At 42.7% G+C, this 72,089-nt stretch overlaps 3 protein-coding genes and 1 long non-coding RNA gene across 6 annotated transcripts in view; 2 read left to right on the forward strand and 2 right to left on the reverse strand.

The window, feature by feature from the left end:
- The window catches only part of etnk2 (ethanolamine kinase 2), a 12,054-nt gene extending 6,307 nt beyond the window's left edge, over window positions 1–5,747 (reverse strand). The window contains exons 1-3 of the mRNA XM_076268834.1: window positions 5,390–5,747; window positions 1,781–2,040; window positions 953–1,093 (exon numbers count right to left, since the gene is read on the reverse strand). Of these exons, the coding sequence (XP_076124949.1) occupies window positions 953–1,093; window positions 1,781–2,040; window positions 5,390–5,536 (548 nt within the window). The 5' untranslated portion in view covers window positions 5,537–5,747. The remainder of the gene's footprint in view (window positions 1–952; window positions 1,094–1,780; window positions 2,041–5,389) is intronic.
- Window positions 5,748–17,932: 12,185 nt separating this feature from the next.
- On the forward strand, window positions 17,933–30,589 carry LOC143104286 (EF-hand and coiled-coil domain-containing protein 1). The gene is made up of 8 exons (XM_076268281.1): window positions 17,933–18,771; window positions 20,047–20,602; window positions 22,516–22,646; window positions 23,758–23,902; window positions 24,903–25,041; window positions 27,299–27,436; window positions 28,032–28,101; window positions 28,728–30,589. The coding sequence occupies exons 1-8, from the start codon at window positions 18,198–18,200 to the stop codon at window positions 28,898–28,900; spliced, it is 1,926 nt and encodes a 641-aa protein (XP_076124396.1). The 5' UTR covers window positions 17,933–18,197; the 3' UTR covers window positions 28,901–30,589.
- Window positions 30,590–34,445: 3,856 nt separating this feature from the next.
- On the reverse strand, window positions 34,446–52,711 carry slc41a1 (solute carrier family 41 member 1). Of its 2 annotated transcripts, XM_076267663.1 has the most exons (12): window positions 52,517–52,711; window positions 51,383–51,575; window positions 50,487–51,160; window positions 46,094–46,201; window positions 42,337–42,408; window positions 41,587–41,731; window positions 41,078–41,224; window positions 39,592–39,739; window positions 39,195–39,274; window positions 38,753–38,887; window positions 38,319–38,467; window positions 34,446–38,050 (listed from the first exon to the last, which is right to left on the reverse strand). In XM_076267663.1, the coding sequence occupies exons 3-12, from the start codon at window positions 50,943–50,945 to the stop codon at window positions 37,865–37,867; spliced, it is 1,629 nt and encodes a 542-aa protein (XP_076123778.1). In that variant the 5' UTR covers window positions 50,946–51,160; window positions 51,383–51,575; window positions 52,517–52,711; the 3' UTR covers window positions 34,446–37,864. The 2 variants fall into 2 exon arrangements, with proteins under 2 accessions (XP_076123778.1, XP_076123777.1); XM_076267662.1 differs by having other exon boundaries at window positions 50,487–51,575.
- Window positions 52,712–62,489: 9,778 nt separating this feature from the next.
- Window positions 62,490–64,403, forward strand: LOC143104045 (uncharacterized). 2 transcript variants are annotated; one of them, XR_012982986.1, is made up of 9 exons: window positions 62,490–62,537; window positions 62,668–62,748; window positions 62,999–63,139; window positions 63,304–63,339; window positions 63,426–63,467; window positions 63,566–63,730; window positions 63,824–63,916; window positions 64,028–64,094; window positions 64,196–64,403. It is a non-coding gene; the product is annotated as an uncharacterized LOC143104045 (long non-coding RNA). The 2 variants fall into 2 exon arrangements; XR_012982985.1 differs by having other exon boundaries at window positions 63,032–63,139; window positions 64,196–64,401.
- The last annotated feature ends 7,686 nt before the right edge of the window (window positions 64,404–72,089 follow it).

Raw genomic sequence — 72,089 nt, forward strand, 5'->3', positions numbered from 1 at the left:
AAACCATCTGTATCTTACGATCTTCATCATTCTTGACAGATCACCAGCCTCATCTGGATGGTCATATGCATAATAAGCCTATAGCCTACCTTTAGTTTTCATTTAATTTTAAACACGAATCTACTGTCTTTACTGCCGGGAGAGAAAAAATATATTGTATTCTTTTCTGTAGCCTAATTCTGCCTAAGGCTATCAATGAACAGAAAACCGTGTTGGCTAACAATTTATTAAATACTCCTGTTATTGTCGTCAACGACGTCGCTGTAGGCTACTGCCTTTTCAGCGCCTTCTGCTTATGATGATTCAGTCTTTTGAATTCGTTTGGCCTTGCCATGCAGTTGTAGGCTACAACGTGCCATTCCCTTCATGTGTTTTATCAAAATGTTGTATGCCCTCATGGACAGTAGCTCCGTGATGTCTGCATCTTTCCATGTCGGAGATTTTCTGGACAGCACTATGCCACTCCATCATAACACTGGCATTTAAGTCAGATTTAACCACATGGACGCACGAAAGAAACGTCACCAACACGCCCTCTCACTAGGTGTGAATTTTAACCGCATGTTCTACGCCTCGTTCAGACACAGCACATTTACATAATGTCCGGAGGAAATACTAGGTCGGGGGTAGTATAAACACCGGGTGAATTCGGACTTCCATATGACCGGTTATGTCGTTCAGATATACGGCCCCACCGTTTAACATCGGCAGAACCTCCGGTCTTACACGTATGTCTGAAAGCGCTTACAATTACTTTTCAAACTGTCTGAGCCTATGAAGATGTTTTGGCTATTTATTTAAACTATTTTAAACTGCTGACTGTCTCAACTACCTTTATTTTTCTTGACTTAGACTGCATCATGCCCTGGGGAGATTTTGTGGCTAATCTTAACTACATAGTTTGGTTTGATCTTGACATTATGTACAACAGAAGGAATATCCCTGAGTTTACCTGCTGTTGGAGGCCTCTGCGGTGAATTCTGTGGCCACTAGGGAGAAGTACTTGCGCATCTTGATCCACAGGTTGGGTTTAGGGATGCAGCCGTTGTGTGCATGGATAGCGTGGATGCGTGCCATCTCTCTGGCTATGAGTCTAGTCAGTGTACAGAAAATAACCACATTAACCAAAAGGGAAGATTGGAAATACCAGTCTCTCCACAATGTCAAAATGCAACATACAAGTCACATGTTTGACTCTTAATGAGTTAACTTGGTCATTATGCTTTCAATGACCAATGACTTTCCCTGTCTATCATGTATTGAAATGATGGTAACACTTTATATCACTGTTACAGCTACCACCTGTAGCATTTGCTTAGTGGGTTTTATGGTATGTGCTGTGTGCACTTATCCACTAATGAAAGCAGATGAAGCGTGCTTTATCACTGAAACCTCTTCTCCCTGCTTGGCCCTGCTGAGTAAATCTGAAATTTTATGGGCAGCCGTGGCCCACTGGTTAGCACTCTGGACTTGTAACCGGAGAGTTGCCGGTTCGAGCCCCGACCAGTGGCCCGCGGCTGAAGTGCCCTTGAGCAAGGCACCTAACCCCTCACTGCTCCTCGAGCGCCGCCGTTGAAGCAGGCAGCTCACTGCGCCGGGATTAGTGTGTGCTTCACCTCACTGTGTGTTCACTGTGTGCTGTTTGTGTTTCACTAATTCACCGATTGGGTTAAATGCAGAGACCAAATTTCCCTCACGGGATCAAAAAAGTATATATACACTATACTTATATACGGAATCTGGAGAGGGCGATTAGCTCTATGTGAAGCCCCGGCTTTACCTCCGCAGTACGGGGTCCCGGACGTCCTGCGTGCCCAGTGCGTCGCCCTGCATGAACTCGTAGCAGATGCCGTTCTGGAAGGAGCAGTAGAGGCGCGGGGCGCAGCCGTTGGCGTGGAGGACCTGGAAGCTGCGCAGCTCGTTGTCCCGGTCCACGATCAGTTCTGTGCGGTTGCCATAGACGCGCACCAGCACTACGTCCTCTGGGTCGGCCTCGGTGTAGCAGCCCACAAGCTTGTTGGTCGTGCCATCGGTGAAGAGCTAGAGCATACACAGTGAGATGGGAGTTAAGGCTACGGGAGATTATCATGGCCATGACCAGCGCAATGATACAAGACTACAATCTGAGGTGAATGCACTGGAATTATTGCTGTTTGATAAACAAAGCATTAGACGGATGGCGTTGTCTGAGAAGCATAAAGATAAAAGGTTTCTGCCTCAAGATCACCAGACAATAGACAATATGATGGACTGCTCACCGGAGCGCTGATACTGCTGAATCATTAAGTCTCATCATTAAGAGGATTGATTATTCATCAGTATATTGCTGCTGGACTTTGGACAGTGTGGAAAACTGTGACAACATTCACGCGAGATCTTATCACTCAAAACCAACCGCCAACTGACCGCCAATGATTAAGCAGGCCCAACATTCAACCCCAACTGTGTGGTCAATAGTAGCCTATGAGGCGGTTCACATGAGTCACATGAATTTCATGAATTAGAGAGACCTAGGCGCTACTCCATTCAGCTGTGGCTGGGCCAGCGCTCAGGAGCTGGACACAATGTGCATGACCCACCGCCCACCTAGCATGCATGCATTACTCGCATTCCTGGAATGGTTTCATGGCGAGATGGCACCAAAGGGCATATTCAGGGCCAAAACACTGCTGGATCACAACTCAGAGGCCTAGCCTATAGGCCTATATGGTAGGCGGGGGTAGCGTAGTGGCTAAGGAGCTGGGCTAGCATGCCTAGTAGGCAGAAGAGTTGTGGGTTCCATTGCCGGCTGCCATCGTTGAGCCCTTGAGCAAGGGACTTAATCTTGAGTTGCTCTGAGACTGGGCCTTGTAATAATTGACATTGTCTTTAACAATTGACATTGGCTTTGGATAAGTGTCCGCCAAATGAATAAGTATAATATATGGCTACATTATGTCGCCTAGGTCTAATTCTTCTCTGAAAGGACACCGATTCTAACATCACCTGATGACAGCGCTAAACATTAATTTGACCACCAGATTGATTTAAGATGTGTATCTTAAGCCTGCTTTAGGTGAAACTCTCACTAAGAGTTAGCTTAAACAAGCCTTTACTCAAAGGCCACTGTAGCTTGGCAGAGTTAACCAAATCAACCCATACAAAGGCCTCTTCATTTACTTCTTTAAAGTACAATAATTTCCTCACACCACACAGACAGAAAATCACATGTCTTATCAGAGACTTTCTAATGAGGAGACACTGCACTCAAAAAATCCTGTGGTGTGATGTGAATACATTGAGTCAATCATATGGTGTGTTGTGAAGACATCGTGGCAATCATGTGTTGTGAACTCGCTGCTGGAGCAAGGTTGGTGACGTGAAGCCTTGCGCACGCGCATTTCTGCCGAATAGGATGCCCGATGAGTGCCCAAAAAAGCGTTGCAATATGGCCGCCAAGTGGAGGGACTTGACGAAAAGGACTTTGGTCTTATCTTAATCTCTATACAGGACCAACAGATCCCAGTGTTTTGGAACATCACCACTGGCCTGGGGGGTATTCCAAGTACGTGGTTTAGTGACAAACCTGGGTAAGTTAACTCAGAGTAAGGGGTAAACCTTCTAATAGAAGAGCTGCATGGCTTAATTCTCCTTACAAAACAATGCCATAGGGCTGTTGTTGTAGGAGGTTTACTCTGAGTTAACCTACCCAGGTTTTCCACTAAACCACGTACTTGGAATATCCCCCTGGAAAGAAACAATTCCTAAACACATAGGCCTTGGCTATGGCATAGGTTACTACTGTAAATAGCCTTTCTGCTCCTAAGTGCTGTTTACAGGTGGCTCAGGTGGTTTGAGTAAATAACTCCCCTGCCCTCCCGCCACCCCACTTAATTTAGCAGTCTGGAATGTGGTGGTCCTCAGTCGGACAGTAATCTGACCCAGTAATTTAGTGACTGATCACTGATCCCTGTCTATGTGGGCAAACACGTGAGGCTTGGGAGCCTATTCGCGCGATGACACTGCTGTGCTCCGTGCCTAAACCCACAGCACAATACCAGCAATGCATACAGACTGGTGGTAAACATGTCCAACGCTGCCAAACACGAGGGGGGATCAGGGGTCCCCAGACACCAGCCGAGCCACGTGTCACCGCTGGTGGTAAACATCACTGCTGAGCACCAAAGCACCCAAACAATACACTCCACTATGGTAACCCTGCCCACACCCCCACCCACCTACTTACACACACACACACACACCCATGGGCCCATCCCAAGTCTAAACCTATCCCCAGTTTTCTAAGCCCAGATATGCACCTTCAGATGTGCCCGTTATAGAGCCCATTTGGTTAAGCTGTTATTTATTTTTTTTACATTTTCACACTCCATCCATCTTTAGGCCTATTCCAACTTTGCATGTACTTTAGCCAAAATGACAAACAATACGGGTATATCTTTCAAGCAGTATAGGAAATAACATAACACCTTTCGTGCATAATTTTAGAAGGATGCACAAGCCTGTCCTTCAGTTCAGGGATTGTTCGTCCAAGAGGCACATGGGAGGGCACCCTTGTCACAAGAGAAAGCAACACACCTGCTTGGTTCTAAAGTTTCCAATTGATGTTCAACCTTAGTCTACCTTTGAAGGGCTACTTTAGCATACAGTAAAATTGGCAAACCTTGCTCTTGTGAGTCATTATTAGCCTGTTTGACTCCGAACTTGAGGAACTAAGGTTATTTACCAATAAATCAATATGCATCAATAAATAAAAAAAAAAAAAAAGTAATATTAATAACCAACTTTAACATGGCATCGTCTGACCATGCATCCCATCTTTCTCCCGACCTGTTTATTATGGATCATATATCTAACATTGCAAATACAACTTAAGACTGCCAAGAAATTTGTCATTAAAAACATTCTGGGTAACTATGGCAAGGAACTGACTTTCGCACGGACCTTTTCAATGGTAACGTTAACGTTAAATGACAATCGTTGTCTTGTGTAGTAACATTGTTGCACACTGCTAGCGTCTCATGATCTGTTCCAGACGGTGATGAAGGGTGTAACGTTATCTCGGACTAGCTGAACTGTCTTCCAGCTAACAAATAGGCTGCTAGCTTCCTTAAATGATGACGAAGACAAGTCTTACACACCCAGCGATACCGGCGGCTAACACAAGAAAACCTCTCACTGAACACTACGCTCGTGCAATCACCGGGTCGAGCAGTTTCCAAACGTAGTGGACTGGCAGGCGCTGTGCGCTAGACTGCATGTCAATGTGAACTGGTTACTAAAAAAATAACATCCATCGACACAGGCAGACTTAATTTGGAACACAACTTAGCTATCAAGCTAACATCTGCTAGCCGCTAACCAATAACGTTATAGAAAACGTCAAACTTACCTTGGTCTTTACGAGCTTTATGTCCCATGCTGGTCGCAGCTCTTTTATTAACTTCATGGCCCCACCGACAACATTATGTTCGTCGACTAATATTGGAAATTTTCTTATTGCCGGTGAGCCAACAGGCACGTGTATTTCCGTCTCCATGATATGCTCAGCTCGTGAACTAATTTCTACGTTACCTCTCTGAATGACAGATCAGTCAGTTTGGCGATATGTAAACTTCAACTGCCCACAATCAAAATACAAACGATGTATTATCAATTTTACTGATAGCTGAGGAGCCACGCGTAACGCTGTATTCTGAAGGGTCTGGTACAAATCAGGGGATTAACCTATGTGCAGTGAGCTAACACTACTCAACTCACTCACGGATGCTGCTGTGGGCACTATGTAGCTGCTGCTTCCATCCTAGGCACCGCCCTCGCAGAATCATCCGATTGCTCGCGGTGTGGTGGGTAGGCTGGAAGTTATGGCAACGGGAACACGCCTACTTTCTACAAGACTGGAGCTGAAGGATGTTGCATTTTAAGGATAAAAATGAGTAGCATCTCTAACAGCCCTAACCAGAGATCGCCTGCCTTTGGCTACATGAATCATTTCAAAAAAACTACTTTGATCAAAGCTGAGGTGTTTAACATAGGATGAGGGTGAGGATTCATAAACTCATCTATAGGCCTATTCATGGGTTTCATCAGGTCCCTTTTCCACAGGTGTATTAATTAAGTACCATGCAGTCTGCATTGATAATTAAGGTGCTTGATTTTATACACCTGTGGAAAGGGACCTGATGAAACCCATAGACCTAATGGCATACATGGGACCATGAGGCACAGTGTCTGTCATTAATTGCCTAGACTGTGGCGTCCTGCGTAAATAAATTAACAAAACAATAAGTTAATTTGTTCTCAGATTGCATTAGATTGATGCATTTAACTATAGGCTACACAATTTCCTAAAAAGTAGGCTATAGGCCTATTACGACTTCAGGGGATCCCACAAATTAGCCTACTACTACATCAATTCAGCATGGCATGGAGGCAATCAGCCTGTGGCACTACTGAGGTATTATGGAAGAGGTTGCTTTAATCGTGTAAAGTCTGTTCATTTTCCTCTTGACAATACCCAATAGAATCTATAGATTATGGGGTTCAGGTCAGTTGGCTGGCCAATCCAGCACAGTACCATAGTCAGCAAACCAGTTTTGGCACTGTGCACAGGAGCCAAGTCTTGCTGGAAAAAGAAATCAGCATCTCCATAAAGCTTGTCAGCAAATGGAAACATGAAGTACTCTAGAATCTCCTGGTAGATGGCTTTTTTGAATCTGGACTTGATAAAACACAGTATCAACACCAGCATGGCATGGCACCCCAAATCATCACTGACTGGAAACTCCACAGTGGACTTCAAGCAACTTGGATTTTGTGCCTCTCCAATCTTCTTCCAGACTCTGGGGCCTTGATTTCTTAATGAAATGCAAAAATGTGTTTTCATCTGAAAAGAAGACTTTGGATCACTGAGCAAAAGTCCAGTTCTTTCTCTCCTTAGCCCAGGTAAGATGCATCTGATAGTGTCTCTGGTTCAGGAGGGGCATGACCAGGTAAGAGACACGTGTAGCCCATTTAGACATATCTGTGCGTGTTGGCTCTCGATGCACTGGAGTAAGGGAAAATGGTGTGAAGTGGGTGTTCTCAGAAATTTCAAAATCAAAATGATGCTTACTGTTCCGGTCAAAAATGACCTATTTACACATTCCCTGTACCATAAATATGGCATTTTTCATCAGATTGTCTCAAGACCTTGATATCCTTCACAAAAGGCATTTGAACACATGAAATTCGTTGTGACTAATTTCTTTGAATTTTGAGTGATTTATTCAACTCGGTCACACTTTTTTTGTCATAGGAAATGAATGGGAAAGAGTATAATTTTCATCAAGGAGATGAAAGACATCTCCATACACGCACTTGTAAGTAAACTGGCAAATGTATTGTCTGCATTTGTTAGAAACAGAGTTATAAATATGTAATAGGCTACTTTACTTTTTAATTATGGCATATGTCTGTTTCTTTCCACACTTGCAACTGCCTGTACACTTTGTGTGCCTCCTAATTTATTATTTCATTCATCTTTCTTTTTACTTTTAATCCTGCCTGCCTCCCTTTTTTACCCTACAATGTTCAGTGCTTTGAGTACTTGATAAAGCGCTCTACAAAGAAAATGCAGAGTGCAGGTTTTGTACTGGGGTTTGAGGGCAGGTGGGGTGACTGCTTTCTCCTGTTGCTACATAATGCCAGAAGTGAAAGGGCTTGCTGTGATGGGGAAGGAAGTGTGCTCAAAGTAAGAGCTGTATGAGGGACCCTTAGGTCAGGTTGACCCCTATATGAGCGCCCCCATGGAAAGGCGATGCATTAGTGAGGCACCCTGTGTCTGTGATGAACAGTGGATGGAAGGATATACAAGGGGCACCTGTATGTGTGAAGTGCATGAGTGTGCTTCATGAAGTTTTAAAGAATGCCAGCACTATGGTTAAGTATGTGCCCTGACTACCATACCAACATCCATTGAGGCAACAAATCTTAAAAATATATAAACATTTAAAAAATTATAAAAAATATTATTATTACTATTGTTAAAGTGTACATTTTTAATTTATGTTAAAATAAGAGCAGTTAAAACTGTCCGGTCAAATTTGACCGCAAAGAGTAAATTAAGGGGGGTAGCAACGGACAGTTTTTAAAGGTTAAGAACGTTGAAAAAATTGAAAAAGTATTACATTATTACAACATCATATCAGTGGTGTATGTTTATGAATGAGAACTCTGGAAAATTGGAAAGACCTTTGTCTACGTGGTTAGCTGGGCCAGTTCGGCAACCTCATGGGGTCATTGGTGAGTCAGAGGAGTACAGAAGGTCAGAGGAGTCCAAAGACACATCATATCTTAGATCATTAAACGCATGGCCAATAGTATCCAGAGAAGGTAGAGAAACGCAGCACACTCTGGCTCCATATCAATGTTTATTATTATTATTATTTAATAAAAATAAATGATGAGGTTTCGGCTTGGGGCCTTCATTAGATTGTAAAAAACAGAAAAAACTAACAACATCATTATATATTCACAATAATTAGGAATAATTTATATTCATCTGAAAAGAGGACTTTTGACCACTGAGCAATGGTCGAGTTCTTTTTCTCCTTAGCCCAGGTAAGATGCTTCTAATGGCGTCTCTGGTTTAGGAAAGGCTTGACACTAATGCAACACTTGTAATCCATTTCCTGGACACGTCTGTGTGGTGGCTCTTACATTCCACTCCTTGTGAAGTTCCCTGAAGTTCTTGAATCGACTTTGCTTGACAATCATCTAAAGGCTGTGGTCATCCCTGTTCCTTCTGCACCTTTTCCTGCCACACTTTTCCCCTTTTCTCTTTTCTTGTGAGCGAAGGGTGGCCGGTTCAATCCCTGACTGGTAGGATAAATGTGTGTGTGTGTGTGTGTGGGGGGGGGGGGGGGGGGGGGGGGATGATTGAACAGGGCTCTCCCACACATCCTCCTTTTCACATAATTCCACATTCCACATAACCCCCAGCTGCTCCCTGGAATGCATATGTCTTTACTGTTTGGAGATTCAACACTTTCATAATGGAAATCATGTGAAGTGTGTGTGTGTGTGTGTGTGTATGTTTTTAAGAACATTGCAAAAATTATTCTATACATTTATCTATTATTATGAATGAGAACTTTGGTAAGACCTTTGTCTACATAGTCAAGTCAAGTCAACTTCATTTAGCGCATTTCATACACAGAGGTCATTCAATGTGCTTTACATAAACAAAGGCAAACAGGAATAGCTGATAAAACCATAGAAGGGCAATAGTCAAATAATAGTTTAAAAAGTAAAGAATAAAAAAAATAATAAGAAAAAAAAACACAACACACAAGGTACATGAACGGGCAATAATTTAAAAGTGTTTAAAAAGTAATAATTAAAACATAAAAAACAACATAGAATGATTAGTCAAGAACCCAGTGTACAGCAGCACTCTATGGAGATTCATGAAGTAGTTTTTGAGTTAGCTGGGGCAGTTCGGCAACAAGGTCATTGGTGGTCAGAGGAGTACAAAGACGTCATATAATTATTAAATGATAAAACTTACATCAGATTGTAAAAAGAAGAAAGACTAACCACATCATTATATATTAGCACACCTGTCCATAAGGCTCCTCCCATTGGGATGTCACCCAAATAGGTGTGGCCCAAGCAGGAAAAATTTTTTATCATTAAAAAGCATCCATTCAAGAAAAAAAAATACAAGAAAAGAAAAAGAACAAAGTGTAGTTTCCAACAGGCAGGTTAGCAAGTCTGTCTGTATAGTCACCCAATGGTCTGGTTTGTGGACAAAGTAAGTCTGCAATGTATTATCCACCATGCAGTTAAAGAGCATCATCTAGTGGTGAAGTGGCCAAACCACAGCTTAGTTTAACCCTCCTGTTGTGTTTGTTTCATGTTTACTAGTTTTGTGTAACCAATCAAAAATGGCCGCTGCATTATAACTTCTAATAAATTCATAGTAACACATATTATCATTTCATGTTGTGATATAACTTAATTTGATACAAAGGTCTGGATAGGATATTACCAGTTTTGAATTTCCATTTGCTATGGCCTGTAGGCCTCATTGACCTGAGCTCATGCAAGTCAGAAAGGGGAAGATACTATCGGGGTAAGGTCAGTGGGGGCTGGGGAGTAAGGGTGTGTTGTTTGTGTGCGTTTGTGAATGTGCAGCACACATACAGTCCATCTGATCAATAGGTATGTGCCTGGACTCAATTTTATACACTGACTATTTTCTCACCCAGTCCTTTCTAATGGCTGGTCATTTTTTACTTTTGAATTTACAGAAAACTCCCAAATTGTAATGAAAATGGTAAATTTGTAACTCCACTTACAAAAAAAAAGACAACATTGGATGACTTGTTTTTTTTTTCTTTTTTATTGTATTCAAGATGAAGATCCATGTACAGAAAAGGACATGAGTAGTTCCTTGAGGCATAAAGGAACTGTGACAAATACTATTGCTCCAATATGGAGCTGGATAACCATCAGAGCTTTGTGAGCACTGATTGTATAAGAGACCTGCTGGGCTAACATATGAACCATACAACCAAGCCAACCCACAGGGTTCAGTTTCTGCACCACTTCCGCAAAATCTGTCAAACAAACACCTTCCTTGTGTGGTACAGAGCACTAGTTTGGCTAATGAACTGAATTCTCACATCTACAATCCACAAGTGACTCAATTTGTCTCAGAAGACCAGTGCTAAAGCTCTGCACCTTTCGTGCAGCCACTAGATCGTTATGATGGAAAAGTAGACATTCCACAAATCTAAATCCGATACTAATGTAGACGTTTTACAACAGGAAACAACCAGGAAAAAGCCATAAGCAAATACCAGTTACAGTGGTTCCATCTTGGGCAGAGGTGGTCCCATTTTTGCAGTTTCAGTACAGTGGTCAGCACAAAAGCATCCTCACTTGCACCATCTTGGGATGCCATATGAGAAAACAAAGAGAAATTAAAATTATGGAGGATCCAGTTTCAGAACCAAACTGAAAGTCATAAATGATAGATTAATCCCAACTGCAGCTGTAAGAAGGACATAAACTGCCCTTCAACAGACAGCAAGCTTACCAGTTCCCTCACTGCTCCCCGAGCGCCGCTGTAGCAAGGCAGCTCACTGCTCCGGGTTAGTGTGTGCTTCTCCTCACTGTGTGCTCTCTGTGTTCACTAATTCACGGGATAAATCCAGAGACCAAATTCCTTGTATACGCAAGTATACTTGGCCTAGAAACCTGATTTACCTTTACATCCTCGGCATCTTCACTTGGTCAATCTTAAGACTCTACACAAACACAGCCACAACATTGAAAGGTCCATTTTAGACCCTTGTAGTTATAATTAGGGAATGATGTAGGTGGTATAACTTAGTGATCCAATCCGTTTTACATAATAGAAATTTTCAGTGTATGTTCCCAACTCCCCCGTAGAAATTGATTGCCTTACCAGTTACTCTACTTGACGTATAGACCAAAATGAAAAATAGCACTGTAGCCTATAGATGGCCATTGCAATGACCAAGATAGCTTTTCTTAGATTAACTATCTGAACACAGGTGACATCATTTCATGGAGTGCTGAAATGTACACTATTTTGACCATTTCTGAACTGTGAAACTCAGCAAATATGCTTTGTAATTATGAACTTATTGTTGTAGGCTATCATCATCATAACTATTCCACCTGTGTGTGCAAAACAGTTTTGGCTACAGCACAAATATTTCCATCCATAGATAAAAATAAGCAAATCTAACCTCTGAATTTTATTTTCAAAGTGCACCAGATTGATGCATTTAAATGTTAAAATGTACAAACATCAGGGCAATGTGTCCCAATGCAGTTTAGGTCTAGTGACACCCCTGGTACAAATCAATATGGGGGCTATGTTGACTGACAGGGGTGACCAGGAAACTAGCAGTTCTTGTAAGTATTGATACTCAATATGTTGTCCAACGGTGAGTTATTTTTCCCCATTGCACCGACACTGGATTTCAGGGTTCCCGGCCTGCCAAATCCCACTTTAACCACTGGTCATGTCCATAACCACTATATAGCATATTAAGATTATAAAGCCACAAATGACCCAATGTCCTTACCAGCATTTCCATTTTAGGCAGCTGTTGTCTGGTTTTGGGGACATGGAGTTGTGGTAAGAACATCTTCACTTACACCATTTTTGGTTTTGGTTTTCATAACATAGGGAAGTCAGGACTTGTATCAAGGTTTTTTTAAATAATCAAAATAAATCAGACTTGCAGAAACCTATACAAAAGAAGAAGAAATTAGGATTTTAATCAGGATTTAACACACATTAAAACTGCGAAAAGATACCTAACACCACTCACCATTACTGACACAAGCAATTAGAAACCACACACCAACAACTTTTGCCAGTACTGCCATGTTGGATCACTACACAACAATGGTAAGGGTGATTTCAAGCAGGCATTATGGAGGCTTATAAAGGCACGATGCCTTCACCTTGAGACCTGCCCCAATAGGCAGCATTGGACCATTAAAGCATACAATGTTCCTAAACATACAGCCAAACAAGGCAAGAAATGGTTAACAGAGAACAATATCAACAGTTTAGAGTGCCAGCCAGAGTCCAGACCTCAATCCAAGTGAGCACAAGGCCAGGCAAAGAATCGTTCCTGCCTCAAAACCTGATAAAGGGTGCTAAAAGAGGTGTGGTCTATCATTGTGGAGATATGGAAAGGCTTTGTAGGTATTATAAGAACCATTTTAAGAGTTGTGATGGCAAATAAAGATGTTTCCATTGCATTAAAAAGGGTATGAATAATTTTGGACACATTATTTTTCATATTTAAAAAAAAGATGACAACGCTTCTGTTACTATTTCCATGTTTCTACCACATTGCCTTACAACCTTTTGGCATGTGGCAGCATCATTTTCAGTCAGAACAAACATATTGGTCAACAGAAAATCAACATTAAATCAATATTTGCCAGGGGCATAAATAATTTTGTTCCTGACTGTATACATGAAGTGCTCAAAAACGCTATATCCACCATTTTAATTTATTTTCAAAAATGTATTTTTTAAATGTTGTTTTCCAGTTAATTTAAATGGAACTGTAATTGGGTAATATTTGATTTATCTTTACTCAATCCAAACAACACATCTGCATTTTGGAAATTAGCTCATATCCTGGAAATTAGCTCATTCCTCACTCCGTGCCTTACAAGGGTCTGTCCAGCAGAGGCTACCCTATCATCTGCAATCCTCTCACATGGGGAATGCAGCATGCACCCCTTCAGACAAGTTAGCATTTGAGAGAGGGATAAGACAAGGTCATTCCAACAAAAGTCATCTTCCAAAACAAGATTTAGAGGACTGTAGTCAGTTCTTCTCTTTTTTTGACAGGAAACACACAATGCTGATTGAATATGAGGTGCAGTTTAGATGGTTGGGTTATGCATGCCTTAACTGAAATCTTCTGAAATATATAAACTGACAAAGCTTCCTCCCACGTCTATTTGACAATTGCTTAGAGTCCACCTGTAATTATCTTGAGGAAGCCTTTGGTATAGCTTAAGTCTTCATCCACACACAATAATACATAGAGCATGATGTCATTATCTCCACACCTGTGGGTGCTTGTCCATATCGGCTGTGTGGTTGGCTACCTCACGTTCGCTCCTGCGGAATGGAATGTTAGTTTAAGGTGCGAGGGCCGGTGGGTTGGGTGGATCAGTGAATGCATTTACAGAGGCCTCTAAGTGTTTGTCAAGTACTGATGAGGAAATGTTTACTTTCTGGTTTCGTGTTACTTGAGACAGTCACACTCTATGGCTTTTGCACCCTTATTCTCAAAACAAGCTCCTTCGGTGAAGTCATTTGTCACCTTTACAGCTTCGACCTCCTATGCACCCACATCCATCTCTTCCCTTTTTTAAAGCCGCATGCAACATGATCATACTGTGGGTGCAGACATAACCTGCATTGTGTTGAACCTGCGCGGTTCAGCCCTGCACACTCCCGGACTCAAACCTGCAAACAGCAGCACTTCAGACCGGAAGTCGAGCGTGCTGACAATCGAGCTGAAAGCCCAGGCTACTAGCTTTCATGCCAGCACTGCTCTTGAGGCATCGGGGAGTGAGGTTCACTAACCTTCCACACCCACAGCTATGCTTGCTGGCATCCGTCACACACACACACACACACACACATGCACACACTCACACACACCCCACAAACACACACCCACACCCTCTCCCTTTTCTTTGTATGGGTGTCACAGTCTCTCTCTCAGACAACAACACAGTGGGTGATCTTGTAGACTGCAGTAACTGAGGCATCAAGGAGTGAGCAGATGGTTTTTGGGTGCCAATAAACTAGCCTCTCTGTCTGCCAAACCAAGAGCCATCATAGAGACCACCCAAGCCTGAGGCAAACCCCCAAGCAACATAGAGACATGTTGCTTATGCAGTAAAAATTATGATTGACTACTACCATTTCAGGTGCATGTTTGATTTCCGTTGACTGTTGAATTTCATCAAGATTTTGTTTTTTGATAGTAACTTTGTCCATATGAATAACACTGCTAAATGTCAAGCTGATGGATCATAAAATGCAATCTAATCTATGAAGACCAGGACTCGCAGGATACCCAAAACATCTTGTCTCAGTATCTTCTGATAAAATATGCAGATTCCAAAGAGAGGAGGCGATCACTTTAACAATTCATTGGGTTTTGGCGGTGAGTGTTGCCACAAGTATGCTTGTAATTGCATGCTTCTGCAGAGAATGAAATGATATAAGAAACCAATAGCCTGAGGGATGGATATTGCATTAATCAAAGTTTCACAACCTGCATACAGTTTTTCACGATTGCCAGAACACTAAACTCCATTTTCTGAACCAAATGCTCAGTTGCCTGAGCACATTTTTTGAATCGGTCACTCTTTTGTCAAAATCATAAACAGTTTTCAGATGTCATTGACTCTTCGCTAAACACATTCTCATGCAATAAAACACATTTTGCACTGTGATTCACTTGCACTGTGATGCATAATAGAAAAAGTGGGAAAAAGTCAATACAAAGAGAGGCAGAAACTATCATTGAGGCATTTAGAATACATTATGGGCTGTAGACTGTAAATTTGTTTTATTTTCCCAGTACCTTTTACGACACATTATTTTTTTCTGAATTTATAGTAAATTCTGAAACCAATGAGTTATAAAAAAAATTTCTTCGCTTTGTTTTGTTTGTTATGCAAAATGCATGTACTGTATTATAAACAATAACCTTTTCTCCAGTAGTTATATCCCTTCCCTGAACACAGAAAATGTTTTGATATAGTGTGATGTAGTTGTGAATGATCTAAAGATGTTTGGTTTTGAGTACAGGTAAAACTGTTTTGATTGTTTTATTTTTCAAGTGTTAGAGGTTTTGTGAATGTAGCTAAAGAATGGGGTTTTGTGTTTACAATTTTCAGAAAAGAGTGGAAACTTCTTTTTCCTTATCAACCAGACAGTGCTCCTTTATAGCCCTGACCCAAAATGGGTCATGGCTCACTTTATATATATCAGATGAAATATATTTCTCCACCATCTTGTGACATTGCATGGATACTGGAAAATGGCTCGGAGGGTTTGGCTGGAAAAGAAGCGGTGGGCAAATATGGCCCTGTGCATGTCAAGGAGGGGTAAGATAAGAGATAAGGTTAAAAGGTAAAAGGTCAGTAGTTTATGTAAGGTAGGCGTGTGTGTGTGTGAGTGGGAGAGAGAAACAGTGAAAACACCCACAGTCTCATGGTGATGTTTCCCTTCTGGCACCTTGCCCTCCCCTTGCACTGCTCTGACCTTCTGTTTGTGCAGAGGCCTTTCAGTTTCAAATCAGCTGCTCCCATTCAGGCCAGACAGGCTTTCGGGGCAGCTGTGGAACAGTGACACAAAGACCTGAGGTCCAGTGTATCAGGTTCTACTCAAAGATAGAAGTTAATAATTTGCAGAAACAAAGGGGGACCAATAAGTGAAACAGATGTGTGTGTGTGTGTGTGTGTGTGTGTGTGAGCGAGCGCGCGTCTGTGTGTGTGTGTCTTTGAATATTTCTGTATTCTCTGACAGAATATATCGTATGCATTCACATTTCAGCACCTCCATTTGATCCACAGAAACAGTCCTTTTCAAGTTGAAGGGATAAAATACACATCTTATATTGCCTAGCCACACCTGACTCCTGCCCGCACTAACACAAAAGGTGAACACCTCACGTGAAACAGCCCCTCCTGTGGCCACTCCAGGGATATAACGTTAAACATTACTGTAGAAGAGGGAGACAAATTCCTGGCTTATCACATTCAGAAAGCAGGTCAGAGTAGAGCTAGATTGGCCTGATGAGACCCACCGATGCCAGATAAACACAACGCTAAGATAACCACCCAGTACTAGAACAGGGGTCAGCTATCCAAGATCACTAAAACCGTCCATAAGACAAAATACAAAAAAAAAAAAAAAAATTCGCTTACTGTCATGTCTGGATCATGGATGTGGCATCACATGCCAGAGCGATGTGTAAAGATGCTTCCTCAGAAATGAGTTGACCGCCCCCACACTCCATATCTTTACGGCAGGAAGACAAAACAAGACAAAGTGAGCCAGTCCACTTTACCTGTCAGGCACTTCCCGTCACACGTGCCTGAGGGGTGTGTGTGTGTGTGTGTGTGTGTGTGTGTGTGTGTGTGTGTGTGTGGGGGGGGGGGGGGTGATGAGGGTACTTCGGAGAGGATCTATTTCTCTGACAGCCTTTTCACAACATTGTGGTTTCCTGATTCACAACAGAGAATGAAATGAAGGCATTTGTAGACTCAGTTCACACATGAGGCTACCTTAAGGCATCAATTTATCTATTTAGTATAAAGCTCACATTTCAGATGAGTATTGCTCTTTATATAACAGTGAGGGTAATATTACAAGTGGTTAATGCTGTGATACTACAGGGGGCTTGAGTCACAGAGGGAGTGGACAGCGGAAGAAAGAATAAGGAGAAACTCCCAGGAGACCACAGAATGACTAAGATTTTTTTCCGCACCTGAGAGACAGCACATAACAGAGAGAGAGAGAGAGAGAAAGAGAGAGATACAGAAGCAGCCTACACATGTACTACTGGTTTCTATGGGGATATCCATCATCATTAATCACTCCTGAGGTTTGATTCAACCAAATTATACTGTGAAAAAACAGAGGGTTTTTTTTTTGTTTAGCACAAGCACTGAACAGAGAAGCAGACCATGAATTTACAACAGTAAATTGTCAGAAGTGGAAAATAGAGAAATTGAAAATAGAGTGGTTGAGGGTGTGATCTGCAAATTTCACACTCATAACTTGTAAATGTCATCATCAATCAGATCAGATTTCACATAAGGACCATTTGTCATCTCAAACACAGTTATTACATAGGCTACATGTAAATCACCCTAACCTTAACCATTGTAAAGAAAATGGAGGGCTCTCAGCTGAGGTCAAAGGGCATTGTTAGCCTGGGGGCTGCAGCTGGACTTGGATCAGCAGGTGGATGGCTGGTCTGCTGTATAATGACCGCCAGACTAAGTACAAAATGACTACTGCCATTTATTAATTATGTTGACCTCATGCAAATTAATAGCAGCAGGCTACAGATAAGTAAATTAGCCTAAGCCAGATATTATTGCGTAATTCATTATTACCATCTTGCCTATACATTATGCCATCTTAGCTACAGTAGCCTATGTGCTCAATGGACAGCACACAAACAGTCAACCATACATAAGATGAGATGAATGTCGACCAATAACTAAACTATACTAAATGCTCATGTAAAGCCAAGGCGTGATTAGATTGCTCTGGGTTGCATACACAGCAGTGGGCGTTCACTCTCACACACGCCTTCCACCAACTCTGTAGGGCGGGTGGAACCGAAATGACACCTTCGGAGTTGATGAAAAAGCTTCCAGTATCCTTCCCTGGCAGTGGGACTTGAGTCTACGGAGGGGGCCGTACTGCTGCCCATCACAGCGATTAACATGCATTTTGCGCAGCCTACTCGCATAAGGACTGTGATTCATTGGTTTAAGCATGCATGGTGTTCTAACAACGCTGTGAAAACTCAAATCTAGACTTTTTCCGAGAGACTTGGGCTACACAAAAACTTGTTGAGGAAAAGCAGGAGTTTCGAAGATCAACAATGCTGGACACTACATGTACGTCTATGGCATTTTACACTGAGCGCAAGGGCCAGTGGTTGCGCAGCGCACTGTGCCACCACTACAGCCCAGACCCTTGCGTAAAGAACGAGATCCTGGTCCTGTCTACTGGCATCGACCAGTACTTGCAGGAGATCTTCCATCATCTAGTGTTCCACAACTCCGAAGACGTTATCTCCAAAGAGGACTTCAGTATGCTTTGCATGATATTGGGAATTCCAAAAGGAAATAGTCACCAGGACAAAAAAGAAGGTGAGGAGGGAAGAGATCTTTTGGCAGACCTACCTTGCGAGCTAAACTTTAGAGAATTTCACGCTCGCCTGTGCGGTCATTTTTCCTTAAATACCAAAGGCGGGAAGTCTGCTATGCGTCTCCCAGTCACTGAAGAAACCGAGCACATAGAACGTGAGATCCGTGTTCGATGGCCACGAGTTCGCAGACGGAAATGTGTGAGTTTTGACCTGTCTAGAGAACAAAGAGATACAGTGAAAAGAAAGCAAGAGCACTCGTCTTCGGCGGAAAACAGAACTTCTGCTGACTGGAGCAGTGAGACAGGTAGGCTTCTCCAAGTGCCACGACATTTATGTTTATCAGTATGACAGCTGCTTTTCGTATTAATTGTGGTTGATGTTCAAAGCAGTCACCTAAATGTAAAATCAGTCGTTAAAACTGGATGAAACTATTTTGTAGGCCTAAATATGATTTCAGATTCACTGCCTACACATCCCTGGTACAGTAGTAGGCTAGTAGCTTATGAACTGTCACATGTCTGTGTATATAGGGGGCGATGTGCTTTTTTTGCAGGTGCATGTTTTATGCCTATGACTGAATGATGTGTCATATATTTGACATATATTGTCAGCAGCCATTTATCTGATATTTTCTGGTTAAAATTAAATAAGAATCTGTCAAAGAAAATATTTTGTCCTGGTGTCCTTATCTGGTCACCATATCTCCATGATCTTATTGAACACCTCATAACCTCACATGACTTACAAAGTACTAAGACATCAGACTGGTAATTCTTGGAGACATCAATCACCCCAAAGTCATCTACCTTGATGCCTCTGTCAGGTCCAGAACAATATCATATCATAATATAATAGGACATTTCTCTGCCTGGGAATACCCCTCATGCTGAGTTGCCCAGGGAAATAAGAACTGAACTCAGGGCACAGTGTTCTCTGCAATGTGTGTGAGCCTTAGATAATTACACATAATGATATTGTACATTTCTAATAACTTCAGGCACATAAATTGTACCTGCTTCAAGCCCTGTGTACTGGGGTCCATTGTCTTCCTAGAACTCATATACAGTGCCCTCCTGGACTTAAGGCATTGAAAATATGTGAATGACATGACCCTGGCCCAGACACTCCAACTACCCTGCACTCTCCAACAGATGCTAAATGGTCTTGATGCCTGGGTTGAGAGACATAAAATGTAGCTCAGTCCAAAGTTGTACAAATGTGAAACACCCACCAGCCCTGACGACTCATAGATTCCAGATGAGACATTAGACTTTAGCCGAGACAGTTCTAATATTTTATTTTCCAAGATTATTCAGTAATGATGTTTCATTGTAATAGCAACAATAATTCAGTGTTTGTAATGACAGTTGTCTTTATGAACCTGTAATGCTGAAAGATAGATAAACTTAAACTGATGCCTGAGGGAGGTTATGGGGTTTTGTGTGGGACTGTGTCCTTGTGTAGGCTATGTGCATGTGTATGTCATGTGCACACATACACAGAATATATAAACTACATATAGATATTAATGAATCTCAAGACATTAATTCTGATTGGTTGGTCCTTCACTACTACACAGTGAGCGCTTCTAGTCCGCAGAGGGTCCTGCAAGAGCAGCTCACCATGGAGAACGCCAGCCTGAGGGAGCTGGTGGAGGACCTCCGCTCTGCCCTGCAGGCCAGCGATGCCCGCTGCATCGCGCTGGAGGTGGCACTGCGCCGGGCCTCCGAGGGGGAGGACAGATTTGAGACTGCCGCAGCCAAAGCCAAAGCCATATCCCAGAACAGCAGCCGGAGCGGTGGCGGCCGTCGCTGGGGTCAGCGGAATCGCGTGGACCTGCAGCGGGAGCTGGATCTGATTCGCTCGTCGCGAGATGGACAGCTGCAAGAAGCCATGCGCTACAGCCAGCAGCTGGAGGCGGAGCTGAGCACGGCCCACCGACAGGCGGAGTTGCTGGAGGAGGCAGCAGGCCGGCTGAGGAAGGAGCGCGCTCAGATGAGGAGCAGGATGGAGGAGGCGCGGGCGGCACTGGCCTCTGGCCTGAAGAGGGTGGAGGAGCTGCAGGGGCAGGCCAGCCAGGTAGCGCCACTGCAGGACCGCGTCCAGCAGCTTCAGACAGAGCTGAACCACTTCAGGTGTGTGTGTGTGTTATGTGTGTGTGTGTGTGTGTGTGTGCATGTGTGTATCTATTTGTGTGTTGTGTGTGTGTGTGTGCATGCATGTGTGTGTATGCTGTGAGTGTGAAGTGAATGTGTTGATGTGATTTGGTGGTAGAGGTGTATTCTCATTCACCAGATTCAAGCCTAATTGCCTTCTCAACTACTTACATCACTCCAAAACATACTTAAAATTGCGTTTTTCAAAAGCCCAACTTATTATCTTATATTCTAAAGCATGTAATACGTTTACGGGAATTACTTCCCATTTTCAGGAACCATTAGTAACCGCATCATTACCGTATTTAGGGGCTCATGCAAGTTGTGCAGATAATGGGAGTGAAGCATGAACACACACCCATGAGTGAATATGATGAATAAACCAACGAGCACTCTAGCATGCCCTCAGGACTGCTCCGCTCAACTCTGGAAAATTGGATACACCTGAACTCCTTACCTGCCCCCACATTGCTCCTGAATCACTACTCCGATGTAGGTAGGGTGGGCACAGGCCAGGTCCAGGTCCAGGACCTTAGGGACTTAGTGACAGAGAGGACTTGAGGGAAAGCAACAGAAAGTGGCCCGAGTGTTGTTTGTATTTGGGTGGGATCAGTCAGTGCTGCTGTAATTGAAAGCCAGCGGAGTGATTCTGTCTGCGTAGAGCTTTATGGTTCGTTTCCAGTCCCTTCAGGCCAACACACAGAACTGGTGAAAATGGAGGGGAATTTTTCTCTAAGACAGACCAGAACTTGCACAATCAAGTTTCCTGGGTGTGTTTGTTTGTGGTGGTGGTGGAGGTGGTGGTGGTGGTGGGGTGGGGTGGGGGGGTCTTGCTTCTCTCTTTCTCCCTTTTCACAATCCCCCTGAATTCCCATTACAATTCTAGTAGGAATTCTGACATTGTCATGGACAAAACAGTGGGCCAAACCTTACACCACTACAACAATTTGCCAGCATGCAATTGCACCTCTGTCCCCTTTTGCGCGGTGACCTAAAGGTGGCTTTAATATTCAACTCTGACTCATCTCACCTAAACAACATTTTTGACGACAAAAGAAAGATTAGACTCCTGCCCTGCTGAACCACTGCATTTGCATCCACTCACTTTGACAAGCCATACTTATCCGGATGAAAGCAGAGAATGGTGCTGTGATCATGGTGGGCTTCATCAGGACTGCATGCAAACATCAGAGGGTGACACACAAAGACAACATGTCCGTGAATGACACTGAACGTTGAAATGCGATAGCTTGACTGTCTTATAGTATTACCACTTAGGACAGATTGGTTGGTACGGAGGAGCATTCCATGCAAAGCAGGCTGGACTAGCCTGGACCTGCAGTCTGTCTGAAGGAGTGCAAAGAGACTGGGATTGAGGACAGTCCTTGTTTCTGCTTTGGCAGTAGTCATTGGAAATTATCTTATTTTTCCAGAGTAACAGGCGGTAATGTCTGTTTAATGACTAAGCATGATGACTAAGTATAATGATTTTGTATCCAGGGATAATTTCCTGGGAAATCACACAAACACCTTCAGATCTGTTCCGAATGTTAAAATGCAACTGCAGAATCAAGCAATTCTTTTTATTTGTTTATGTTTTGTGAAAATGGCAGACTGCACTCACATAAACCCTGTTCTTTTCGGCAACCTATTTGAGGTGTGTGGTGTAATCTGTTCAATCTAACTCTCTGTGTGGTATAGCAAAGGAATGTGCCACATTTTTCATTCTGAATCACCTGAGGGCCCTAAAATCTAAATCCTGCACTTGGGCTCAATCCCAGATCCTTTGTCTATTTTGTCAACTGTAAATATTTTCCGTGCCTAAAGTCCTATCAGAGAATATGACTACATAAAGTATTCCATTGTCAGTACAGACGGTCTGTTTCCTCTAGGTACATTTGTTCCTGCAAAGCTGCAAATGAAGCAGGAGTGGACTCTAAGGGTGAGAGTCCAGCTGCGCTAATCTCTGGCCAGTCCACTCCACATGTCCATCCTGGGAGTGAGGACAGCAGCATCCAAGGAGGTTAGGAAATGCCCCGCTTGATTTATCCATGACATAAATGTATACACATGTATAAACAAAGACAAACGCACACCAAAACACTATTAACGAGGTGCTGACCTCTGGTGATGAACTTAAAGTTAAGAAGAGAATGTTGCACACTCTGACTCCAGACTTCTTCAGATCCAGTTTTTACATGCACATTAAAGCTGCAGTTGGCAAGATTTTTTTGATCATATTCATTGAAACTGACACTATGCTCCAACCGAACAACATAAATCAGCAGGTTTTAGGAAAAACAACACACTTCTACCTCCACCTAGAGCCTGTTATTTGTTTTGCAAAAATCCACAGCTCCCGGTTCTTCTGGTCCAATCAGAGCAGGGCTGTGTGAGATCTGACTGTCAATCACAGTCTGGTGCAGTCTGGCAAACGAGCACAAACTTGATGAGAGGGTGCTCGGTGGTAGTGGGGGAGGGCCATGAGAGTTGTAAACATTCAAAATGTTGGTTAAGTCCCTTCAATCTGTCAGACTTGCACTGCAACTGCAGTATACACAATACAGAAGAACACTGCACACAGAGCATGTCTGTCTGTTCTAGCTCCATCTCTTGGAGAGCATTAGGAAACATCTTAACAGATTTACTGCCTGAGAGCAGCCTGAGGGCTGAATTTAGTGCATTCACAACCCCCCCCCCCCTATCATTCTGTGTCATTTAGGCGCCCATCTGCAACATAAAAGTCTCTTTCTCTCACAGATAAATGTCAACTTCAAGGAGACTGTTCAGGGATGTTAAGAGCTCTAGTGCCACTACTAGATGTGTTTGAATCACTGACTATGTTTCCATGCACACTATATTCTGATTAAGGATATTCTGTTTATTGCAATATTCAGAATAAGATGTGTCCATGTGTAGCAGAAACATAATATTCCAGTTTACATGTTAATCGGCATATGCTGAATAAAGCAGTGACGTGCATTAGAAGTAGTACAGTAACTGTGTCATGACATCTCAACGGTGTCTTTCATTTATGACTGCAAAATAGGTGAATTGGTTGGGGTAGTACTCTGCTTTGACATGTGACCTTTGGACCCCCTGACTTCTTGACTTCCTGTCACTCCCTCCTCCAGGAGAAGAGTGTCTACAGAGGGCTGTGGAGGGCCGGGCGGCCTCGGACGAGGAGGCAGAGGAGGAGGAGAGGGGGGAGGATGAAAGCCAGTGTTGCCTTCTGGAGTCAAAGAGGCTTATTCAGCGTCTGCAGCACTGCACAAAAGGGTTCGTACACACTCTCTCACACACACCACACACACACACACACACACACACACACACACACATACACACACACCACACACACACACACCACACACACACACACCACACACACACACACACACCACACACACACACACACACACACCACACACACGCACACACACACACACACACACACCACAAACACACATACACACACACACCACACACACCACACACACCATACACACACACCACACACACACACACACACACACACACACACACACACACACACACACTGGCACATACACATTTCACTGACATTCTTTCTTTTCCATTTGGGATAAAAACATCAGTAAAATAAGTAAAAAGCATCAGAAGCGTAAGTAAACAGCAGCACCTGAAGAACAATAATCTCACTCGCAGAACACCTTTACCTATCCATATCAGGTTTCTCCATTACCACAAATGTTTAGTATTTAGAAACCAGTGACTGATCTACTCAGAGAATTTTTGGTAGCTTTTTCATTACATTGCAGTCAGAGAAGTGCTGCCATGCAAAGTCATACAAAATTACAAAACCTTATTAAGCAATATCAGAATTAATGATGTTCTTCGCATCAGTTTACATCTAATGACTTAAAAGTGTGACACCCACTTATCAGAGTGATGAAAGCTATTTGGGTGGATTCCACGCTCTGTAATTATAGCCAGTTGCCAGGTTGTTTCAATGTTGCTGTGAGGTAAAATGTAAACCCAGTTAAAATGTTGCAATTCATGAGACTGATGGAAAGAAAATGTTGTCATGGTAAATTGACAAGAAAGCTTTTGATTCTAGTTAATTACTTTGTTAATTACTTTGAAAGTGTCAGGAAAGTGGGCTGTGTTTTTGATTCCACTAATCTTCACTCATGTGTTGCTTTTTAAATGATTCCTCTCTTAATAATTATCCCCGGGCAGGGACTCTCCCACCGGAGCCTGTGCTAACAGAGCTGCCATCTTGTCTGCTCTTTCCTAGGTGCCAGAACGCTGCCGTGCGCCAGATTTTCTTGTTGCACAATCTTCACCACGGTGATGGGGAGTGTGGAAGTGCAGCGAAGGGATGGGGCGGCACGCTTCAGAGCCACGAGTGGAAGAGATCACGAGAGCTGGAGAAGGTAAGAGGAAAGAGGAGCAATGAGGGGACAGAGGAGCAGTGAGGGGAGAGAGGAGCAATGAGGGGAGAGAGGAGCAATGAGGGGAGAAAGGAGCAGTGAGGGGAGAGAGGAGCAATGAGGGGAGAGAGGAGCAGTGAGGGGAGAGAGGAGCAATGAGGGGAGAGAGGAGCAGTGAGGGGAGAGAGGAGCAGTGTCCCAAGTGAGGGGAGAGAGGAGCAGTGAGGGGAGAGAGGAGCAGTGAGAGGAGAGAGGAGAAATAAGGGGAGAGAGGAGCAGTGAGGGGAGAGGAGCAGTGAGGGGAGAGAGGAGAAATAAGGGGAGAGAGGAGCAGTGAGGGGAGAGGAGCAGTATTCCAGGTGAGGGGAGAGAGGAGCAGTGAGGGGAGAGAGGAGCAGTGTCCCAAGTGAGGGGAGAGAGGAGCAGTGAGGGGAGAGAGGAGCAGTGAGGGGAGAGAGGAGCAATGAGGGGAGAGAGGAGCAGTGTCCCAAGTGAGGGGAGAGAGGAGCAGTGTCCCAAGTGAGGGGAGAGAGGAGCAGTGTCCCAAGTAAGGGGAGAGAGGAGCAGTGAGGGGAGAGAGGAGAAATGAGGGGAGAGAGGAGCAATGAGGGGAGAGAGGAGCAGTGAGGGGAGAGAGGAGCAGTGTCCCAAGTGAGGGGAGAGAGGAGCAGTGTCCCAAGTAAGGGGAGAGAGGAGCAGTGAGGGGAGAGAGGAGAAATGAGGGGAGAGAGGAGCAATGAGGGGAGAGAGGAGCAATGAGGGGAGAGAGGAGCAGTGAGGGGAGAGAGGAGAAATAAGGGGAGAGAGGAGCAGTGAGGGGAGAGGAGCAGTATTCCAGGTGAGGGGAGAGAGGAGCAGTGAGGGGAGAGAGGAGCAGTGAGGGGAGAGAGGAGCAGTGTCCCAAGTGAGGGGAGAGAGGAGCAGTGAGGGGAGAGAGGAGCAATGAGGGGAGAGAGGAGCAGTGTCCCAAGTGAGGGGAGAGAGGAGCAGTGAGGGGAGAGAGGAGCAATGAGGGGAGAGAGGAGCAGTGTCCCAAGTGAGGGGAGAGAGGAGCAGTGAGGGGAGAGAGGAGCAGTGTCCCAAGTGAGGGGAGAGAGGAGCAGTGTCCCAAGTAAGGGGAGAGAGGAGCAGTGAGGGGAGAGAGGAGAAATGAGGGGAGAGAGAAGCAATGCCCCAGGTGAGGGGAGAGAGGAGCAGTGAGGGGAGAGAGGAGCAGTGAGGGGAGAGAGGAGCAGTGTCCCAAGTGAGGGAAGAGAGGAGCAGTGTCCTAAGTGAGGGGAGAGAGGAGAAATAAGGGGAGAGAGGAGCAGTGTCCCAAGTAAGGGGAGAGAGGAGCAGTGAGGGGAGAGAGGAGCAGTATCCCAAGTGAGGGGAGAGAGGAGCAGTGAGGGGAGAGAGGAGCAGTGTCCCAAGTGAGGGGAGAGAGGAGCAGTGAGGGGAGAGAGGAGCAGTATCCCAAGTGAGGGGAGAGAGGAGCAGTGAGGGGAGAGAGGAGCAGTGTCCCAAGTGAGGGGAGAGAGGAGCAGTGAGGGGAGAGAGGAGCAGTGAGGGGAGAGAGGAGCAATCAGGGGAGAGAGGAGCAATGAGGGGAGAGAGGAGCAGTGAGGGGAGAGAGGAGCAATCAGGGGAGAGAGGTGCAATGAGGGGAGAGAGGAGCAGTGAGGGGAGAGAGGAGCAATCAGGGGAGAGAGGAGCAATGAGGGGAGAGAGGAGCAGTGAGGGGAGAGAGGAGCAATCAGGGGAGAGAGGTGCAATGAGGGGAGAGAGGAGCAATCAGGGGAGAGAGGAGCAGTGAGGGGAGAGAGGAGCAGTGAGGGGAGAGAGGAGCAGTATCCCAGGTGAGGGGAGAGAGGAGCAGTGAGGGGAGAGAGGAGCAATCAGGGGAGAGAGGAGCAATGAGGGGAGGCCTTTGCTGAGTCTAGCACAGTCACCGATTTGACAAAAGCTCCTTCACACTACTTCCTGTTGGATCTATGGAATATAGAAACCTAATCTAGGAATCTAAGGAACATTGAAAGTGACCATAGACTGTTCTATATATAGAGTCTATGAAAGTGACAGCAACTTGCCGGTCAATTTTCCGAGTGTATGGCAGTGCACATATGGTCTTATGGTCTTTTCTTGGCTCGGATTCTAAATATCTTTCTCTCCCTTTTTCTTTTTTTCTCTCTGACCCTTGGTCTCTCTTTGCTTATCCCTCCTACTCTCTCTCTTTATCTCTCTCTCTTCCCCTCTTTCCCCCTTTCTCCGTCCCTCCTAGGAGTTAGAGCGGTGTCAGGAGGAGGTGTTGGTGCTGCAGGGGGAGGTGCAGCAGGTGGAGACGGAGCGCGTGCGTCTCTCAGTGCTGGAAGAGCGTCTCACCGACGCCCTTGAGCTGCTGCTGCATCTGCGCTCAAAGGTGTGTGCAGACACACACACACACACACACATACACACACACACACACAGCAAATGTGCTTACCCACCTGTTTTCAAAAATGTTTGTGTGATCAGATATTCATCTACAGAGCACTGTGTCTATGTTCTTGTTTTGACTTAAGAATATTTGTCTCTCAAATTGTCCCTTCCGCCGCCCCAGGTTTTTTTGTTTCATTGCCTTCCTCCTTCATGTAGGAGTATTATCTAGCACACAAAGCTCTGGACACCACCTACTTATCAGTACATAAAAAGCACGCATACTGAACAGAACATCCGTAACTTCTGTACTTACTTGAGGATGACTCATGCATTGGATTAGTATAGTGTAACAAATGTACTCATATGGTGGCATTCCAATGTTTCCATTATGAAAACATTTCAGAAAAGGGCCTTGACAGTAGAGATTTAATATAATCCCTTACTGAAACAGAGGCAAGCAAAGGGAAGCAATGGCTGTGCCACAACTGAGAGAATATGTTCAAACTTAGGCTGCCACCTAGTGGTGAAAACATCACAGTTGGTGTTGGACACAATAAAGTGAGGTCAAGTTCTTGCTCTGTCTCTCATTTCACTAGAGAGTGTCCCGAAGGATGCTGGGTAAGATCCTGATGAGCTCTTTGGATGTCTTCAGCCAAAAAGATCAAGGTGAGCAAGCCAAGCATTTACCACCCCTCACACATTTCCTCACCATGCAGAAGGTGTTCTATTCGCCTTATTCATCTGGTGGCCATTGTAAGTGATGGCAACTGTACCCAGTAGCCTTGTTCTGGCTTACAATGGCCGTCGGGTGAATAAGGGTCTCAGATGCTTGCACACATAATTGGTATGTTTACATTTGCATTTATTCATTTAGCAGACGTTTTTTTATCCAAAGTGACTTATAAAATGAGGAATAATATTTAAGTTACATTGCAAAGGAGACCTTAGGTAACAGTAAATACTACTACAATAATGACTACTACCAGAGGATGAGAGTGCAGATGCTTAAGTGCTAGTAAGTGTGGTTGAAGGAGATCATGGTAGAAGAGGGAGGTGGAAGGAAGTAGAAGGAGGGAAGAAAAAGAAGTGCATGGTAGGTACATGTTAGGTGTGTTGGGTTGTTAGATGTGGTAGGAGAGGAGGTACTCTTGGAAGAGTTGGGTCTTCAAGAGCTTCTTGAATATAGAGAGGGATGCCCCTGCTCTGATAACAATTGGTAGGCCATTCCACGAACGGGGATGTGGTTCACCCAGATCATCATGTCTCCACCTCCCTTTGCTTGCTGTCCTTAGGTCCCTCAGCCGTCCTGCAGGTGGTGGACACCCTCTGCCAGCAACTCCTATCCAGTGACCTCCTGATCACAGGGGCGGATGGAGGAGGGGGGGGGAGTGGGGCACCAGCATCCTGGCCCAAAGTCACATCCTCCAGCCAGAGTGCCACCAACCCCCTGCTCATCTCCTGCTGAGGGGCAGGCCGTCCTACAGCTTCCTCTAACCCACTTGGGATGATAGGCCTTTCATCAGACTGACATTTGGGAGACTTTTTCTGTGCCGGTTCAGTTTGTGAAATCACCAGTTGGGGCGAACATCCTGTACCTAAACGGTTCGGTATGAATACGTGTGCCTTTACACCCCTATGATGTACAGTGCCTGCTTTCACAAAATACGCTGGCACAGACTTTTGAAGAGTTTTGGATATAGCTTCACATAATGTTGGGATAATCTGAATGACTGGCTCAGACACAAACTATTCATGAACATATCATCAATATAAGCTAGCATTTTCTTAACTTTACCACTAGTTTACCTCCTTTCTAAACTGGTGGCATAACACAAAGCAATTGAGACTGATCTCAAAAACTAGCTGGGTTTCCAGTACAGCTTTGTGTAAAACTTGATTAAAATATGTGATTAAATATGAGCTTATCTTCTCATGATAGTCATTCCAGATACATGTGACAATGGATCTCACAAAAGTTTTGGCAGTTTAACTAAATTGCAGACAGAATGAGAAGGGAGGAAAGAATTATCGAAAGCTAATCCCTAAACCCTAATCAGGACAAACTCATTCTTTTTTCCAGAATACCAAAGGGTGTTACTCTTACTCAAATTCAACACCGATATCAGGGAGTGGTTCAGATAATATTTTAACTCTAATATTAATAACACTTCCTCAAATATGTAAACAAATTGTGGTTGGTGGAATTTGATTGTAACTAACAATCAAATGCCACGTCCACACCATTAAGTTTAGAGAAAGTCCTTTTAGGCAAGTCCCTCCACTCGGCGGCCATATAGCAATGCTTTTTGGGCACTCATCGGGCATCCTTTTCAGCAGAAATACGTGTGCGCAAGGCTTCACGACACCAATCTTGCTCCAGCGGCGAGTTCACAACACATGATTGGCAAGATGTCTTCACAACACACCATATGATTGGCTCAATGTATTCACATCACACCACATGATTGGCTCAATGTATTTACATGTCAACGTTTTGTCGAGGAAGGGGTGGGATATGTGTTGACAATGGCCATATTGGCATTACAAACTAACCCCATGCATTTCTATGGAGGATTTTTTGAGTGCTGTGTTTCCTCATTAGAAAGTCTCTGGTTTAGACTCATCTTTTTGATATGAGATTTATACATATCTGAGGAGATTGTTTTGGAGTAGGATGGATGCAGTTGTGTACTTAATGGCAAAGAATATATATAATCCTCCTCTGTCTGTCATTGTTTACAGCCTGCGCCATTTCCAGGCTTTACTTGACAGGATAGTGAAGAGACGACGGAAGGGGGGGTTGGAGCCAGGAAATGACCTTAGACCAGACTTGAACTGTTGTTTGTGGTAGAGACACAGGATCCCCCATTTTCACCTTTTTTATCATCTTACCTGTTTGCATCCCTGAACTATGTGTGCCATGCTGTATGCTATTTGATAGCATAAAACTTCATGTGCCTGAGTTTTTCCTAGAGCATTGGTTAGAAGGCACTTACAGGAGTGTGGGGACATTGAATCTTTCAAATCTCTAAAAGCACTAAACTTTATTGTGTTCAGAAGACACAATTGTCATGATCTTTTGTGTGACCGACTGTAATTTTGCAATGCTGTCAAATCTATGTTAATTATCATGAATAAAATATTGCATATTTAATTTATTGTGTACTGTACAAATCATAAGGTACTAATTTCTATGATATCTTTCAGTGGTGAATAAATACCTTGCACTTTGTCAACTGTCCCTCACAAACATTTTCTATTATATGTGTTGTAAAAGAGTGCAACCGAGTCTTGTAAGCAATCTGCTTTGTGTGGTTCATGGATGAATGGATCTATCTCTGACTTCCAGTTACTCAAGTCAGGTGGACCTGTAGTTGGAGCCCATTAAGGTTAATAGACGTTCAACTGAGACCTGCCAAAGCTGAGTGCAGCCTTGTGAGCCTCATCAGTTGGGTCATGTGTGCTAATGGTCTCATGGTCAGATGCACATCAGGCTCATGTCCTTGAAGCACAACCATTGCAGCAGATACATTTGACTTATTTTCCCCCCCAATCGCTGTCCAGCTCTCGTCAGCAAGGCCAAGAGATTTCCTGTGACTGTGGACGGTGTGGGCCAAGGCCAACATGCTCTGACTTCATGTCTACACACACAGCCACTGGCCAGGCTGTGGGATCTCATCAACGCTCTTTGCTGGAGAAAACGGACAAATAGAGGAATGATACTGCATGTGATACTGGCAATGTGCGATGGAGCTCTCTCTGCTGTATCCACCAAAGTGACATCAGCCTTTTGTTATCTGTCAGCTGGGCCAGGGCACGGTACACACATCTGGCTGCACACAATAGCTGCCCTGTCGGCACTACGCCCCCCACGCATAACACAATCTCTGTTCTCCGCTTGGACTCGCCATGCCAACCAGGACGTCACCTCTGGGCGACCGGGTCCCCTTCATGCTTTTCCTCCTTCTCTTCATTTCTCTCTTCTCTTTCACTGGTGATGACCTCAAAGGTTCCTTCCTTCCTACTACGTTGTCTCACTCCCCCTCCCCCAGGTACCAAAGGTTACTCCGTTAATGGAACCACAATGGAAGTAACACTTTACTTGACAGTATCGACATAAGAGTTGATGGTAATTTTGATACCATAGATTTAATAGAGACCGAGTCAGACCAATAGTATGAAAAATCCGAAACAGAGTTTATTTACAATGATGCGCATCAAGGGAAAGACAGCATGACTTCACCTAAAGATCCATCAGCTGCTCTAACTAGACAAGGAAATAGTTAGGGTTTAAGTATCCTTCCAGGCTGACGGGAGATGGCGTTGGTCATCCCATCTCACGTGGACTACACTGATTAGTGGCAACCTGGCAATCCGGAGCAGATAGCTACTGACGCAGCCATGCAGAACAGTGAAACACTGCAAAGTCATAATATTCCCGCAATCTTTAAATACAGTCACACACAGATATACACAGGGACAGTACAGATATCATACATAGAATATGATTACATAGAATCATACTTTTAGTATCAAAGTGACCTACTAAGGAAAAATGCAGAACATTAAACCACATATTGGAATATTGGTCATAATGCAGAACATTAAAAAAAGTATATATACTTATATAAAAAAAGTATATATACTTATATACATTAAACCATATATTGGAATATTGGACATAATGTTCTATTCCACTTTCTCTCAGAGTGACATGACACTGTCATGAACACATGAACCACAACCCTAATCCTAACCTCTAACCCTAATCCTAACTTCTGACCGAATGACACTTAACTAGATGTACCGCAGAGCGGTACAAAATATGACCGCCGCCCAGTCCAGCACATGTTTTCCACAAAAATAAGTCACGCTGAAAGGCATATATGATTCTAACTGTCTCACTGAATTGCATTATGCACACTCAATTCTCACTGGTATCTGCTAGACAACAAGTACCAAAACATGATTAGTTCATAGATTTCACATGTAATACACATTTTATACAACCCACCCCCATCTTGCCTGTTCATAATTCTGAGAAATTCTTGAATTGTGTGCATGTGTGCATGTACATGTTTATGTTTATGTGTGTGTGGGTGTGTGGGTGGGTGTGTGTACGTGCATGTGCATGTGCTTGTGTGTTTGCCTGTTTATGTGCCTGTGTGTGTGCATGTGCATGCATGCGTATATATGTCTACTGTGTGAGTATGTGTCATACGTAGGATTACTGTGAATGTATGTGTGTGCGTGTGTATCTGTTTATGCACATGTGTGCATATGGAATGGGTTTACATGACCCCTGGAGGCAAACATATGCAAAAAATTTGTCATCCTAGGCCCAACGGTTCTCAAGATATTCACAGAAAACTGTGTCTGCCCTACCCTCCTTTCGGGGGGTCCAGTCCAGCGGGGGGGCTACAGATCAAAATGAAAAAAGGAGGTTTCATGCTATCCATGTGGGGTTACATGCCCACCAAGTTTCGTGTACCCCGGTCTTTCAGTGTCCCGGGAATCCTTGTTGGTGTACGGTCACTAAATGTACACATAAATTATTTTATTGTAAGGCCCCCCATGAACAAAAGTCCACGAAACTTGGCATGCATTCGGAGGGTGTCATAATGATCCTACACTTTCAATTTCGTGCAGTTTTGACCATGTCAGCCAGAGATATTGTGATGAAAACACCTAATGTTTTGCTTTTTAATTTTTAACTAGGTGGCGCTATACATGAAATAAGTGGTAATGGGATAGGTTGAAATGCCCCCTTAAGACCAACATACAAAAAAAAGGTGGACCTCCTAGGCCCTACGGTTCTCGAGATATTCACAGAAAACTGTCTCCGGCCACCTACAGGCCAGTTGGTGTATAGTAACATAAATTAATTTATTGTGTGGCCCCCCATTAACGGAATTCCACAAAACTTGGCGTGCATTCAGAGGGTGTCATAATGATTCTACACTTCCAATTTCGTGCAGTTTTGACTATGTTAGGTCACAGATACCTGCGATTACAACACCTCATTTTTACTTTTTTGTGTTTAACTAGGTGGCGCTATACTGTACATGAAATGAATGGTTATGGAATGGGCCTTTTGACATGGCCCTTTGAGATCAACATACAAAATAAATGGTCCTCCAAAACCCTACGGTTCTCAAGATTCACAGAAAACTGTGTCTGCCCTACCCTCCTTTCGGGGGGTCCAGTCCAGCGGAGGGGCTACAGATCAAAACGAAAAAAGGAGGTTCCATGCTATCCATGTGGGGTTACATGCCCACCAAGTTTCGTGTACCCTGGTCTTACAGTGTCCCGGGAATCCTTGACGGAAATTTGGACATGCTAAAAAGAAAAAAAAAAAAAAAAAGAACAAAAAAATCTGACTAAACCTATATGACCACCGCTTCGCTGCGCGGCGGTCATAATAACAGAAGCTTTATGTCATAAATGTTTATGACTTGTTTTATGACAAGTTCATGACAGTGTCATGTCACTCTTATGTCGAAACTTTCAAGCAAAGTGTAACCAAGCTTTATTATGTTCTACACTTAGAAAACAATTTACAGGCACACATTTATTTATTTTATTTATTTACAGTCAATCATTCAATCAGAGCTACTCAGATAGGTCCCTATCTCCTGTGCTCCATACCATCTCCTCCTCAGGGAGGAGCCAAGGTCCTACCTGTGCCGAATCACCCTCTGCTGACAATGGCTGAGGGGATTAGTGTTTGTAAAGTGCTGTCTGCCACTGCACTCGGACTTACAGTAAGAAAGGCCTCTTATCCAATCCGATATGTATGGCTGTGCAATGTGGTAATGTGATGAAAGGAACGATGACTATTGAGAACCAACATACCTGGATGAGGCAGGTAAAACTAACAACCCCCCCCACACACACACACAATACACACAAATACATGCAAAGGCCTCTGATTAAGGACATTTCTTTCACTTGAGGTGACCCTTCTTATGAGACATGACACTATCCCATGAAAACACTTTAACACCAGGTTGGTACGAAATAATAGATTTTCTTTATTTTTATTTTTTTATTCCAGCAAATTTACAAGTACCACTGTTTGAATCCCCATTACAGCAGAAGAGAGACAGGATGGTGGTAGTGGTGATGGTACAGCAGTAATATGGTGGCATTGTGTTGAGCCTTCAACCTATCCTATAGTTCAAACCAAGAGCACAGGCCCAATACATATGATCTGACATAGATAGCTTTACCCCCAGACAGCCTTGAACTAGTGATCTGTCTGCACACGGCAACAGGAGAGTAACAGCTGTATTGATATTTAGCCTTCTGCTAACAAGTGAAGGGTGGATTTGAGTTTGTTTGGCATACAATCCATGCCAAATAGGGATTTTTTTACTTAAAGAAATTGCCATTAAGATCTGTGTTGGATTGTGTCTTGTTTTTTGTCCTTTATAAGATCTAGTGAAGGTAGCCATGGTTTGATTTGTGTCTTCAGTCTGTAACTGCTCACTTGTCCCATGCTCAGAGCCACATGCTAGCACACCACCACCCTATGCAGACAGTTACACAACAGTCTTGTCTCTTTTTTTGCACAGTTGTGCCTTTCCAGGAGTAAAATGTAATCATTACAACATAAAAATCAATTCACAGAATTAAAAAAGACAAAACGAAAAAAAAAAAAAAAAATTTGATAAAAGCTCTTAAAACTACTTTTCCTTTTGTTTAAAACCTTGCCGGTGATTTTGTTAAGGCATAGTTCTACAGTTGTAAATGTGAGGTTTCTGTCAGATATTAGGCACCACATGTCTGATATGTTTGTTAGGTTTGCCATGTTTTCTTAAAGGGGGCAAACAAAGTATGTCTACTGGCCCAAAACAAAACAAACATGAGCTGAAAGACAGACAAAATAAAATGAAAAATAGACAACTTATTTATAGAATAAATATATATATTATATACAACTTCGCTTTGTATACATCTAAAAAATAAATAAAACAAAGCGGCCCACACCCTGAAGAATTATTCACAGCCAGACAGCAGCGCCATGGCAACAGGTGAGTGTTCGCTGCCAGGCAGTGGTGTCATGGCAACAGGTGAGTTGCACCGAGGAAAAGAGACTAGCACAGACTCAGGATGTGTGGAGGCACGCATACTCCTGTGTTTGCCACCTGGTGGCCATCCTCTGGGCTGTGCCTTTTGAGATTCCCACAATGCCCTCTGGTGGCCACAGGATTACAGTACGTTTAGCACAGCAGTGGTCTCACCTCAGCTTGCCACAAGTCAGTGATACGCTCACTGACGTCTGACCAGCGTAGAATAAACAATTCAAGAAACCGATGACAGCAAAGGAAAAAGACATAAGGGGGAAAAAACAATGTCTTTGAAAAGCAATTCTGAAAAAATGCTATGCCATCCACAATTACACGTCGGGGAAAGTATTTGGACAAAACAAAAAAAAGAAAAAAAATCATCATCAATCAATGCAATTCATGTGCCCTGCACAGCATTATCAGGTGGACCCCACAGGTTTACATAAAACAGATGAGCCTCCATGGACTGGAGAAATGCATTTTACTGTAAAACAGCAGCAAAAACTGCCACGACTGCTGTATAAGACTTAAAGGCTCATATTAGTACAATGCCAGCCGTTAACAATGGTTAGTGGTCAGTTGCATTTTAAAGGAACTAAACACTAATTGCATTCATCTGCGTTGTTATCAGTAGCTGCTGCAACAGAGTGCATTGGTGAGTGTTATGGGTTATCATAGTTATAGTTTTTTTGTTTGTTTTTGTTGTTGTTTGATTATTGATTTAATTCCCCCAGGGGGGTCTGGTACAGAGGTAAATATATTCAGTTCCAGTCGCTTCATGCTTTTTTTTTTTTTTTTTTAAACAAAAATTCCAAGTTTTTTATTTCAGCCATGCCTTCATGTAGCTTTGTTAAATGTTCTTTGTGAGCCATGCTCTACATGAGCGTCTAACTACAGTGGGTATTGTGGCAGCCTGAGTACCCTAGAGGGGAGATTTTGGACATCTTTTGCATGATCCCGTGGTCTTCAGTCAGACAGCTCTGCCCAAGAGACACATCTTCCTTGGTGTGTTGGAGAGCAGACAGACACCTTAATGTGTAGCCCTTATAGCCAGTCCTAGCAAAATCTTAGTCAGCTTCTACCTCCGAAATCATCTTGAAAAAAAGTCCACCACTAAGTGTTGTCATAAAAGCAAATGTACATTAGTGTTGCTGGTAGTTTTTTTTTTTTTTTTCCTTTAAAACTAGGCGATTAAAGGGAGTTTTATCCATAAACTATTCTCAGTCGGTGGCCATTTTGAAAATCGCTCATGAGGCTTTCATCCTAAGTGGGAGGAGTTACAGAGGGAGAAATTGGGTGCAAGTCATCTTCATTTCTACACTCAGAAAACACACTGTCCTTCTGATTCCATTATCTAGCCATATAAAAAACTATGAGCGGTATGGGAAGACCGCATAAACAACGGCCAATAGCACAGCACACATGTCTTGCAACTAGTCAGCACAATCAGCTCTATCTAACCAGTCACAGGACAGTGTTTGTGCATGCATAGTTAAGGAGGAGCCACCCAGTTCTATGCCAATATTTACGTTAACTGTGGTCAGTAAACACAGAAATGTTACGGAAAAATAACGATGAAATAAACATGAAAACCACGAGCTCCGGTCCAACAGGATTTAAAGAGGGAACAAAGGAGTTCTTTAAGACTGAGAGGGAGTTTGGGACTGGGATGGCGGTCACACATTATGCGCATGAGGGCCAAGGCTCTCTGACCTTTACAGTGAGTGACCTTTGTGACCAGGGGTCAGTGTGTGGTAGCCTCTGTGCAATGCTCTCCCGTCTCCTGAGAGAGACACCAGGTGTAGCGAGGGGCGGGTGAGGCAAAATGGGGTGGGGGAATTAAAATGTACAAAGGAACACAAACACATACCTCTGGCAAAAGAGAGGTTATCTACTACACTTCATTCTGGTCCAGAAATTTTTTTTGCTTTCATTTGGGAGTATTGACAGTGTTCCGTTGGGAGTATTGACAGTGTTCCGTGGGAAAACTGGAGCTTGCGCTTCCTTCTCTTATAAACATTCTTTTAGTGTATTAAATACTCATTTACTGTACATTTCCGCACACACAGAGCACTTGGTGATTTGCATTCTAAGTTTGCGTTTTTTTGCTTTTTAAATATATTTGCTAAAACTTTAAGTGCAACTTGATCATATACTTTACATTAACGACCTGTAGGCCAAAGGGGAGGAGGTGTCCCCATTGAAAAATAATGAGGAACCTCCAAGTCAGCAACAACAATTTCAACATCAACATGTGTAGCATGTATTTTTTTTCTTGTAGTGGAGGGTTGTTTTTTTTTGACTGGCACTGTGGTGGGGAGGAGATGTGGGCACGCGGGTAAAGGCTTCAGAGCCTTTCAGTCGCCCACGTCAGTGTCCCGGTCCCCGATCAGCCACAAGATGTGGAAGCAGAGGGCCAGGAGGCCGGTTCCCAGCAGGTCGCCCAGTGCCGTCAGGTATGGAATGGAGAAGTTATCAGGGTCCATCCCCCGCCCCCACATCCACTGCACCATCCAGTTTGCCAGATAAAGCAGGATCGACACCTGAGGGAGAATTTTGAGAAAAAATCCTTTAAGAACTCTTTTGAAGATGCATTCGCTGTAGAGGCTTTTTATTAACATTTTCTATCATTTATTAACATTAATTTTCTATTGTTAGAATATCAGTGATACTGAAATTGATCACTATGCAATGGAATGTATTTTTTTTCAGAGTCAATAAATTACTATTTTTAGAGTTTGAGGTACAGAAACTAAGCACAGAGGCATCTTGGTGTGTGACTCAGGTGTGATGATTCAGGTGAGGTCTTACCTGCAGGAGAGCTGCGGCCAGATAGAAACAAATAAATATGGGGGTGAGGGTGGTGTGTCCACCCTGCATGGTGTTGATGGTGTAAAGGAAGACAAGGTGACCCGGGGCCACTAACAGGAAAAGCACTCGGGCTGACCGAGAGTTCACACCTGAGACAGAGACAGAGAACATGGAATGATATCATTCATTTGGAGGATAAGACATATTCTTGATTAATACAGATTCATATCACAAGTTTGCATGTCCTCAGGACCAAATGTCTGATAAGGTTTTTGTTGCCAAAATGTCAGACTATCCCATGCTTTTCACCTTTCCTTTACAACTACATAATGGCATTGCATTGTAACAAACAGGGTAATCCCTTGTAATTGTCATGTTCTTTTTCAAGACAAATCTGGTCATCATTGATAATGGCTGTATGTGTGGTGACTCACCTGAACCAAAGTAAGTAGTGCAGGGTGTGGGGCATTTGTTTGGCGTAGGGTTAGGCTCTCCCATAGGCAGCCCATTCATGTGCAGGTAGGTGGAGATCCGGCTGGCCTGAACAGCCACCAGGTTACCTCCCACACCTGCCATCAAGATAGGGAGAAGAGAGAGAGAGAGAAAGAGAGAGAGAGTGAGAGACAAAGAGAGAGAGTGAGTGTGTGAGAGAGACAGAGTGAGAGACAGCAACAGAAAGATCAGTATGCTACCTAAACATGTTTGTAACAAAGACACTAATCTATCGCGTGGGAGAGTAGTGATGGTGATGACACCATACTATAGCATTGTTCGTACTGTAACTCAAATGGTCCATGTTTTGATTTGCCATATTTAGCAAATTCAACAAGTGTTCCTTGAGAAGGCAGATTTAAGTTAGAGAGATTCCTCTCTCACCATTGATGACGGGGGTGAAGACGGCCATGCCAGCAAAGTTTGGGTTGGAAACTGTTTTATCCAGGATGAGCCCCCCAACACTGCAGGACAAACAGACAGGACAGGTGTCAACACTGGACCATGTGTTATGGTTGTGAAGCAATTCCAAAAAAACTTGTACAGAGTAAGAGGGCAAGAGTGGCATGTAGATCATGCCTTTAAAAAACTACAAACAAAATGTATTTTGGGATTAATAAAGTATCTATCTATCTACCGATCTATCTATCTATCTAATAATAATTGATAATTGTGTAAAAAGTGTCTTCCAAATGTAAATTTAAATGTAAATGTAACACTATGAATGCTGCAACAGAAAAGCATTGATAGACAAGGAGGGCCATGTGTTGCTGCTGCCCACCTGCTGATGGCCATGGCGATGATGACAGGCTCCCAGCCCGAGTACAGCACCTCTTTGGTTGATGGGATCCGGCGGGCGATCAGCACCCAGATGGGAGTGAGAGCCACAAAGAAGGCACACACCAACGGGTTGGCATAGTCGTTAGAGTCTGCAGAGAGGGAGACACGAGAGGAAACCATGGTGTGAGAGAAGGCAGGACAGGACACAGAGACAGAAATCTCAGTGGGTGAAGGGGGACTGGGATTCGAGGTCAGTAGGTCACTGAAGCGTCACAACACATTTGGTTTCAAAACCACGGCTGTGACAGAGGCAGGCGGAAGTGTGTAATACTCCTCTACGCTTCCCACAATGTCAGGCCGCAACCATCTCAAACAGTCGCGAGGGAATGCTGGGAGATTTTTCTGGGGTTAACCTCTAGTAAACACATAAACACCAAAAATGCCTACATTTGCCCACGGAATGTGAGTTTGATAGGAGGGGGGGGGACAGAAAGGTGGTCGCTATTCTTGCCATAAACATTCCCATGTGGAGAGACTCACTGCGGTGTGCCAGTGATGCGAATGGACCTGCCACAGCAGACCAAGGTGTGGTTGCTAGGCGCAATCGCTCAGCTAACAATAGCCCCATGCAGGGCATGGTCTGTGGACCACTGCAGTACGCCACATGAGGGATTGTCTCACCAGTGTCTGGTACTGACTCCCACGCAAAGGAACAAACAAAATTACGGCACCACACATATATCAAGTGTAAACATCTTAATCATAACCGGTCTTGTCTGGGTCTAGTCTGTTACTTAGTGCCACACAGACAGAGTGGCTACACTCATCCCCAGACATGGCCCTCTACGACATCAGGGGATTCACAATACAGAAAGATTTATGCCTTGATTTGACAGGCACAAACTCCCTGGCTGTACCGTATACTTGGGCTGGTTTATTACCATGGTGAGATGCTGCAGTGTGGTGGGAGGCAGCCAGATGGCTACTGAGGCATCTAGGACGAGCAGACGTTTAAAATACGCAGACTACTGTAATCAGAAGCTGCAGGGAGAGCCTATGGGTATCAACACCACCACTGTGCGTACTGAAAGTGCATCCAAAACAAAGCTGCTGCCGCTTTAGCTGTGAGCATAAGGACACATCAGGTTTGAAGACACATCACATGTGTCTTTTTCCCTCCATCTGTCTAGGCTGATAACACTCTTGGCACAAACGATCACTCACTGCCTTACTGCTGATAAAAAAAAACAAAAAAAAACATTAATGGCTTTCAGTATTCTGACAGCTGACAACATGAGTCATAAATAAGACAACAGCTAATATCCAAAAACAGTGTAATCATCAGTGCAACATGTGTACAAACAGGCTTAGCCTAGCATTACTCACTGGTGTTAACAACAGGAAGGTACACTGATGGACGGTTAATAATTAATGGCTAAAATAGTACCGTAATAACATGCATAACAGAGCCATGCAGTAGTGTTTACCTAGCTCCTTGTACAGCCCCGTGCTGATGCCTGCCAGCAGTGCCAGTGTGATGAGGTCACCCAGGCTGGCAGCGATGGGCGTGGCCACGTTGTCCGGGTTGATGCCCACCTTCCTGGAGCCGATGATCACGCCAATCATAATCAGGCCTGTGGACAGATGGGAGGGGATATGAAGGGCCCTGTACTAAGTATAACTAGAGGTGTGACTATACATCATGAGACTGATTACCTAAGCTTATGTATAGAGATGGTTGGATTATAAATACATATGTGTGTGTGTGTGTGTGTGTGTATGTGTGTGTGTGTGTGTGTGTGTGTGTGTGTGTGTGCGTGCATGTTCAAAGAGAGAGAATGTGGAGTGTACACTTATGTATGGAACCATCAATCAATAACAGGGAAGCTTTGCCAAGAGCACACAGCTTAGTTTGTCGAGTGTTGGGTGATGGCTTTGTTTTCTATGGGTATGTGCTGGGAGTACGTTCAGCAGTTGTATTGGCGCGACCTCTCACCTAGCAGCAGAGAGGCGATGAAGGCTGTGGCAACACTGCTGGCGCACAGGAGCACAGCATGGCCCATCTTGAACTGACCCTCTGGGATCCAGCCAAAGATCACGGCCGCGATGGAGGCCAGGAAGCCCACAACAGTGGCCTGGACCTGCGAGGGCAAACAAACAAACAAAACTCACTGACCTGTCCACAGAACCTTATGGACCTTATGTGGTGTGGCATTCAGAGGTTTTTAGAGGCTTTTAGATGCTCTGACCAATATGTGCCATTCAGTCCTACTGTGCTGTTCTGGCACAGAAATAAATAAAATGTGCTCATGCATTAAATAATATCAGTACATTTGTTTGTGTCTTACTGTAACAAATGGCATATGCTATGGTTATTTTCTCCTTAATGACAAGGAGCTGAAACTGACACTATGGAACAGACAAAAGCATGATTACTGATTACTGATCACTCCTGCATTCCTCAAAAACCTCCATCCACCCACAGTCCAAAGTCTGTGACCGAGGGCAGGTCAGATTAGTCAGAGAAAGGACCTCTTCGTGTTTGCTCTGCAGCTGGACTATTTAATTTTGAGGGGGATGCTTAGAGGAGCAAGGGCTCAACTAATCTTACATAACATCATTATACAATTAAATCTAATCTAAATATACAGTTAAAACCCGAGCCAGAAACATACAAACACGTGGCATTTTTACGGCACTGACCTCAACAACCTCACTAGATCGTTGAAATAGAAATAGAATGTACCTGAATGAGGGCCAGATTTCCCATGATCATCTTCCACTTGTCCTGAGCTGTATCCATCTGCCCAATATTAGCCTGGAGAGACACATAAGCACAGGAAGTGAGTCTATTTACAAGACCAACCATTATAGGCTCCCTTGTGAATCATCTCGGTTCTTTTAGTAGGGAGTGTGCACAGAATATTAATACAGCTGCTTTTCCTGGCTTTATGGTTTTTTTAGTTAATTGAGCCCCATTTGGTCACTTTATGAGCTGAATTTTCTTTAACCATTTTTTTTTCTCGCGGCACAATCTGAATATGTAGTGCTTTGCTGGCGCCTTTCGACCCGAGGATCAGGCGGAACAAAACCCTGTAGTGCGTGGAACAAAGGCGCGTTTGATCCAGTGGACACACATGTCCCCCCTGCCCTTGGCACAGCACTCATCTCATCTCTCAGAACAGACGCTGCAGTCGAGTGGAGAGGCTCGGGCCTGACAGAGGAGCCCTCTGTGCCGGCTGGGGGTTGGGTGGGCTGGGGTGGGGAGGGGACAGGGCAGCATACCTGAACAGTACCATCCCAAAGCAACCCCATGCATGCCCAGTCGAGTGGAGAAGGCCTGGACCACAGTTTGTCATGCAGTTGGGCCTGTATTGCTTTTTTTTTTTTAGTCACCTATTTTTGACTTTCTAAAATTCCATTATTTAGAGAAGTACATGATGACTCAAAATAATTTCAAATGTGTGTGTGTATGGGGGGTGAGTGTTTGTAAGATTGAGATTGAGACAGTGAGACAGAGAGAGAGAGAACGAGAGAAGGACAGACAAAGAAAGAGAGAGAGACAGAAAGAGCATATCGACCAAAGAGAAAGGGAGGTCTTGTGGATGTGGGTGAGTATATTTATGTGTGTGGCTGAGGCACTGAGTGAGTGAAGCCACAGTGCAGAGGGGGGCGCGTGGGTGGAAACAGACCACTGCTGGTGCGAATGGGAGAGGCAGTACAATCGCCACAGCACAGACCACTGCTGGTGTGAATGGCGAAGGGAGCACAATCGCTGCGGTACGCCGGGAGAATACATCTGAGGCCCCAAGCTGACGCTGCGCCAGACCGCACTGAGCTGCTGCCTCTACTGCCGCGAGACTCTGTGCCCTGAGACTCGCCCCGCCATTACAACAGCCTCTGCTGCACAAACTGTGGACTGCTAGTGACAACACTAACACTGCCAAGGACACAAGGTTTAGCTAGGAGTCCTTCAACTCCTAGCTTAATTATGAGACCGTAAAAATGGATGCTAAATTTGTGTGAATCCCCAAATACTTACTGCACTGGTGAATTTGTTTATGCAGTTTTTAAAATGGCAACGTCCCAAGCCTGAAGGTGAGCTGGGAATAGTTGCAATGGTCTGCAGTATCTTTGTCCTTCAGTAGGGAAAAAAAGATTTGGATCACTTGCAGTTCATGAATGGCAGCACTACAGCACAAACATGCTTGCCAATGCAGGGACAAGCAAGGGGAACTGTGTGTGAGTGTGTGTGTGCAAGTGTGACATTGTGTGTGGTAAAGTGCATGTGTAGTGTATGTATGTGTATGTGTGTGTGTGTGTGTGTGTGTGTGTGTGTGTATGTGTGTGTATGTGTGTGTGTTTGTGTGTGTGTGTGTGTTTGTCTGTGTGTTTGTGTGTGGGAGTGAGCTTTGTTTTAGGTAGGTGCCAGCAGCCTGCTGGCCTCTCTGCACTGACTCTGACAGGCCAGTCATGGCGGCTGTTCCCTTGCTGGCAGCGAGTGTGGCAACAGATGCAGCGCTCAATTTACCGGCTGGTCTGGAGTCAGCACGCTCCACCAGGGCCGACGGTTACTCAGATTACAGGGAGGCGGAGTGCACTGTTTCAAAAGCAGCAGTGACGGCAGCACAGAGAGCAGCAGAGCAGTCATGAGGACCGAGTCGGCCTGCCCCTGGCCCACATGGAGAGGACAGGCGCTGGAGATAAGAGAAACGTTTGTGTGTCACCACTGCGCACACAAGAGCGAGGGGAGGGTCCGCTGGTGCTGGGGGTGAGTGGTGGTAGAGTGGTGATTACGCAAATCCACACTGATAAGGCTGGTCTAGCATTCTCTGTCTCTCTCTCTCTCTCTCTCTCTCTAGGTCACGTTCTTTCACTCTCTCTCTCTCTCTCCTGTGGCTGCCACAGTTGGCCTTGCCTGTAGCCTGGGCTGGGTCACAGAGGTCTCTCTCTCTCTCTGGGGCAGCATGACTGCATGTCAGATAAAAGTACTTCAGGGAGTGGAGCAGACTGAAGTGGAGCAGACTGACCACACAACCTCTGACTTATTGGAAGTCGATTAGCCAGGCATGACAGCATTATCATAAGGGCCCAGCGCTCTGGCCGGCCTCATTAATAAGGCATGGCACTCAGACACAGAGCTTGGCCATGTGGGGCATGCAGAGTACAGCAGGATCCTAAAGACATGCTAATAATGGCAGATGCCAGAGCCATTCTTTTAAGCTTTCTTCGAGAAATTTACTTCATAGATTTGCAGCGTGCATATCAATGTATGCACTGTGTGAAGGTCAAGGCGGAATGAGTTTCAAAATCACCCAGACGCCCTAAATGAACCCTGATGTTTGCATTGCATGGCTTGCTGCTGCAACTAGTGGTGTCTCCCACACTCTAAACATATAATCCAGGTTTGAGACAGTCTATAATGGGAATGTCTTTGTGAGGGGGGAAAATGCTGTGAATTGTTTTGTGTCTACAGTGAACTTAGTGGTATTGCAATATTCCTACATAATACTGTGTGGTTGAGGCACCTCATTGTACTTTAACTTCCAAATGGTAAAGATGAAAGCACCCCAAAATGAATGCTGCTATTCAAGCATTCCCACAACTATAAGTACTGTACAAAAAAGTAAACACACCAGACCACAAGTGTTTTTTTATGATCAAAAGAGAAAAGTGAGTGAAAGAAATGGAGGACAGACAAACATCTGAGTACAGGATCGTTTCTGTGAGGAAACAGAGCAGACGCAGAGGGAAAAAAACTTGTCAAAATGTTGTCATGTGAACTCAATCCCCACACAGCGGTGGACCAGCTTTGCTCATAATGAGAGCACTTGGACCTTCCCGTGGTCCTAATCTGCTGATAATAAGCTACAATCTGAAAAAAAATGTAGCCCCCAAGTCAGGGTTGATTTACAAGGGATGGCAGACAGGAGGTTCTGGCTGTGGAAAATAAGTAATAAATAGCCAATCTCATTGTTTAACATTCTTCGGTATTTTAAGCCATCATAATTTGATGTTAAATCAATGGATCTCTAAAAACGTATGTGCAACTCTGAATTAATGCTAGGCCAATGAGCAGTGTGCCGTGACATAAAGCTCATGACGAATTTAGGAGAAGCAGTTCAGTAATTTACTAAAGCAACTAATCTAGTTTAGAACAATGATTATCAGGTAAGAAGTCACATAGAAGATAAAGAACTATCACATAGAAGATTAGTGAACTATCATGTCAAACAATTTCAAAAGGCTTGTTCGTGGAATGCTTAGGGTGTATTTGTAGTGTGGGAGGTTAAACGATTCTTGACCAAGGCTAGTAGAGACACTAAACCGTCCTTGTGGTTAGCTGGCATATTTACATCACATGTACTTATGTAAACCAACTTACTGCCACAGGGAAAGGCATATGTTTGTTTTCTTTTTAGTGTTTGTTTGTCACTGTTGTGATTTTCATGAAGGAGCACTGGTCACCCAACAGCCTCCTGCAGCACGACATGTTTACTCACCGCAGTGGACAGCCTGGAGGCGAGGGTCATCTCAAGGTTGCCTTTCAGCCCGAGGAGTGCTGGCACCAGGATGAAGACCTCACTCACCTCAGTGAACACCGTCCAATGCTGGGGGTCAGGATGTGGGGTTGGAGGGAGAGAGAGAGAGGGAGAGAGACCATGGACAACGGTTAGCCTACTCAACACTTCAGTTCACTTCACACTGGGCTATCTGGAGTTAGATGAGAATAGGCTCAGGGAATCAGTGTTGTCTTTTGTTCTCCCCTGATAGATGGAGGCACCATTGAGGATGCAGCAGGACTCTGACCTTCGGCAGCTTCTGCCTCTCCATATCGACTCAGGCGCTGTAACCGGAGCCGACCTCAGCTGGGGCCGATGTTCTTAAAAGCCTCTGCTGAGCGGAGAGTCTTGAACGTCCTGTGCCTAACGACATCACTGACCTCTTTCTCCATCCACGAGAGTGAGTCACATTAGGCAAGGTCCAGCCAGCCAGGCTGGTGGAATAATATTGGAAATCATTTCTTAATGACCTGCTTAATGAAGACCTTAATGACCAAAGATATTAACTTGAGCAAAGCCAGACGTGAGGCGCTTTAGCCGGGGGTTGAGGGACTAACAACACCTTTGCTTTGGCTACAAAAAAAAACAGACTCATTACACTGTGTCTGGCAGTGCTACAAAATGGTCAGTCACAGCAACTGGTCAAGCATTCATTTTGAGCCTACTGTCAAAAATGAAAAGCTTATGACTGCACAGTGATAGCTAGAATAATGATTGTACATTTTTCCCATTAGGGTCATGGAGGGAGAGAAAGGGGGAAAGGAGGAAAGAAAGAGAGGGGGAGAGAGAGAAAGGGGATAAACTGATATAGAGTAAAAAGTGCTTATCTTCAAAGCTGGTGCCAATGCTGCACCGCAGTTCCAGTGTTGACACCGGCCTGTGTAAATCAATGATGGCCAGTCGAAGCTATATATTTAATGGGGAGTAGAGGATAGTCTCACCTCAGAGACAAATATACCAAAAAAACTCTCCCTAAAACAGGCAGTGCTAGCAAGAGATGTGAGTGAGGGGTTCTGGATAGGGTTGACTCCGGTGGTAGCGTGTTTCAACAGCATTCTTTAGCCTTTCATGTTTCAAAAACGTTTTTTTTTCCAGGACAGTGGCTACCAACCAAAATGCACTGGGCAGTCGTCCAGCTTGGCACTTGTCCACAAAGTCTTTAGTTTCCAGGGTCTAAAGCAACCCCCCTGTCACAATCCAAGTCTAAAGCAACTCCTGCACATTGAACACCCACCCCGCCACCACAACGCTCACACACATACACACACCCCTTCCGTGCAGATATATGATGTCGTTTCCATGGAGCTGTGCCTTCATTTAGCCAATGCCTCCAACTCCTCAGTTCCCCGAACCCACCTCTTTGCAGCCCCCGGGTCTGGCATGCAGATGGGGGGTCTCTGGTTGCACAGTTGTGTAATGCTGGTACACTCTGCACCCCCCTCCCCTCCCCCATGTCTCTGAGGCACATCTTATATGGTCATAACCAAATGGGGGAGGACACCCCTTCTCCTCAACCATTCCCCTTTACTGTAGTAGACTTTCACTGTCAGGCATGACGCCCTGATGATCACTGTGAACTCACGACATCCTAAGACCACAAGGCATGTCGGAAAGACAAAAACAACAAGTCTTTTTGTGATTCACTTCTATTTGATTAAGTAGTTTTGCTTTAATAAATCAGTTTTACATCTTGACCATGCACAGATGCACACAACGCAAAGTTAGCAAAGTTATAGCTCACTGTTTCATTTCCACATACAGGAACTACGACTTTGCCTAAAATAAATAACACTTCACTGGTAGTCTCCAAATCCAACAAGTTGGGAGCTGGTTTCTCAGCAGTGACCCACGCATGTTTCCTGTAAAAGGGAACCTGGATGTGGTGAACCCAAGATGGCTTCCTGTGGGGGGTGTGTGTGTGTGTGTGTGTGGGGAGCGAGTCTAGTGGCAGGCCTTTGTTTTCCTGCCAGCAAAAGAAATACTTTTTTCCCCAACATCTGACATACAAACAGGTCTGACCTTCTACTCTCCATAAGACGCCTCAAGATATGAATGCAGACAGCAAGGCAACAGCTGCTGAGTTTCAGAGATCATGATGCAGATGCACCAGGCACAGCATGTGAGGAGACAGGGTGGAGCCTTTCGAACTTTTCAAGCAAGCAAATTCCTGCGTCACCTCACGTGCATAACTTGTAGGTTTTATGAATGTGAATGTGTCTTACCTCAACTGCACGCACTCACACACAAACAAACACAACACACCCAACACTACCTTGCTGGATGCTGCACAACGCAACATTCTATCTCCCTCCTGTTGCTGCATAGCGCAACATTGACTCTCCCGCTGGTTGCTGCGTAGCGCAGCATGCTTTTTATTTCATGTTTCTAGGTGTACAGAGGCTTAGATATTAAGGATTTGGTAGACGTTGACAATTCTTAGTATTTTTTCAGAAAACGCTTAGGAAATAAGGTTATTTAGTCTAGAATGCCATAGGATTCTATAGGCGTTTTTAGCAAGCATTTCAGGAGTAAATGGGTTAAATCAGAAACAGCGGCATCCATCTAGCCTAACACAGGCACTTTATACACTTAAGAAACACAATAGTGAATGCTAGGAGAAATGAATACAAGTGACAGACATAGAAACCAGTGAAATTTCCAATGAACTTCGATGTGGCTTTATTACTGAAATCACTCAGTAAGAGCCACTGAATAGAACAGGTGACTCAGAGAGATACATAGAGCAAGATAGTAAGCAAGATAGTACGAAAGAGAGAGAGAGAGAGAGAGAGAGAGAGTGAAAGACAGTGTTAAAGACAGAGTGACAGAGAAAAAAAAGGCCAGAAAGCTGGACAACCCTTAGGTCCATCTTGCTGACCCTCACAGAAACGGTCTAATGGCCAGTGTCATTAACACACTTCTCATTAGACTGTGATCATCTAGAAGGCCTCTCAGTGCCAATGCACACTTCCACTATAACTGATGGAGAGTTCCAGAGGGACATACTGTATTGGAAGGATGAGGGAGATTACTGTAGAAGGGCGTGCAATAGTTCCTAGAGCTGTCTAATCTAAAGCAGCTTACACTATGATCTTCACTAAGGAGAAAGGGTTCTGATGATGAACATTACAAACAGAGAAGTTGCGTACTTCCACCACCATAGTACTCTCTCCAGTCTCATGAAAACAAATTGGTAACAGTGAAGATCAGGGACTTGCCAGTTTGCCAGCCTGAAATGTCACTGTTTCCCAGCAACCAGACACCTCGGACTTTATCTTCATCGAAGACTGACCTTAACAAAATATATGACCTGTCGCCCAGGCTGCGGTCGTTATTTTTAAACGGGGAGACTGCACAAACACACACATACTGTACAGAGACGACGGCATAGTCAACAGGAAAGAGGCGAGCCTGACAGTAATTACAACTTTCCAAAATACCTCTCTCCACAGCCCTCGCAGCTCTGAGACTGTTTGTCACCGAGCAAGACAACCAGACCAGATCAGACCAGACTACAGGGTCCAGGCCAGTTTACTTTTGCATGGAGGTAGATAGTCCTGTCTGTGTGTGTGTGTGTGTTTGTGTGTGCGCGCCTGTGTGTGTGTGTGTGTGTGTGTGTGTGTGTGTGTGTGTGTGTGTGTGTTTGTGCGTGGTGTGAGTGCATGGCACCATTCCCAGAAGCTCCCTACAAAACAGCCAAGGCTCAGACTTAAGTTTCAGCCCCTCACCATGGCTTCATTTGATTCCGTCCCTGGACAGTGATAGTGTGTTTCAGTTCACTAGGTGAGCTTTATCATTACTGGGCTGTGGAAAGGGTTCATTGGGGTTATAGACAGGTTCCAGTGAATACAATCAACATGTGCAATTGTGAGGATGGGAAGAATAAAAATTATCCTGAGAAAAAAACCCCTAAAAAGACCATCCACTACATATTAAGCTGTAGATGGGTAAAAGGACACAAATGGTCAAGCTATAGTGTAAATTAATTTAAGGCCTGCATCACGTGCTGTAGGCATCTTTGGGATGAAGTGTTATGTAAACACTTTGACGGGCATCTAGTGTCAGACCATACTCAGAGTAGCACCAACTCAGCTCACGTGATGCAAGCACCAGATGCACGTGACAATACAGGAAACCTGTACATACCATCAGCCTATGGCAAAGATAGAGAAAATGCTGCCTTCTTAATAAACATAATTTAACATATTGTGGCCATTGAGTGGATAGCTGATGGTAGATTGTGGCACATCTGCTATCTGCCATCTATATCTTTTGACACCGCTCAAGGAGTAATTTCATCCATTTTTAGCACGGAAATACTTTTAACACTAACCTGCACCATGTCCAACACCATGCCCGCCGCCACTGTTCCAAACCCGGCCAGCAGGAATGGGAAGACGACCTGAAGTCCAATGGAGAAGGACGTCTCTTTAAGCGGAGGTGGTGGCACGGGGCTTTGGTCCGTACTGGTGTCGTCACTCTCGTTGCTTTGGCTGGCGTTCTCCAGGAGCGCGTCTTCCTCCCGCTGCCCCTTGGCGTTAGCCCGACAGTCAATGACCACCATCTCGGACCGGTCGCTCTCCTGGTCGCCCCGGTCCGTGAAAGAAGTCACCTCAGTGAGCTCATACTCCCCTGCCTCCTGCTGCGGGTCCTGGGTGCTCTCCGACAGGATGACCGGGTGCACCGACCCGTTCGAGTGGTGATATGCCGGTGCCACCGCTTCCTTCTTCATCTCTATCGCACCGGTGGACATTTCGGACAGTTTGTCTTGTTCTTTCGACCAAAGTACCATGCGGAATGTTGGTGATATTCTAATGAGAAAAGAAAATCGGTCCGAGAGCAGATACCTCTTTTCGGGCTGGGGTTTGATTTGTCAAAAGTTTACTTATCCCATTAAAGATGGTGTAAACTGACGACCCAGTGAGATCCGGAGAGGCGTACCACTCTTAGAGGTCGGATAAGAAAGGCAGGTGCATCCCCGTGCTCCAGGCTCGTGAGAGATCTTGCCTGTACTTAGGTAGCATACAAATGATAGACCCCATTCAACACGCTTGTATCTAGTTCAAATGAGTAAAACAACACTTAATTATTTTCATATGCGAAAACTGAAAACTTGTCCGTAGCGAACCAGAAGCAAACTAGATTGCTGCTGACTTCGACGGCATCTGGTTGTGAAACCGTCAGGATCTTCTAAAGATACACACTGAATGTACGTTCGTGTCAGTTCACCTAATGTCCCGTTCCGTCTTATCACGAGAAGATTTCACTTGTTCTTTCAAACCAGCCCTCGTCAGTTGTCCCGGGTTGGAAGCTTCTCACTTTACACCACGTGGTAAATAAGTTTTTGGAGGTGTATTTAAAGGTCCGGAGGAGTCCAGTATAGAGTTACAGCGTGTGATAAGGTCGAGCTGTTCCAAGTCACCTGCAAAGAGCAATTACAAAATAAATTTAAAAGGAATTAAGTCCACGCGATCTGACAATGTACTGGAAATGTCTTATTAAAGACTTTCCAGAGAGATTAGCATTACATCTCGCGCAGCAGGTAGGCCTATGAGAAGACTGCAGTCAAAACACTAACACTTGCTGCTTACACTACACTTAGTGTATGCTGGAAGGTCATGTTGGGTGTATATAAAAAGTTGTAAACTCGCCCACGTCTTTTCTGACTGATTGTTGACTGTATTGCGCGCTCTAGCCAGACTGATCTATAAATTGCACATTATACCTTACTAGCTTCCTATGACTATAAATATATACCACCCCTCCCAGAAATGGGAAACATCCGCAGTGATTTCTACATAATTGTAAGGACATCCGCAAAGGATACGCTTCAGCGTCAATTTGCTCATTACCTCCACAGTACAACAATCCCCCTACTTGGTAGTCAGATCATATACTGAGCAGTGAGCGACGTAAATTTGCTCTACAGATGGTTACTTCAGTAAAACCCGAAACAACTGTTTTTTCTAAAAACGAATAAAACGAATGTATACTGAGTAAGTAATTCTGATGACTGATGCAATAACCAAAGTAATGCCACATTCAGAAGCCTAACACGAGTAATTTAAAACTACTTTCCGTTAAAATGTAAAATGATTCAATACAATCAGAAGAACCTAATAACGAATGCGTTTTGTTTACTAACACGGAGCCAGACATAAAGTACATCACATTATGGCTTTCGCTACCCATTTATCTGAATTTTCAAACAAGCTGACATGCAGCTTTGAAATTACGCTCAAGGAAGAGCACGAGCAATACCAGCGGAGAGACCAATTTGCTAAATGAAATGCAAAAAAAGACTGCTTGATGATGTTTGCTTTGGCAGGTAGGTTTAAGCTATGAAGTCAACTAGTAGCCTACCTTAGGAAATTGCTGAAATTCGAGGAGCTGCCGCACGGCTACGGTAGAATTCCTCTATGCGAACCACTTATTATTACCTTCCCAAATTATGGCCGCTTGTTTCTTGGGCTTGAATTACCGTTTTCCAACCCTTAAGTAGGGCTATGGCCTGGACATGGATTAATAAGTAACCCCCGGTTAAGGCTCACACTCCGGTCCGTTACATTGTTCCATTTGACATTCCGCGAGTCTTGCGCATCTATATTACTCGCGCGAGCAGGAAGTGACAAGGCGGGAGCATAGCTGACGCGCGCTGCAGTAGCCTACATTAAAACCAATAGCTTAGCACCACCGATTGGCTCAGCTACTCACTTACACGGTTTACCTGACTAGGTGACTTTGGAGTTTAATGATGTTTGTAGTTAGTGCAAAATATTTAACATAGTGCAAAATAGCAGAGCCGGAGATGTGCGTTAATAAGGTTACCCATATTACAAATGTCACCGGCATTACAAATATCACCGGCAGTCACCATTTTTTGTAGCCTAGTAAGTGACAATCATAGATAGACCTATATCTATGGTGACAATAATTTAATTAGCTTAACACTGCATTTTAAGGTCAATACATGGAACGTCAATACATGTAGGCCTGACATCTGTCATAGGCGACCATAGAACGACTATGACAGTCGGACTATGGAATAGTGTTCAGTTTAGAATTTACAATGCATAATACAGGCCTATGGTATATCCCGGAGCGGCTCTGGTATATCCTCGCTGAATACAGTAGCCTATTCATCTCCCAATAACTGTCAATTTTAATAGTACAAAACGGAAACTTCTCATTCATATTAATTCGAAATGGATACGAACATGAAACATGAACAACCCACAGAACAGAAGAGAAGCACAATTATAAACTGGTGTCTGTAGCCACAGATTACAGCAGATCAAGTTCCACTGGGGAGGCTTGTAATGTTTAAAGTTTGAGTGTGCGTATGTGAATGAAAGTTCATTCATTTCTTATTCTAAAGAGTATGAACTGCAGCTGTTACGCTTTTGGCAGATACTAGCTGAAAATAGAAAATCAGACATGTATATGGGCATACTGTAAATGTTAAACAGTGAAGGTTCCTTCTGTCTTGTAGACACAATAAGCAATCAATGCAACTAACATTTGTGTTTTCAGGCTCACCCTTCTCAAAATGATCAAAACGAAGTAGTATGCATTGCAAAATAATATCATTGTGTTCATTTTGAAGTTTCTACCACCAAAATATTTTAGGACCAGCACATTCACAATAATGAAACACCATAATGATAATACAAAGTGAAATCTGTAAGGGAGTATTTAAGTAGTAGTAGTTTAATCAAAAATGATTTGACAGCTGAATTTTCTTTTTTTTTTTTTGGACTTTTTATGCCTTTAATGATAGGACAGTGGAGAGTGACAGGAAGCAAATGGGAGAGAGAGCAGGGGTGGGATCCGGAAAGGACCACAGGGTGGGAATCGAACCCGGGTCGCCGGCATCCGGTGCAGGTGCCCCAGCCAGTTGTGCCACAGCTGGGGCCAACAGCTGAATTTTCAAGTGTTTCAGTTCCATCTCATTAACATGGAAAATGACAAGGAAGATCATTATATCAATTATAGTAATGATCCATTCGATGATTGAAACTGGTGTTTCACTTCTATTATTGATCGTTCTTTGTGACATTTAAAAAAATGGTCTTAATTCCACAGCCCACTTCATTGTACACACATCAGTGGATATATTAAACATATTTGAGCCATAGCCTATCTCTGTATCAGATCTTAGCTCGGCTTCTAGATATCCACGACTACGTCCTGGCAAAAGACAGGCAGTATCGTGAAAAATGTTCATGAGGTTCAAGCAACCTTAAGTGGTCAGGCAACAGCCAACATATCCCAGTGACGACTTCATTGAAAATGCCTTGCTAGTGCTAGGCTAGCATTATTCCACTGGCTTGTGGAAGTGGTCACTACAGAATGTCATTGACTGATATTGGAAAGCTTGTCCCTGGCAGCATGCTTCTGAAATAGATAGCAGAAATGTTTTGTGAAGTGATGGTTATTTCATGAGCTAAGGAATTACATACAGTAGATCTATACCATCCCATGTGCTGATGTGTTATAATCAGACATTTTCTTACAATAGTTCTCCCAAACCTTGTTTGTAAAATCTCATAAACTTTTTTACACTTCAGTGCACTAGCACTCAGTCATCCTATTCAACAAGGGAGTTGTTGTAATATAATGTTGAAGTTGTAATATAATCCAAGAATCAACAAAGCTAAAAGACTAAATGGAAAATGTTGACCTTCAAAACTGAGCCTGTCAGACGTCTGACCCCCCCTATTCAGGAGATGTGTGCCAACATCACACAGTTTTTTTTTTTCGTTTCAATTCTCAGATGATCTCAGAAGGATATCCACAAATAATTTAATCAGAATTGAGGTCACGATAACTCAAGGATTAAACCAACTGTTGATGACAAACCCTTTGCTCAGTGGTTCATTGTCTAGTGGAGGTGTACAACTTTAATGATTTTCTACCAGGAAGTGAGGTGGCACAGGGTAGTGTGGATGGGAGACCAAACAAATCTTGCCATGACAACTGCTTCACGACAGCCACTCTCTCCTTGGCAACCCGGAGAGCAGCCTTTGCCAGTTCTTTCCCTGGAGCTCTTTTCTCCCTGAAGAATGTTCAGTTGGACGAAAACTGATCCTGAGTCACTATGAATGGTTAGCACCTCCTCAACTCACTCTGCTGAATAGGGAAGAGAGGCCCAAACAAGCCCATTTTAGCCACCATAACTTTGGGAGACCCTCTGTTTCAAATCCTCACTTCAGCTGACTGTTATATAGGTGTAAAATGTCTGTGTAAAATCATTGATGAGTGTGTAAGTCCATCTAAGCACTCATAGTAGCCTTGAATTGAATTCCCTCTCACTTATTCGACGAAATTCTGGAATCAGACAATAAGACAATGAGACAATTAAGAGGAAAAGCTAATATAGTAGTAGGAAGTTCCACAGAAATCTCAGAGGGAAATACCAAGACCATGTACAAAACCACATTCATGGGTAACAAGTCTCAACAATTAACCTGACAAACCCAGTCAATGTTTTATTGAGGAGCCAAATGTTCATCTAAACCAACGTACATTGAAAACCAATCTTTCCTCATAGCCTCTCACCTCCCCTTGGACTTTGCTTGAGGAATCAAGTTCAGAGAGTTTACATTTAGGGACAACAGCAGGCCAACAGAAATAGTACATTGAAATTACATAATGTTCTGACCTGCTTTCCGGTTCAAGACCTGTGCACTGGTAACATATTGTTACTCATAATGTCACTGTATTATATAACAAAAAGCAGCTAGTTATGTTGTCATTCATAATAGCTTCATAGTTCATAGTTTTGATTTAGGTCTCTTCATTCTCTTTTAAATTCTTACATTTGGCATCGATTTACTGCACACTGCACTGGTGGTTTACTAAGAACATTGATTTATTCCTGGAAGAAATGGAGGACTTTAACTATACAAACATGGAAGCCATGCAACTATGTCCGAGTAGAACATATGGTACTGTACATATTATACAAATACAAATGTCCACAGCATGTGTTCTCCTCTTTTGGAGAGGTAATAAAAAAGTGATATACTGAAATATAAAACTATTTCATATCAAAAGTGATGCTGTTCTGGGAGCAAAATGGGCTATTCTGTGAGGCCAGTAAAAGAACTGAATGGTTTCCCAAAAGAGAAAAGAAATATTTCTCCTCCTACAATGTAGAAAAGTCCAATAATATGAAAATCATATGATTCAAAACCAAATTTCACACATTGTCATCACATTTTGGTTCTTTGTTACTTGAGACATTATGCTACTTCTTGTCAACAAAGCTGTAATTGGAACTCAATTAGGATCAAAAGAAACTGAGTGGAACTGGCGGTTTTAAAAGACACCACAGGACTTCTCCAAGATCCAACAGTACATGTTTTACATGTCACAAGTTGCAAGACATTTTTTTTCTTCCAAGACCTGCTTTGCAGACCTGCGTGGTGTGTAGGCCTATCCCTGTTATCAATCCATCGGCATACCAGCAATAAACTAGATAGATAGATAGATAGATAGATACTTTATTGATCCCCAAGGGGAACTACACACAGGCCATTCAGCTGATTTGCTGAGGCCAAGTAATGTTTACTGAATATTGCATCAGCCCTGAACAAAAGTATCGGGTAAAACCTGCCACCATCTCCAACATGGATCTCTTAAATCAAGGCCTGCTTGACAAGCAGTATTGGGGAGTAACGGAATACATGTACCGGCGTTACGTATTCAGAATACAAATTATGAGTAACTGTATTCCGATACAGTTACAAGTTAAATAGTTGGTATTTAGAATACAGTTACATTGTTGAAATCAATGGATTACATGACGATACTTCTCTGTTTCATAAGTTTATTCACTCTCTAAATAAATTAAGGCAACTCCATTTCCCAGAAGCTCCTGAAAGCAATCTATTATGAACAGTGTTGGGGAGTAACGGAATACATGTACCGGCGTTACGTATTCAGAATACAAATTATGAGTAACTGTATTCCGATACAGTTACAAGTTAAATAGTTGGTATTTAGAATACAGTTACATTGTTATAATCAATGGATTACATGACGATACTTCTCTGTTTCATAAGTTTATTCACTCTCTAAATAAATTAAGGCAACTCCATTTCCCAGAAGCTCCTGAAAGCAATCTATTATGAAATTGTTTCCATGTTTAAATCCAAGCCCCGCCGTCTTGCACTAGCCTTAAAACCCCAGCTCGCATTGGACACGTCATGAGAGACCCTGAAATGACTGTTTGCACAGCAAATTAGGAGTAAAGCAAGGGCGTAGGTTTGGTCTCAGCTTTGGTGGGGACACATCCCCAACTCCTGTTGTCACAATACCAATATTATTGTTTCAATACCAATACTAAGTGAAGAATCTCAATTTCGATACTTTTGCGATTTTTTAAAACTTGATTTGGTTTGTGTGATCTGTGAGATCATTCACATCAGTGGCAATCATAGAATTTGATTGACCCTCCACACACACACACACACACACACACAAACACACACATAAATAGAAAGTGATGGTTGTCAGCAGCTTACTTCAAAATCGTAATGTATTATGTATTACTCATTACTGTCATTTCAAAGTAATTTGTTACATTATAATATGTATCTGAATTGTAAGGCATTACACTACTATTGTATTACTTTTGAGTTACTTTCACCAAAATATCTAGAAATATGAATTTGGAATTCTAAATGCAGTTTATTATGCTCAATGCAGCTCATTGCACTTCTAATGGAGGGCGATGTGGTATAACATAATGACTGAGCTAGGCTTAAGGCTAACAACAGTAGAATGCAATAGGCACAGTGATGGCTCATGATGCAATACAAGGAACAATCATAGCCAGAATTTTGTTAAAAGCAGACCAAAGGTCAAAGTCTGGTCAATTGTGATAGAAATGCTGTAACTTTAGGCTTAGGCCTACTCATTAAAATTAACAGAGAGCCCACTACCTGTATATTGCAACCCAAAACATAGACATGTCAAGATAGGCTACACAGTGCCGCTGCTGGCAATTTTGGTGCCCTAACTGGTGAAATACAGTATTAACATGTCATCATATGGCCAACTATAAAGATGTAATCTGCCTGTTCTCAGGGATGGGTAGTAGGCCCTATTTCTGAAACATGTAATATGTATTTCAAATACAAAATAGTATTTTGTCATTTGTATTTTATTGGGTTGAAGGAAATGGCTCTGTATTTTGTATCAAAATACTTCATTGGTGTGTATTTTTGTATTTTAAAAATACTGCAAAATACTATATGTGAAAAACACTAAAAAAAGTAGATACTACACACAGGTGTAATGAATAATTGGTAATTAGGCAACAATGGTTAATGTTTATCGCAATTAGCTAATGTGAGAACAGCTGTGTTCAACGACGTTCACAGCTTTTCGAGGGGTTCGAACCGGCAACCCTCCGGTCACAAGTCCGAAGCGCTAACCAGTAGGCCACGGCTGCCCTGAAGCACTGGTGTGAAGTCGTACGCAAGTAAAGATGAGCAAGGTTACCTGTGCAAGTTCACATAAGGACACCGACAAAGGCAACAATGTCCTTTTGTATCCAAGCCAATTAACAGAAAAAATGTCAGATATCTCAATGAACCACAATGACATCAATAGATGGTAAGGTGTTGAGTGTGTTTGAATTTCCTTCCTTGTAGCATCCTTTTCTTATTAGCTGCATACTTGAGGTTGGAGATATTAAGGCAAGTTTCTCACATACTGGAAGTTCAAGATATACAGCCTTATGATTTTCTTATTCAGTTCTACACTGGACTTGAATTACGAAATTCGGCATAGATACACAATTACGATTTTGGCCTATTGATTATAATGTGGTTAATTGTAAGTATAAGTATATTTTAATCTCTGCATTTAAGAAAATATAATCTCTGCATTTATCCCAATCCGTGAATTAGTGAAACACTCAGCACACAGTGAACACACAGTGAGGTGAAGCACACACTAATCCAGGCGCAGTGAGCTGCCTGCAACAACAGCAGCGCAAAGGGTAGCAATGAGGGGTCGGGGTTCGAATCGGCAACCCTCCGGTTACAAGTCCGAAGCGCTAACCAGTAGGCCACGGCTGCCGAATTGAAAGCTCTGTCAGTCGTTTTGGATAAGCATCAGCTAGATGACTAAATGGAAATGTAAATTCTTGAATTATTCTTAATTCTGATCACACTACATGAACTTGCATACGGTATACTATTTGGCATGACAGGGGCCAAATTGTGTTGTTTTTTACTGTATAGTTTATAGGCTCAATATTTGGGATAAAAAAAAGCTTTTTTGCAGTGCTTTCATACTTCCTTGAAAAAAGTATTTTGAGTATTTTCTAAATACAAAAATACAGTATTTTATTTTGATACATTAAAAATGAGGGTAGGCCTATTAGGTATTTTATTTTGAAATACATTCTGATGTATTTTTGCCCATCCCTGCCTGTTCCCAGCATTAGCACAACACTTTGCAATATAGCTTGTCACCTGTGACGATATATGCTAGGCCTAATTGACTGACCTAAATGGGTGCGTTTGGAGACGCCTGATGGAATCAGACGTTGTTGCCACACACCTTGCATGTAGCTGTTCGCTTATTTCCTCTGTGCACGAAGTTATTGTAACCGAAAGTAATGATAAAAGGCACTCCTGGAGGACATGGTCAATGCATTTTTTATCTGTGAGTGTGCGTAGCCTACATGCGTTACGTTGCACATTATGGCAAAGGGGCCATGCCGCTCGTTATACGTTTTCCAAAGTATACTGTATGTTGCAATAAAATAGAAATATATGAATACATTTAGATAAAAAAAAAAGCAATAATTGCATGAAATACAGCTTGTTCAGGAGTCTCGAAGCGTCCAAGTCTGAAGTCTTTTGAGTGGAGTCGCAAGTCAAGTCTGAAGTCATTGTTTTTGCGACCTCATTGTTTTAGGCTAGTGAAAAATAGTTTTCGCAAGTGCAAGGATATGTGGATTCAATTAATCATGTTTGCTATGTCATTAGATAAAATAAATGTTCAAAAAACTAACAAGTCAAAGAAAAGCTTTATGGGATGAGATCATAGAAGAAATATCTGGTGTCTCGCAATGTTTTTTAATTTCTATGGAAATGCACCTAGTTTATCTTTTATTTCTTTGCATTGTGCAGGCTACATTCACATACACTGCAAGATTGGCAGCCTACGACTTCTTTTCTGTGCTATAGCCTATGCGACTCTCCGCACGGCACACCCATTCTCAACATGACTCCTAACTTTGGTTGAAAGATTACAGAAGCTAGGTTTAGCTGTGACAATATCCTGGGTAATCCTAACAGCTAATGTTATTTTACACAGTATGCTAAAATCCGAATGTTAAAGCCTGGTCACTAGTCGCCAGTTTGTATGGCTAGTTTGCCTACTTAGACTCTGCATAATGAAAAAGCTTTGTATGTCCCCTTTCTTCTTCTTGGGGGCATAGCTGATCTAGAAACCACAAAAAGGGGCAAACATGTACATGCTGAAGGGCAAAGGGAATATCAAAATGTTTTACTTTGGCCTTTTATGGGGTATGTATTGGCAGACAGCCCTGGTAACTTACCGTTGTCTTGACACACCTGCTCGCTTGACTGCCACTGCAAAGTAGCCTGTGCATTGGCATTCTCTATGCGTGTAGCCTGCGTGTCAAATAACCCTGACGTTTCTTGTATTGTCGTGCTGGCTGTCGGAATGATCAGCAGTACAAATAAGTTCGCTAAAATATTGGTGAGGACAATTTTGTCATCTTAAAGGACTAGTCCTTAGCGTCCCACCCTAAATCTACGCCCATGGAGTAAAGTAAGTGGAGGTAACTCCTGTTCCTCACTGATTGTGGTTCCTGATGTCTGTTCAAAGGATATTTTCCCAAGTATTAATAGCTCAGGTTACTTCAGCCAATCGGTTAAACAGTTTGCTAATCAATAAACAAAGCCTATAGTTCACGTGTTGATTTAGACCTACAATAAAACCAATCTCTAAAATAGGCACTGCATTCTACGTTTTTTATTCTAACTTAAAAATAGCTTTATGGATTTTTTTTTTTCTAATTAGATCTACATTTACGTTTTAAAATGAATTATATGGTGCAGCCTCTGAAGAATTATTCTTGCGAGTAGCATATTTTAACGTGCGGTTTTTGATTGTCATTACGCGATCACGTCCATTTCGAGAGCCCTGATATACAGTAGCCTAGTGTATTTACATGTACAGGTCATTTGCGTTCCACCTGTAATATGAGCCCCTCACTTGTACTGGGTTGATGCCGCCGAAAAATCTCACAGGCACACCTTAATTATAATTTCTGGCTATCACTGTAAAAATTGGATAGTTCCTTGAAGAACCTCAATGTTACTCCAAGAACCCAGGGGCTCTTCTGAGAGCTCAAACGTGCCTTGATGCTCTTAGAGGTCTCTGCAAGAACCTTAACAATTTTTCAGTATGAAAGGAGGTTCCTCAAAGAACCAAATTTAATCAAGGTTCCTGGAGGATCTCCAGCTGAGAAAGAATAATTTTCTTGAATTTATCTTTTACAGGCCTATATTGCTGTGTAGCCTAGGCCTAACTGATTCAAAACATAACCTAATCAGATAATATGATGGCTAGGCCTGTGATAGGCTATGACAACAAAATAACAGTTTTGAATAGTAATCGCCTATAGTTTGACTAGTGTTTCATTGCGCAAAAGATCTGAAGCATTCAGCTACTTGTGTGGTGTTTTGTTAATTGTGTGTAATTAACTATTTTGAAAAACTAGACGAGCATAGGCTAGGCCTACTGCCTATGCCAAAATAGCAGCAGAACACGGTCGGATAACTCGATGGGCGCACAGGTGTTGCTCGAGGCGATGACGCGCGTGTGGAATCTTCTTTAAAAATGGCAACAGAATTTGACAGTTGAGTCAACGTTACTACAGGAGGTGAGTGCAACATTTTGACAGCCCTATCTCAAGCTTTTTTAATGTTGACGTTTGTCAGAAACTATACCTTAAATGATACATATTCTACATATTAAATGGAAACGAGACGTTTTAACCAGCATACAACTAAAGGTAAGGTCAACGTGTCATCGTTCGTGAACGTTAACCTTAGAGCTAACTTTTTGTTTAACATAACGTTAGAGCTTAGCCTTATTTAGCCTACCGTTAGTTTGTTAAGTTATAAGATACCGTTAGCATTATGCCTTGGCTTGTATGCTATGCTTAAACTGAATGTTAGCCAAATATTCTGTCTATTTTACTCCTTCAGCACAGACTTTTCAACTTCCCGTGTTTCCAACTCTCCTGAAATGAAAGCTAACATTAATGGAGGAAGTCCTGCTGCACACAGATTATACAGGTCCTATTTGATTCAATTTCTATGTGGTAAGTGTTCTATAGCATGAGGTAGCCTACAGCTTTAGCTGCTACTTACTATTCTTCATTTGCATTCATGCAAAACAACAACCAGTCATTTAAAATATAGGCTACTCCATCTCTATGTTTAATTTCAAAGGTATCCAGTATCATGACATTTGTGCTGCTGCTGTATCTAAGCACCCTTTCCTCCGGGATCGCACAGGACCAGGATATGCATGTAAGTAGATTATTAAAGTAATAAACATACAGTTAGGCCTACTGGCTGTAGTGAGGGTCCTTTTTTAGTGCACCTAACAAGTAGGGATAATGGGATGGGATATTCCTATCAGGGGTATTCAGGTTGTTGTAGTCTGCTCACTTACAGATGCAATTGAATCATGTATGCCTACTATGACACTCTTCACTTCTGTTGGTATGTTGCTTAACACCTGTATAAACCAGGCCATTGCATTTGAATTTTACTTTAGGCTAATTGGTTTATATAACCTTTCATATTATAGTTGGTTGGGAATGCTAAAAACAAATTCAAGAAGGAGAGAATCCCACTGAGCCTTCCTGAAATTGGATACCATCGAGCAAAGCATGGGAAAAGGCAAAATTCATCACAGGCAAGTCACCTTTTCATCACAAAGCAAAATGCATCTGTATCTCAAGCAGAAGCTTTCAGAATTACACTTCACTGTGATCCTTGTTGAGGTTTACTTTGATTCCAGGACAAAACTCAATCCAATGTGAGGGAAACCACACTTATTTTTTTTTTCTATTCACACAGATACCTGCTACCCAGGATGCAAACACTGTAGTTCAGGTATGGTGTGTGTGTGTGTGTGTGTGCGTGTGTGTGTGTGTGCGTGCGTGTGCATATGTTCACTGATGATCTTTTTACACTGACAGGTTGTAGATGTTCTCGGTGATGAAAGCATATCCAAATCCAATGTAAGTTTTCAGATGATGATTAAACACCATATATTACTACTTATTACATTTCTTTAACCAAATTGACCTTTACTTTAAATTGAATGTAACATTTACAGGACAATGAGACAAAAATGAAGGAGGAGTGTTGAAAAGTAAACCCTGATCTAAATACGATTGAAAACAGAATAAGGAGAACAATCAGTGACAGAGTGGCATTTATTCAACGCCACTCCACACAGGAAATCCTTACTGAATACCCAGCTTTACACCACATTTGAACTGTGAGTTAACATTTGGCATTTAGTTCACTGCAAATTATTTTTCAGATGTTCTTCTGCCAAGCAAACATGTAATTTGTTCTTATCTTTTTAAAGGTTTTCTCTGAAATTCAGCACCTGCATAACATTGACCTAAGTACCAATCTGCACTAAATCAGGCCTGTGAGGAGACAACCTACAAATACAAAGGTATTAAGAAGTTTGATTTACACTTCATGTCATTACTGCTATAAAACTGTATGGAATTACAAGTATGTTATTACTGCAATAAGACTTATCCAGTGTATTGTTCAAATTTAGGACTCTTTGCAGCAGAGCGGCCATATGTTTGGGGACAATCCTGACAGGCTCATACGTTGTGGATAAGGTAAGAGTACCAGTCATTTAACACTGTTAGAAACTTCCCCTGCCAATGGGCTTGAATATCACCAATCACCATTCTAAATACTGTTATTCTGTACTTTTCAGATATCCAAGACACCCACACCTACCCTGTGCATGATAGGCAACCCCTTTGAGGAAGACACCACCATTACACTTTGCATGGACGGACAAGACGTCGTAACACCAGAAGATGTGTTGATGGGCATTGGAGCATTGCTAGCAGTTTATTTAATTTTCAATATGGAATACCCGAAGGCCGTGAACAAGACATTGTTGTTTTTACAGTCTATGTGTGATATTAACACAAAAGAAAAAATCCCCATTGCCGTATTTCGGATGTCAAATTTCATACTCTAAATTAAATACTGTAGTTCAATCAATCATTTATTGACTATTTCATTTAGATTAGGAAGTTAAATTGTGTTCTTGTTAATAGCATTGTTTAATAGATGTTTTCATTCATGCCTTCATCTATGTAGCCTGTGTATTATTTGTTTATTTATATATTTATTTATGTATCTATCTGTCCATCCTTTCATGTACAGTATTCCTAATATTTTGCCATTGACATGCTTTGACACTTTTGATTAAATTCTTGCTTAAATACATCTGTTGTTTCATGTACATTTATCCCACATTATAATAATAAAAATAATAATAACAATAAAGGTTAATACATTCTAATAATAATAATAATAATAATAAAGGTTAATAATAATGAAGGTTCTGTAATGAACTTCAAAAGGTTCCTCAAGCAACCTTTGAAAAAGTTCTTCAAAGAACCTTTCTTTAAAGGTTCTTCGAAGAACCTTTTGAGGTTCCCCCACAGTTTCAAATTGAAGAACCCCTAAAAGTTCCTCCAGGATCTTATAATTTTTACAGTGTACACCCTTAAAGTAGCCTTGTTTGTAGTCGCCTGCTGTAGTTTTAGTGGTCACCTTGCTATTTTAAAGTTGTATCAGGTAGGCCTAGCTTAGTTGACTTTACATTCTCCTATGTGGGCCTAACACTTCAGCTCTTTGGAACAGAAGAACACACCAAAATAGGCCTGTTTAGTAGGATTTGATGGCCGCATTTATAAAATGCAATTCAATGTAGAAGTAATCTAAGTATTCAGAATGTAACGGAATACGTTACAAATTACATTTTTGGGCATGTATTCTGTATTCTGTAACCAGTGTTGGGAGTAATGCGTTACAAAAGTAATGTAGGCTAATTACTGTAATATATTGCTGTTTGCGGTAACGCGGTAATGTAAGGCATTACAAAAAAAAAAATTGGGTAATATTTACTCGGTACAAACTTCAGTAACACGTGTTACCATGCAGTTTAACCCAAAATTAAGGGCTTGTTTTGTTTTGATACATATTCGCAAATACCACGCGAGAACAACAGAGGAGAAATAATCCGCGCAAAATAGTAGAACGTTATCTCCTGATACTGGTTGAATATGACTGTGGCTGCAGCAGACTCGCAGGCGGACTCTATTTGCGGGATGGACATAAGCCTACGCTCATTATTTTCAGCTTGTCAGAGACAAGGTTATGAAGAACATAATAGTTAGTGCACTTTGTGTGCGAAACCGAAAGATCTCTCAGCTCGCGAAATAGCACAAGTAAATTAATGAAACATCTAAAGTAGTGCCACGCTAATCTTTTTGATTCTTGATAAAACACAAACTATGCTGTTGTGCATGTCAGCTTTGTGCTGTGAACTTAAATTGAAGAGAATAAAGGGATAGAAATGCAGAAAAAGCTTGTGTAGCCTGGCAGTGCCACCGCTCCTACCACGCGCATCACGCACTTTGCGTTGGGCACCAAAGGACAGAGGGGGCACCCAAATGTAACCAATGAATAGTAGCTTTACTGCAAACTGCGTTTCACTCTTCATCGATAACGTTTACAATGTCAAAATGCACTAACATGATGTTACATGCAAGTTTGATACCTTTTGGGTTCTCTCAATCACCACCTAGTACTAGAATTGGTGGGTCTTCAATCATTCGTTTTCCAAGCATTTAGGCTACATGAAGCACATGATATGCTGAGTCGACTGAAACGCATTCCATTCAGATAGCTAGGTGGATACCAGGCTCATAATTCACTTATATTCGCAAAACGAAATGTGAAGCAACATGTCGTTGCATACTTCCATTTCCAAAGCAATGAAGGTTGCTTAAAACAACTTAACATTGTGCATATTATTGTTAATATTGTGCTATCAATGTAACTCAAACAAATAAGGCTTGTAAACAAGAGCTGGCAAATAGGCATTATGACAACGTAAAGATCAATGCTCTTAAAGTGACAGTGCACCATTTATAAGTAAAACAGCATTTCTTCGGAAATTAATGTTTAAAAATACACAGTAATGGTCTGTAAATAATAGGCCTTTTATTTTACTTTAGGTGTTTGAGTTATAATTTAAATGTCACTCACTCAAAGCCACTCACTTAGGGCACCGAAATGGCCAGCAGGCCACCATCTTGACATGTCTTTATTAAAGGAACCGTATGTAAAAATTGTATTTCAATTAATCATAAAATTGCCCTGATATGTCACTAGACATTAAAAAATCATGTTCATTTCAAATACTTATATCACTGACAACAGTAGTCTGGCCAGGATATTGTCATTTAAAAAGTGAAGTTGCAGCCCTCAACTGATGTTGATGTTGTCATGTTGTGTTTTGGCCTAATGCGCCACCCTCCACCTATCTACTAATCACAAAGTCAGTAGTGTTTCGTCATCCGGTTGCCAACTCTGCCAGTCAGAGGGGAGGGGAGGGGAAGGGGATACACCGCTCTACAGTAATTTGAAAGTGATTGTAGTACCCGTTTTTGCCACAATCTTACATACGGTTCCTTTAAGCTTTGATTTACAATATAGTAGGCTCTCTATTGATTTTAATGAGTAGGCGTAGGCCTTAAAGTTACAGTATTTCTATCACAATTTACCAGACTTTGACCTTTTGTCGGTTTTTAACAAAATTCTGACTATGATTGTTCCTTGTATTGCATTATGAGCACTGCGCCTATTGCATTCTACTGTTGCCTTAAGCCTAGCTCAGTCATTATGCTATACCACATCTCCCTCCATTGGAAGAGCAAGCTGCATTGAGTGTAATAAACTGCATTTAGAATGGTAAATCCATATTTCTAGATATTTTGGTGAAAGTAACTTAAAAGTAATGCAATAGTAGTGTAATGCCTTACAATTCAGAGACAGTAATATTATAATGTAACAAATTACTTTGAAATGACAGTAATAAGTAATGCATAGTACATTACGTTTTTGAAGTAACTTGCCCAACACTGTCTGTAACGGAATACGTTTTCAAAGTAACCCTCCCAACACTGATTATGAAATTGTTTCCATGTTTAAATCCAAGCCCCGCCGTCTTGCACTAGCCTTAAAACCCCAGCGCGCATTATGGACACGTCATGAGAGACCCTGAAATGACTGTTTGCACAGCAAATTAGGAGTAAAGTAAGTGGAGGTAACTCCTGTTCCTCACTGATTGTGGTTCCTGATGTCTGTTCAAAGGATATTTTCCCAAGTATTAATAGCTCAGGCTACTTCAGCCAATCGGTTAAACAGTTTGCTAATCAATAAACAAAGCCTAGTTCACGTGTTGATTTAGACCTACAATAAAACCAATCTCTAAAATAGGCACTGCATTCTAAGTTTTTTATTCTAACTTAAAAATAGCTTTATGGATTTTTTTTCTCTAATTAGATCTACATTTACGTTTTAAAATGAATTATATGGTGCAGCCTCTGAAGAATTATTCTTGCGAGTAGCATATTTTAACGTGCGGTTTTTGATTGTCATTACGCGATCACGTCCATTTTGAGAGCCCTGATATACAGTAGCCTAGCGTATTTACATTTACAGGTCATTTGCGTTCCACCTGTAATATGAGCCCCTCACTTGTACTGGGTTGATGCCGCCGAAAAATCCTCACAGGCACACCTTAATTATAATTTCTGGCTACGCCCTTAAAGTTGCCTATTTATTTTGTTTGTTTTAATTAGCCTAGTCGCCTGCTGTAGTTTTAGTGGTCACCTTGCTATTTTAAAGTTGTATCAGGTAGCTTAGTTGACTTTACATTCTCCTATGTGGGCCTAACACTTCAGCTCTTTGGAACAGAAGAACACACCAGAATAGGTCTGTTTAGTAGGAATATAATTTAGTTACACACTATCTAGCCTGCTGCTACATATTTAACGTTAACCTTAGCCTACATTGACACCTACAGGTCATTTATTATATGACAGTCCCACTAACGTTAAAATGTATGCCGGCTATCAGACTTCATAACAGTCACTTCATAGAAAATAATGGACTTACCTTCTACGGGAGTTTACAGCGCCAGCTGAGGCTTCGCAGGAAAAATTCCTGGCAAACTGAAATCTGGGTGCTCCTCGCTGGAAGATCTGGCGTACTTCGTCCACGCATATCTGAGGAGTTGTAGAACTTGCTGCTGATGGTGATCGTGGTGGTTGTGGTGGGGTAAAAGATGACGGCGAGGATAAGGCTGTGTCTAATGACATTAATATGTCATTGTTGTTAAGTATACTCTCGATTACTCGTCGTGCCATCCCCCCTGACATGTCTAATATACAGTATATTCTAATGAATAGCTTATTACCTAATAATGTTCACCAACTAATTCGAGAGTGACAGTGAGTGACAGCTAACAGCCTCTATATATAGCCTATAAGTTATATTTCTGCTTCCATGGTAACGAGTTGTACGGAAGTTGACCTGAAGTGGTAAAACGATAACAGATTAGCCTACTCGAACACCATCCTACAACAGGGCTATAGATTAAAAACTGTGTGAATTCATTATGAGTTGTTTTCATTGATAATAATACCGTATCATTTCAGTAATCTCCCAATAATCCCATGTTCAAATAAGTATCTGAGTCGTGATCAGTTTGATGGGAATAGCATATGACTTTCTACACACATTGAAAACATTGCAATCCTGTTATTGATATTTTAGGCAGCGCGAGATGGTTATAGCGCAACTTGACTAGGTGGTGTCTGTGTTGGCCAACTCGATAGCGCAGTTGTTGGACAGCGCGCGATGGTCTCTGGTTAGCGCAACTTGACTAGGCGGTGTCTGTGTTGGCCAACTCGATAGCGCAGTTGTTGGACAGTGCGCGATGGTCTCTGGTTATGTTAGCGCAGATTGAATAGGTGGTGTCGGCCAACTCGATAGCGCAGTTGTAACATGGTCTTAGGTTAGTGCAGCTTGACTCAATAGCGCGAAGTGCAACTGAATGGGTGGTGTCTGTGTTGGCCAGGCTTTTGATTTGTTTGGCTCGCCATAGATTTGATGGCCGCATTCCTACACTTATAAAATGCAATTCAATGTAGAAGTAATCTAAGTATTCAGAATACGTTACTCAGATTGAGTAACGTAACGGAATACGTTACAAATTACATTTTTGGGCATGTATTCTGTATTCTGTAATGGAATACGTTTTGAAAGTAACCCTCCCAACACTGTTGACAAGTCAGCTGCTCTACTGTGCTATGGTGGCAAAAACACATAACATCAATTACTTAAGGTAGATTTCAGTTCCTCTCTCAAACTTTTAGTTCATGCATGAAGGGGATTTAAGAACTTAAGTATTCCTGCTTCTATTGGTCACATATGTCTATCAGGTTTCCACCAAATTTCCGTCAAATTTCCACCTCCTTTTACATCAGGGGTGTCAAACTCATATTAGGTAGTGGGCCGAATTTGTTGGAATGAGACCTCGTGGGGGGCCATCACTGGTCATTATCATTTTTCTGCATGTGTATCAGAGTATCATTTGATGATATTATGAGCAAACAAGTACAAATAATGTACTGCTGTCATATACAGCTCTTTTTCTCTTGAAATGCCCTACTTCCATGTTAGTTTTTCTGCTTCTTCCTTCCTGAGGATGGTTTGTAGTGCTAGGTTTACTCAATTTATCATATCATAGAGATATTGCTCATTACACATTGTTGAAGACAACTGAATGTGAATATCTTTTTTTCTAATTTTCCCTTCCTACCTAAAACATCTGGGGGGCCATATAAAACCTGCTGGCGGGCCTGATCTGGCCCCCGGGCCTTATGTTTGACACCCCTGCTTTACATGGTCAGAATCAACCTCTAATCTCCGATCAGAACAAGTGGCACATTAAACATGGTGCGTCCTGTGATCACGTGATGTTTGATGAATTATATCAAATTACTGTTTCAGGATTAATCAATTCCCTCTCAACCATCCCTGTTGCCCTCATCTTCTTCTGTTGGATAACAGTCTAGTTCACACTAGTCTAATCCTCCAAAGGAAGTGGTGTTACTGTGAAGTTACTTAACATAGCTAATGTGGAAAAAGCTTCCAGAGAACGCAGACTGAAAAAAGAGCTGCCATCTCATTGTGGGGCACCACTGGAGGCAATCATCTACTTTACATTAGAGGTCACTAGACCTTCAGTCCAGGGACTGGCCACATGACCGCTTAAGTACCCCAGTGGAAGGGTTCCAGAGGCACGCAGAACAGTAAGGGTTGGTTACAGAGTAGCCTGGCGACACGCCGGGCAGCATGCGTGAAATTCGTTAACAGTCACGTTATTCCCCTCAGAACGACTCACCTCAGATAGCCCTGGGAGGTGAAACACACGTCGGCCCGTCCGCGCACCTCAGTGGAACAAAAAGGTGCCGTTGTCAAGAGAGCTTGCACGTCATTCTGACAGAGACAGAGAAAATCTCCCTAGTTGTGGATGGTTTCTGGTTACATGTAACTGCTGTGGAAAATGGACAGTCTCTAGAGGCCTTAATAGTAGGCTAATACCTGTTCTGTTATGTTAACGCACCAGTACATCTTTTATCCTTTTAACTTCTATTGCTACTTGATAAAACACGGAAACAAACAAACATTTGCTTGAGGCTGAGGCAGGCACAGAATATTATTTATCTGTTCATTGTACAGTAGTGGCAAGATCTCACGGAGGCTCACTGGTCCCCATTCATTCAGATAGCCCAACATCCGAACACACTCTGCATTCAGACTCAGCTGGTTAGGGTTTAGAATTATAGTGATGTAGCTGAAATCTAACTTACGCTTCTCAGTAACAAGTCCAGAGCTCCGACAGCACATACATTGTAGAATAAATCATCTTAATCTTTTTACAAATCATGGCATCATAAATAAAATATGGTTTATCTTATAGTTAACACAGCAGCTCCATCCCTCCCTCCATCTCTGCAGGTTTGTTGTAAACTGCAAGAGTATAATGTTGTTATAGTGCCCCCTAGTGACAGGTCCTATATATAAATTCAGATACTGTAAGTGGAGGCACTGTACAATCATGAGGCAGTGGAATGAGGAGAAATATGAAACCCCTGGAATATCAGAGTGATTAGATCAGCATGAAACTAGTGCATCATGCAGTTTATAGATTGCAGATTATACAGATGAGGGAAAGGAAATATTTGGGAATATGTCTCAAATGTTAATTTTTGTGGTTTGGGGAAACCTTTCAGACAATACAGAATCCAGTGATTTATGTGCCATTCACATGTATGGCTGATTAAAAAAATGTTTGTAATCCAGGTGACTCCATGGTAGTCTAAGAGGGCTAAAATAAACAATGGAATATTGTTTTTGTCTTGTTCAGAGAGTTTTACTTTTAAATGCAAAAGCTACTGTTAGATAACACATTTTTGGAACAGTTCTCTTGAGTGTTGTCAGAGATCTCTACCTGCTCTGTTCTCCCCTGCTGAGCTTCCTTTCTTAAACTGCTTACAAAATGTTTCAAAGGTTTCCCCTGTTGCACTGTTTATTCATGCAGCAAGTAGAAATGAATAGTGAATAGTGTGTAGCTTTGACACCTACTGTATGAAAGAAGGATACATTCCTGAGAGGCAAATATAATCACAGATGCCTTTACAGTTGATGTAATAGAGGAGTGGAGCTATGGCCAT

Source organism: Alosa pseudoharengus, unplaced genomic scaffold, assembly GCF_046254945.1.
Source record: "Alosa pseudoharengus isolate Yale_2024_CS ecotype anadromous, Long Island Sound unplaced genomic scaffold, YU_APseudo_1.1 YU_APseudo_1.1_scf_5, whole genome shotgun sequence".
In the NCBI taxonomy this organism is placed as follows: domain Eukaryota; kingdom Metazoa; phylum Chordata; class Actinopteri; order Clupeiformes; family Clupeidae; genus Alosa; species Alosa pseudoharengus.

Coding starts and splice junctions, on each gene's coding strand:
- slc41a1 (XM_076267663.1), bottom strand. CDS start 50,945: ATGGTACTTTGGTCGAAAGAACAAGACAAACTGTCCGAAATGTCCACC. Junction 38,888..39,194: donor CTTCACCCCCGTCATCAATG/GTGAGAGAGGAA, acceptor TCTTGATGGCAG/GTGTGGGAGGTAACCTGGTG. Junction 38,468..38,752: donor CACTACTTACTTTGGTTCAG/GTGAGTCACCAC, acceptor TCTCTGTCTCAG/GTGTGAACTCTCGGTCAGCC.
- LOC143104286 (XM_076268281.1), top strand. CDS start 18,198: ATGCTGGACACTACATGTACGTCTATGGCATTTTACACTGAGCGCAAG. Junction 23,903..24,902: donor CTGCAGCACTGCACAAAAGG/GTTCGTACACAC, acceptor GCTCTTTCCTAG/GTGCCAGAACGCTGCCGTGC. Junction 25,042..27,298: donor GATCACGAGAGCTGGAGAAG/GTAAGAGGAAAG, acceptor CGTCCCTCCTAG/GAGTTAGAGCGGTGTCAGGA.